The 72,089-nt window shown below is 35.0% G+C and overlaps 7 protein-coding genes across 7 annotated transcripts in view; 2 read left to right on the top strand and 5 right to left on the bottom strand.

The window, feature by feature from the left end:
• Positions 1–872: 872 nt before the first annotated feature.
• On the top strand, positions 873–4,774 carry LOC120253852 (serine carboxypeptidase 24). The gene is made up of 9 exons (XM_039262060.1): positions 873–1,359; positions 2,862–2,969; positions 3,052–3,147; positions 3,234–3,326; positions 3,400–3,485; positions 3,578–3,981; positions 4,070–4,165; positions 4,255–4,360; positions 4,456–4,774. The coding sequence occupies exons 1-9, from the start codon at positions 1,107–1,109 to the stop codon at positions 4,597–4,599; spliced, it is 1,386 nt and encodes a 461-aa protein (XP_039117994.1). The 5' UTR covers positions 873–1,106; the 3' UTR covers positions 4,600–4,774.
• A 1,719-nt stretch (positions 4,775–6,493) lies between these two features.
• Positions 6,494–10,179, bottom strand: LOC120253851 (pentatricopeptide repeat-containing protein At4g31850, chloroplastic). Its single transcript, XM_039262059.1, has 2 exons — positions 10,074–10,179; positions 6,494–9,803 (listed from the first exon to the last, which is right to left on the bottom strand). Exon 2 carries the CDS (start codon positions 9,686–9,688, stop codon positions 6,644–6,646), a length of 3,045 nt encoding a protein of 1,014 aa, XP_039117993.1. The 5' UTR covers positions 9,689–9,803; positions 10,074–10,179; the 3' UTR covers positions 6,494–6,643.
• Positions 10,180–12,106: 1,927 nt separating this feature from the next.
• LOC120253854 lies at positions 12,107–14,545 on the top strand. Its single transcript, XM_039262062.1, has 4 exons — positions 12,107–12,860; positions 13,672–13,742; positions 13,869–14,052; positions 14,134–14,545. Exons 1-4 carry the CDS (start codon positions 12,726–12,728, stop codon positions 14,290–14,292), a joined length of 549 nt encoding a protein of 182 aa, XP_039117996.1. The 5' UTR covers positions 12,107–12,725; the 3' UTR covers positions 14,293–14,545.
• A 298-nt stretch (positions 14,546–14,843) lies between these two features.
• LOC120253853 (chaperone protein dnaJ 8, chloroplastic-like) lies at positions 14,844–15,757 on the bottom strand. Its single transcript, XM_039262061.1, has 3 exons — positions 15,448–15,757; positions 15,245–15,313; positions 14,844–15,134 (listed from the first exon to the last, which is right to left on the bottom strand). Exons 1-3 carry the CDS (start codon positions 15,754–15,756, stop codon positions 14,949–14,951), a joined length of 564 nt encoding a protein of 187 aa, XP_039117995.1. The 5' UTR covers position 15,757; the 3' UTR covers positions 14,844–14,948.
• A 6,885-nt stretch (positions 15,758–22,642) lies between these two features.
• On the bottom strand, positions 22,643–26,421 carry LOC120253850 (hydroxycinnamoyltransferase-like). The gene is made up of 4 exons (XM_039262058.1): positions 26,315–26,421; positions 26,167–26,215; positions 25,284–25,716; positions 22,643–23,740 (listed from the first exon to the last, which is right to left on the bottom strand). The coding sequence occupies exons 3-4, from the start codon at positions 25,692–25,694 to the stop codon at positions 22,817–22,819; spliced, it is 1,335 nt and encodes a 444-aa protein (XP_039117992.1). The 5' UTR covers positions 25,695–25,716; positions 26,167–26,215; positions 26,315–26,421; the 3' UTR covers positions 22,643–22,816.
• A 29,241-nt stretch (positions 26,422–55,662) lies between these two features.
• On the bottom strand, positions 55,663–59,237 carry LOC120253849 (putrescine hydroxycinnamoyltransferase 1-like). The gene is given in 3 exon segments (XM_039262056.1): positions 55,663–56,414; positions 56,416–56,688; positions 58,578–59,237. Coding segments are annotated over 3 exon segments (1,305 nt in total). The 5' UTR covers positions 58,995–59,237; the 3' UTR covers positions 55,663–55,799.
• An 11,119-nt stretch (positions 59,238–70,356) lies between these two features.
• LOC120253848 (putrescine hydroxycinnamoyltransferase 1-like) overlaps positions 70,357–72,089 on the bottom strand; it is a 2,162-nt gene continuing 429 nt past the window's right edge. Inside the window, exons 1-3 of the mRNA XM_039262055.1 lie at positions 72,025–72,089; positions 71,386–71,851; positions 70,357–70,913 (exon numbers count right to left, since the gene is read on the bottom strand). The exon at positions 72,025–72,089 is cut by the window's right edge and continues 429 nt beyond it. Coding sequence (XP_039117989.1) covers positions 70,480–70,913; positions 71,386–71,851; positions 72,025–72,089 — 965 coding nt within the window. The 3' untranslated portion in view covers positions 70,357–70,479. The remainder of the gene's footprint in view (positions 70,914–71,385; positions 71,852–72,024) is intronic.

The following is a 72,089-nucleotide window of genomic DNA, read 5'->3' on the forward strand; positions in this document are numbered from 1 at the left end:
TTCTCCTCATCAAAGCTATATAATTTATATATATATATATATATATATATACACATCAATCACCTCTTTGACTATATACATATCTAATTATATTAATTAATGCCACCAATGAAAAGGCTAGCCATGAGATAGGAAATAAACAAATTAAAGTGAATAGTAAGTGGATTAAGCTTTTGTATTAATTTAATCAATGTGTTTTTTTAATCAAGAATAAGAACAAGAGTGAATAGTGGAGCAAGTGCAATCTAGAAAAGATAGCACCATAGAAAGAAAGAGAATAACATTAAGGAATAAAAAAACTTAATCAGAGTCCAAGACTATAATCAACATGAGTTTGCATGAAACAATTTATGGATAAGTAGGGGTGATGAATGAGTTAACCCGAAGAAGACATAAACTTAACAAATAGGCACAAATATTTTATAGGAAAGATTCTATCATTTAGATGAAGACATTAATTTTCCTCATATGCTTTAGTTTCTATTTAAGGCAGTTGACAACTAGCCAAGGAAACCACTGTATATTTTAAAAGAAAAGGTGGTGTCCTCTATGACGATGCCTTCCAATCTTATCTCCTCCTTGGAAGAAGACAAGGGTTACTCTCTCTAAAATTGTTCACAAGTAAGGGCCCCATATTTAAAGTCACTGTTAAACTATATATGTATACAGTATACATAGATTAAGAGGGGACAAAACTCTCCATTTGTGTTTCTAGGAAGGGCTTTGACTTGAGAGAGTGTGAGACAGTGAGAGTGAAAGAAAGAGAGAGAGAGAGAGAGAGATAAAAAGTAAATGCTTTTAAGAGAAATGAAAAGCACCTCTCCTTTGTTGAAGACATTGATATAAGAGAGGTGGAGGTGGTGAGAGTGCTAGCTCTCCTTCATTAGGATTTAGGACCACTCTTTATAGACAGAGAGAGAAAGGCATGCATTTATGGAGCTTGTTTCAAGTTCAGTTCTGAAACTAGAGTTAATGCCATTGTAGCTAGACAAGCCAACCATTCTCATTAACTACTAGTTCATCCCAAAAAGTAATGCATATAAATCTCTTCACTTCAAAGTGCCATTGTGTTTGATAGTACTACTGTGAGTGAAAAGTTCAGTGCAATGGAAGGCCAAAAGAGAGTTTTTCTGTTATCTTTTCTCAACCTTGTTGTTTATATCACCGGTGAAAACACGGCGGTGGACCGACAAGTCTTCGACCGTATAACGGCACTTCCCGGCCAGCCGGAGGTGTCATTTTCACAGTTTTCAGGCTATGTCACTGTGAACAAGAAGCATGGAAGAGATCTCTTCTATTGGCTCACTGAGGCTGTTTCTCATTCTTCTGAGAAGCCATTAGTTCTCTGGCTCAATGGAGGTTAGTCTCTCTCTATCTCTCTCTCTTTCTCATTCTTATGATTAATTAATTGTTCTTTAATTAATATTTATAGTCATGTTAAGTATTTAATTAATATTTATATAAGTTCATCATATGGACTTTCACTGCTTTTTTTTCTTTGTTTTTTTCTTTCATATCATGGAGAGACAATATTGTGACCACTGTAGTATATAGGTAATGTGTGTGCATGATGAGAAAGAGAAGTGGATGTCACTGTTCATGAAGTTTTTTTTTAAAAAAATATTATTTATTTTTATTGAAAAATGGGGGGAAAATAATGGTTGATGGTTTCCATTATTTTTTTTTTAAAATAAATCTGGTTTTTAAGGACTAATTGATGCCAAAATGATGAGCAGGTTCACAATAACTAGCATAATAAATACATTAGAATGAGTTGCCACGTGTCATGCCAGCGTGGCAGAGTGGGAGGCAGACAAAGTGGATGATGCTTCGCATTCCACAAAGGATTCAAAAGCTAAAAAAAGTTTTTTTCCCACTTTTTATTTTATATCTTTTATTAAACTGTTTTTCTTTCCTATGCAACCCCCAGAAAGCTTCGTAATTACATAAATGAGGTTGTGTTATTCAAGGGGGCATATGCAAAAAGAATTAAGCCTTTTTGGTTACACTTTAGACACTGCTGCACAACATGGCAGTGGATCATGTGACCAGATTATTATTCCCTGCAAAATTAGGTACAAAAGATCCAACTTATATTTTTCTGCTTATTTTATTTAGCTTCAACTTTTGAATCTCAAAATCAGTGATGTGATCAACTTCTACATATCAAGATTAATTCAGACTTGCCAACAATTTCATCAACATTTTCATATATATATTAAGCATGGTCCCCCACTGATTTGTAAGAAAAGAGGATGACAAAGTTCATGTGAGAGTAGAGAATTTTATTCTTCTGCAACTGCTATGCCAAAGAGTGTGGCAGGCATTGAACAATTGTTTTGTAGACAATGGAGTGTTTTTGACATGATAATCAGAGTTGCCAGCAAAACTTGAGCAAACAAACAACACAAGTGCAGTGTTACTTTTGGTTCACAAGCCTTTTCATGCCTACTTTTTTTTCTCCTTTGTCCTATGAAGCTCTGTGCACAATGCTGAGCACTGGAATGAGTGCTCCTTCTTCCTATCTTTGTTCCTTTTGTTCCTTTTGTTCCTTTTGTTCTGTGTTTTGACTTGTTCCTATGTGACTTGTGAGTTTTCTGCATTTGTTTTATCATCTATGATCTATCTTTTCTTTTCTTTTCTTTTATTTTAATTGCATGCGCCATTGCCATCTTCCATGAATCTTCAAAAGCTTTGCATTTCTTTCTTTTTGTTTTTATAAAAGTTAACAGATAAAAAGTACAGTAGTTAACTGGTATTATTTATAGAAGATAAAAAAAAAAGAAGAAGATGCTAACTTATTTTTTAACATATAATGATAAATATATCATTAAATTATTTGTTCAAATTCTCTGAATCAGGTCCTGGTTGCTCATCAGTGGCTTATGGAGCATCAGAAGAAATTGGACCTTTTAGAATCAACAAGACTGGTTCTGTTCTTTATCTGAACAAATACTCATGGAACAAAGGTTATTATTAATTATCATCTTAATCTTTCTCTTAATAATTACTAGGAACTCATTTATTTAATCTGTTTTTATATGCACACAGAAGCAAATCTATTGTTTCTTGAATCACCAGCAGGAGTTGGATTCTCATACACAAACACAAGCTCTGATCTCAAGAATTCCGGAGACGAACAAACCGGTAAAATTAGTAACAAGACTCTTACAGTATTAATTCACTAAAATAAAAACTAACACATTTTTTTCTGCTGTAATTTCATGGCTCAGCTCAGGATTCTCTAACTTTCATGATTCAATGGATGATGAGGTTCCCTCAATACAAGTATAGAGATTTCTACATTGCAGGAGAAAGCTATGCTGGTATTCTCTTATCCTATCTACTTTCATTTAGTGTGATTTATTGTGTAATTAATTTATGATTTCATCTCTAAAGGTCACTATGTCCCTCAATTAGCAAAGAAAATACATGAATACAACAAAGGTCTTTCTCATCCATTCATCAATCTCAAGGGCTTCCTAGTGAGTACATTATTTGATTTGAAGATTTCTTGTATCAGTTAATTATAACATGAGTATATACACACACACTAAATATATGTTTGTTTCATCAGGTTGGCAATGCTGTAATAGATAATTACTATGACAACATCGGCACTGTTTCTTACTGGTGGACACACTCGATGATTTCAGACAAGACTTATAAATCCATCCTTTCTTCATGCAACTTCAAGAACACGAAAAACTCGAAAGAATGTGATCATGCCATAAATTATGCAATGAATCATGAGTTCGGTGACATTGATCAGTATAGCATTTACACACCATCTTGCATTGCTGCTGCAAACTCTAGTAATAACCGGTCAATGAGGCTGAAGAACACACTCATTCGCCGGAGGTCCTATGGTTATGATCCTTGCACAGAGAACTATGCGGAGAAGTACTATAATCGGCCAGAGGTTCAGAAGGCAATGCATGCAAATATCACCGGAATTCCATACAAATGGACTGCTTGCAGGTCTCTAGCTTTAATCTAAACTCAACATGCTTACAGTGTGCGTGTGTGTGTGTGTGTGTGTCACTGAACTTTGATTGGAATCCTGCAGTGATTTGCTAATCAAGGCATGGACAGACTCAGAATTCTCTATGCTTCCAACATACAAGGAATTAATTACTGCTGGACTTCGAATTTGGGTATTCAGGTGAGCTAAACAAAAACTGATACACATTGCTGTATTTCTGAACTTGAAGATGAAAAAATAATTGATTGAATTTGATTGATGGATCATAGCGGCGACACGGATTCGGTTGTTCCTGTTACTGCCACAAGGTTCTCAATTGGACATCTCAATCTGACAGTAAAAATTCCTTGGTATCCATGGTACGCAGGCAGACAGGTACTTGTAAAAACCGGTAAAATCTATATAAGAAACAGATTAAAATTTCTGAATGATTTGTGCTGATTTTGGTGCATGTTGATGTTTATGAACAGGTTGGAGGATGGACTGAAGTGTATGAAGGAGTGACATTTGCATCAGTGAGAGGAGCAGGGCATGAAGTTCCATTGATTCAGCCAAGAAGAGCATTCATGTTGTTCAAATCCTTCTTGGCTGATAAACCACTGCCCAAATCTTGAAGAAATGGATTGAGATTTAGAATTCCAGAGTGTTAAATTTGGGTTGGATTTTATCTTCTGAGACATTCATTGAAACTCAAGAATCCCCATAAAATTCATGGGGCATGCAATTTAAATCAAATCATTCATTGTGTTTCCATTAATCCATTCAACATGCAGTAAAAGCTGGTGGAAAATTAAAAAGTGTTTACAGTTTCTACATTGCGTTTATATGTATATGTTTCTGTTGAATGCTTCATGCATCAATAATAGTGCTTTTGGAAGTGGAAGAAAGCTACAATTGCACTTGGTGACAGTGCTTTACAAGTGGAGTTGAGGAAGCCATGAATAGTGGGCTTTTAGTGGGAGCATGCTCCATGGTTGAAAGTCATCAACATGTTCAATAATTACTAATAATTGTTTATATTATTTTTTTTTCTAAAAATATTGAAATTAAATATGCACAAAATTTGCTAGGTACATCTTAAAGAAATGGGGAAACAAGTGATATCATTCATGTAATATGTAAAAATTCTTCTATTGACAGAGACAGTGTCACAACAACATACAATTGTTTGATATTAATGTACATGAAATACAAACTTCAGTTCATAGATCACTGTCAGTTATTTGGGTTAATGACACTGAAAATGCTGTAAAAGAACAGCACGTAAGTCCATGATAAGCAGCTGAAACTTTGATATCACCGTCAGATTTGCTCACGTTTAGCGTTAAATTTTCCGGGGATAAACCACAAGAATTACTGAATCATGAGATTGCTTTTAAATCCCTGAGCCCCGTGCTTGTTGCAGATCCATCACAAGCAGGTAAACAGACTCAGCAGGAATATTTCGATGAGAATAACAAATAATAAGACAATTAAATTGATATGACAATCGGCATAGCATTGTGAATATCGGAATAAATAAAAGGACATTAATCGTTTCTGATTCATTTTGGTCATTTGCGGATAAAGAAAGTAAAATAACTGCAGGAAAAAATTGTGTGAAATAAAAGAACATTCATACCAGATGATCGAATTCATTGCAGATGTTTAGCCCAACTTCACACCAAAGTCTTCATGGCAGGACCAATGATTCTCTGCTTCTATCAGCATGTTTAATTAACTCTGATTTAAATTGACCAACCTTGTTCAGTAACACAGTAATTGTTTTATGCTGGTCTTTTTCCTAAAGTTTGAATGTCAGAAGAGATTCTTTTCTGCAAAGATTCTTGAACTAGCAGCAAAGTTCATAAATCTTCACCAAGTGGAATATGTAGACTGAAGTAGCTAGCTCATCTTAAGGTCCACCAATCAGTAAAAAGCAGCTTCTTTTTCCCTGGAAAATTACATGATGGAACTGGAACAACATACATTATGTTTATAGGGACAAGGTTATGCATTTAGATACTACTGTAAAGCAAAATGCAGGCCATACGTGGTATCGAAAAAATATCAAAATGATACTTAGAGATAGGAACACAGATTGTTTCTGGGAGAGAGGAAATGTTCCAATAAAATTTTATGAACATATAGGTGAAAACAGTTCATCTTTCAGTCTAGCAGGAAACAAATATTATTATATTACCAAGAAACCATTTTCATAATTAATGTATGTGTGTGTAATGTCCCGGCCAAGTCTCTTGCTTTTGCAGGATAAAAAGCGTCTCATATGTTTAAGTCCAAGTCACACATGAATATAGGATCTTTCTCTCATTTGATGGAGCAGTATTTAGTTCATCCCCCAATACAAAATCCTAAATCTGAATTGGGTTGGATTATCACAATATATGAGGTATTCAAACTATTCAGATTATCACAAGGTAGGAGCAATTCAAATCTGTTTCACAAAATCAAAAGAAACATTGAAAAATTTAACAAGATGTATAAACACAGTAGGCATAGAAGTAAATATGATCTTGAAACTGCAATAGCAGCATTTAAAAGCTTAATAATTTTATCAGTGAAGTCACTGCAACCACAGGGAATAGTCAGAAGTTGCCTTTACATGAACAAAATTGTAATGTACAAAAAGGTTAATATTTATGCACAAATTCTACATGATCATGATTGATTAGGAAGCTGTGCGAATGTTCCTGTATTGGGGTTGCATCCCCCAGACATCATCTTCTTAAAAATAGCAAAAGCTTCATCAGTCTCACCCACAATGCTGTGACCGCGAATCAATGCATTATAAGTAAAAACATTTGGCTCAATACCTCTAAGTTGGAGTTCTTTATACATCTTCCCAGCCTCGTCAACCATCCCCGCTTGCCCAAGGTGGAGAATCAGTGAATTATAAGTATACAAGTCAGGTAAAACTCCTTTTCTTTGCATTTCATTAAAGAGCAACATAGCTTTATCTACTCTCTGAGATTTCCCAAGGCCATTTATCATAAAATTATATGTGATCAAGTCAGGTTCTAGTCCAGTCACAACCAATTCCTCAAAATAGCGAAAAGCATCTTCTGCTCGGCCGACAACGCAAAGAGTATTTATAAGAATAGTATAAGACCTCACATCCGGTTTGATCCCCTCCCTAAGCATCCTTTCAAACAATTGACAAACCTGTTCCACGTCACCAGCTTTCCCATAACCATTTAGAAGAATATTGTAGATGGCACAGTTTGGTTTACATCCGCAATCCACCATCTCTTCAAAAAGTTTTTCTGCTTCATCCATTCTTCTTGATTTCAAGAGGCCATCAATAAGAGGTCCGTAAGTACAAGGAGTAGGGGAGAAATCTCTGCTTATTAGATCATAATAGAACTCAATAGCCTGATCTAACATTTGGGACTTCACAAGGCCAGATATGATAATGTTGCACGTTATCTGGTTTGCTTTGCAATTCCTAGAGAGCATCTCTTCATACAGCCCTAGCATTTCTTTCAGTCTCTTAGACTTGCCATGAGCATCTAAGAGTGAATTGTAGGTAAAGACATTAGGAGTGCAGCCTATATTTTTCATCTCCTCAAAAAGTCCTTGAGCCATATCAGTGAAGTGCCCTTCAAGAAGACAGTCAATAAGAGAGTTGTATACTTCCACTGTTGGTGAAATTCCATGTTTCTTGAACTTCTTGAATAGTTCATAAGCACTAAGAGCTTCCTTCTGCTTGCAAAGAAACTTAATGAGAGGGAACAATAAGAAGTCCTTCCAGCAAACACCACTGGTGGCAATTCTCTCAGCAAATTCAAATGACTGTTCAAGTCCGGCTTCCTTCAAGATCCCCTCCATGAGAGCTTCCCAAGAAGACCTATCTGCTTGGGCATCAGGCAAGAGAGTATACTGTTGAGTGATCTGCAAAGCATCCTCCAGAAGATTGCTTTTCACAATAGCGGGGAGCAGAGTGCACAAAGTTATGAAATCAGGCGCAAAAAGTTTGCTCATATGATGAAAGAGCAACAATGCTTCATCTATTCTATCATCTGTAACTAAACCATGCATGATAGTGTTGTATGATAGAAGATCAGGGGTGCAACTCTTTTGTTCCATCTCATTGAGCAAGTTTAATGCCACACAAACATCACCATTTTTGCATAGACAATCCAAGAGTGTGTTGTATGTAATGGTATTTGGAGGGCAACCATGACTACCCATTTCACGAAACAACTCCATCGCCTCTTGAACTTTACCTTCGTTTCCTAAACCAGCCAAGAGTGTGTTGTATGTCACAACAGTGGGCTCAAGATTCATTGCCTTCATACTTTGAAACATACGCCAAGCTTCATCCTCCCTACCTGCTTTGTAGAGTGTGTCAATCAAAGAGTTGACAGTAATTGCATCCGGATCACATCCACGTGCTATCATTTCAGAGAACATCTTGATAGCTTCATCAGCCTTCCCAGCCTTGTTATAGCATTTGATCATCATATTATAGGTGATAGCATCTGGAGTAAGGCCAGTAGCTCTCAGTTCATAGAAGACATCTTTTGCCTCTGCAAGCCTGCCTGACTCGGCAAGACCATACAAACATGCATTACAAGCAATAATATCAGGAACAACCCCCTTTCTCTTCATATTCTCAAATGTCTGAAGGGCTTTCTCAATTTCTCCGGTCTTACTGTAGTAGTCAATGAAAAGGATGTAAGTATAAGCAGTGGGTTTTGGACCATGGTCATCCATTTTGTTGAAAAGCTCTTGAGCTTCTTGGAGTCTATTTACTCTGAGAAGACCACCAATGAATGTGTTGTAAGTGTGCTGATTTGGACATATATTCTTTCTGCCCATCGCATCCAAGAATTCGGCTGCTTCATCAATTTTCCCTTCTTTGCACAAAGCATTTATGATGGTTGTATAAACAACAACATCTGCATCGTAACCATCTGCTTGCATCTCCTTCCAAAACTCCCACAAAGATGCCAAATCTCCAGCATCACCAAACTTGTCCAACAATGTAATATAAGTCACCCTGTCTGGCCTCTGATCACTAGACTTCATCCTCACAAACAATTCCCTGGCCTTCTCAAGCCTCCCAGCTTCGCAAAGAACTTCTATAAGTACCGTATAGGTAACCACATCCGGCCGGCACCCTTCTTCCTCCATTCTATGCAAAAGTCCATAAGCTTCATCGATCTTCCCAGTCTGCCCAAGCGCCCTAATGCAAATGGTGAAGGTATAAACATTTGGCTTCAACCCCAACGCCTCCATCTCACTCAAGAGACTCATCACAGTTTCAACATCCCTCTTCCTCCCCAGTGCCACCATGAGAGCTGAGTAGGTCTTCAAACTAGGCGTAATCCCTTCTGACACCATTCTCTTGTAAACCTCCAAGGCCTCTCGGGCAAAACCAGACTGCAATAGGAAATGTATCAAACCATTGTACGAGAACGCATTCAACACAAAGCCCTCTTTGCTCATTCTTGAAAGAGCAAAAGGAGCACTTCGCAGGCCTCCCTGAACACCGAGGCCTTTAAAAATCGTCAAGAAGGTGGCAGCACTCCTCTTCACAATCTGCTTCTGCATTAAATCAAACACATGAACCATGTCTCCAACTCTACCATGTTTCCTCAAGAATTCAAGCATGTAGTTGAAGGATTCAGTTGTGTGTATGATCTTTGATTGCTTTGCAATGGTTTCGAAGAAATCAAGAGCCTGCTCTGGGTCAGGCATACTCTCAAGCACCTCAACTACATTCTCAGAACTCAACCCACTCCTCCATAGCTCATTGGAACCTCTACCATTCACATACCTTCGAGCAACCCGGCATGAACCAAGATGAATTTTTCTACATGTTCGACGATAAGACGCAAAATCAACATCAAAAACCACTAAATTTCCAACATTTCTGCTTCTAAGCGCGGCCAAATCACACAAAGACACAATTTTGACATTGTTTTCAAAACAAGTGTGATTAAAACAGCAAATATTTGGAGAACAGAGCTCTATGGCATTGAAACCCATGAAGATAAATTCAACGCGGAATCTACTTCTTTGGCTCCAACTTTTTCTACAATTCAGAGAAGGAACGGATAAGAATTGCTTGCAATTTGCTCACCTGATGATGTTGATGAGGAGGGGGTGAGAAGCAGAGGGATTCCAGGGGCCATGGATAGCGAATTCAGTGAAGTATTGAGCTTGCGAGGGGCCATTGGACGGCTCTCGAGTGGATTAGGTAGCTCTGCGCTCATACATTGATCACTCAAGTTGGATTTTATTTATTTATTTTATTTTTTAAATTGTTTTTTTTTAATAGAAAAAAGTTAATTTCCTTAATTAATAACCATAACATCATTGAGTAAAACTTCTGCCAACTGAGAAGGTGGGAAGGCGCAAATAGAAGAACTACTAAATATAGGAAACAATCGCACTAACTCGGTTGGACTTTCTCCTAACATGTTTTAGAGAAAAGAAAGGCACTACATTAACAAAAACTTGCATTCTGTAATATGCATTCCCAAACGAGCCGAATCGAGTATCACCAGGCTCAAGCTCGGCTCGAGTATAGTATTTGAAGGCTCGAGCTTGGCTTAAGCTCGTTCAAGCCATTTTTTTTGTGCTCGAGCTCAGCTCGTTTAAGCTCGATTAGCTTGTATACAAAAGTATTTTTGTAATTTAATATAGTTTATATAATTATGTATTTTTTGTAATTTATATATAAATAATTTAATATTTTATATATAAAAGCTCGTTTAGTCTCATAGTCCTGCAGTGAGATATTTTAGACTCGAACTCGACCGTCGATGTAAGCGAGCAATTTCGACTGGCTTCGTGAAAAAAATCGAATCGAGTCGACGATAGATAGGCCCGATCTCGAGTAGATTTCATGAGTAGCGTGGCTCATTTATACCCCTACTCCCAAAGCAGATATGTTTGGTTAATCCTGCAAAATATTACGTACCACAATTTGCCCATCCATCTCTAACACAATATTTAAATGATTGCTTGCTTTCAATCAACTTAAAACTTCCTTCAATGCGATAGCTTTCACTTCGGTTGGGGAGAACAAACAATTGAAAGTAGCTATATAACCACCAATAAAGATGATCACCGAGACGGCTCCAATACTCACTTTGTAACTAGGATGTAAATGAAACCCATCTAAATTATACTTAAGCTACCCCTTCAAAAGTGGTGACCACCTTTGATTTTCAATTACATATTTTACTGCTACTATAGCATAAGGTGGATTTTTCCTTTTGCAACTCTGGCCACGATCTCAATAACTCATTTTCTTGTTAAAATTGTTAGTTAAAGTGGGTTTTTGTTGACTAAAAATAAATGTATGTTATAAATTCATTAAATTAGTAATATAAGACAATTAATCATTGATAATGTGTTATTAACTCTATAATTTATAAGTAAAAAGGACAGCACATAGCATGACAAGGTGGGGACATCCCAAGGTATATCAAAGTAAATAAAATATTTTGATATTAATTTAAACAAACAATTTTTTTTTAATATATTTTATAGAATCTTAAAATGTATAAATGAATATTACTTTATTTTATATGAGGTTCTAATGGTTCTAGGCTTCTGGCAGTGATTAGAGTTTGCAAATCATATCAATTTTACCATACCTAAGACACATGATGAGATGTTCTAGAGAAAAAAATAAAAATAAAATTACCAGACTTGAAAAACCTTATTATTTCTGATCATCAACAATAAATTATCCTTGTAAAAAGGAACATTTTGAAAGAACAGAACAATCAAATAGTAAAAACAATAAATCATTACTGGAAAAAGAAAAAAAAACCTGGGGAAAAAACAGAACCAGCTTTTCCTTCAATCCAATCCAATGATAAAGCTCTAAAAAAGCAGTCTGAAAGGGAATCTGATTCTAAACTTCCAGGCAATATCCTATTCCCAAAATACCCCTATCTGCAGAACCCTGTTTGTCTCTCTCTCTCTAACATCTGTGCATGTCACAGCTAGACAATGTAACTCAACAGCAACAGATGGTGACAAGTTTACACAATGGAAGAATGGGAAAAGGCACATCTAGGGGGTATTTCAGTCTTTTCACAATCATGTAGATGGTATATTAATACTTGCCAATAGCAGCAAGCAAGAGAAGAAACAACAGCCAAGAAACAAGAGAGAGAGAGAGAGAGAGAGCAAATAATTAAAGCTCTATCTTTTTTTCTATCTCTACACACAAAGTTTGGTTGGAGTTGAGAGAATGGCACAAGTGGACCAAAACAAAGGAGGGAAGAGGTGGAGGCTATCTTGCAAGCACTGTGACCAATTCCAGAAATGCCCCTCTGCAACCATCAAGGGAGGTTGGGATGGACAACAAACACAAAGCAAGAAAAGGCCTTTTTTTTTTTTTTTCTTTCTCTTTCTCTTTCTATCTCTCTCTATCTCTCTCTATCTTGAGCCCAAGGGCCTGCATCCATCCTCCTGTTCATACACCATGAATTTACATGGGTGGTTCTTTGTATGTGTTTGTTATGTTGGTTGTTTTTGTTGGTCTCTTGGTCTGACTCCTCATCAACACATCCACATTTCACAGAGACAGAGAGAGAAAAAACCCTCTCTCTCTACCCACCCCACTTTTATTTCTCTCTCTCTCTCTCCATCTACATCTTTATGGACCCTTAGCTCTCCTTTTTCTGCTCCCTTGCTCTTCTTCTTGTTCTTCTTGTTCTTGTTCTTGTTCTTCTTCTTCTTCTTCTTAGTTGTTTGAGATTGCTTTGGAGCTATGAAGAAGGTGAGGAAGGTTGGGATGGAGGTTTCTCCTCCATTTGCTGCTGCTGCTGCTTCCCATGGTGGTATGGAGGCAAGAGCAAGGAACAAGTACCATGGACTCTTGCTGGATTATGAGGATTTGCTAAAGGTGACAGCTTTTTCTCTCTTTGTTTTTCAAGATCTGGCCTTTTTTAGATCTGTTGCTCTGTTGATTGTTTTCTTTGTTTAGATCTGGTTTTTCTATGTTCCTTTTGCCTAAAGTTGAGAAATTTATGCTTTTTAAGCTTCTTGTTGTTGTTGTTGTTGTGTTTTAGGATCTATGGTTTTGTGGATCTGGGGTTTCTTGATTTCTACTCCTTTTTCTTTGTTTGTGATCTTCAATTTGTTTTGTTTATGATGTGAAGGAAAATATTGTCAGGTTTTTTATTTTTTTGATAAGTTATAGCATCTCAAACTTTTTACTATGAATGTTCCTTAACTACTATTTTAATAGTTATGAATTGCTGATTTTGCTTATTATTTGTTCAATATTGTGAATTTTCATTCTTGATACCTGATATTGTTTTTTTGGTTTGTGATCTTCAATGAGTCTGGTTTAGATAAAAGGGTACTATATGCAACTTTTTCTAAGGTTAGCATGTATATCTTTTTACATAAAGGTTTCTTTCTAATTATTTAATTTATGAATTACTTTTGCCTATCATTTGCTCTAGATTGTGAATTCTTCTTCTCAGGGCTTCTTGATTTCCACTATTGCTTAAAATGTTTATGATCTTCAATGAGTTTGGTTTATGGTTGAGGTTTTCTGAACTCTATGAGCATTTCTCCTTATTTTAATGAGAAACATAGGCAATCTTCTCAATGTCTTTACAATAAAGGTTTCTTTTTAATAATTTTAGTTATTAATTACTGATTTTGCTTATTATTTCTCAAAAATTTGTGAACTATATACACTGTAGGAGATTGAAGCAAAGAAGAACAGATTACAGAAAGCACAGGAAAAGAAACTCAGGCTCTCTGCTGAAGTCAAGTACTATTTCTTCTAAGATTCAACATAGTTATTTCCTGGTCTTGCATTTCATGCTCTCTGTGTTTCTTGGATGGACTTGATTGAATTTCACAGCAGAATGATTAATGATCAATTTCATTATTTCAGATTTTTGCGGAGAAAGTACAAGAGATTATCAACAAACTCATCATATAGACTGAAGAAACAGTCTCAAAAATCCTTGCCTAATGCGGCACTTCAAGCTGAAGTTCAGTCAAAAGATCGGAAATACCGAGTTATGGAAGCTCCAAACATTTCTGCAGTTCTAGATTTAAACCAGGCTTTCCTCCCGGTAATGGCATGAGTCCTCTTGTTAATGATTTACAAATAAATTATATTGTTTTCTCACAAACATGTTGATTTTGAATGACAGAATGGGGAAGAAATGGAGGAGCTTCAGATGGAACAAGAGCACCCAAAGGCGATTGCCAATGAGCTGAAACTTTCCATCTGCAGAGATGTAGGAACTAGCGGAAATCGTGTTGGTAAAAGGAAAATTTCTTGGCAAGATCAAGTAGCTTTGAGGGTTTGAAGTTTGTGATCGGTCCGTCGATCATGTATCAGTGTATCACCCTCTTGGATTTCTCCCTAATGTTGTGTGTTTGTGCTGTGTATAGTCAAAGGAAAATTTAATATATTTCATGTTAATACATTGAAACTCCATAGAAACTGCAGAATTTGGTTGTTCTCATGTTAAATTTAGAATGAAAGAAGGTTTTCATTGTTCACCCTTAAGAGATTGTCAGGTGAAAATGTTCTGAATTGAAGCATGGATTTTTTATCAACCGGCAAATAGTGTTCATTTACTGAACATAGAGAGATTTCTGGATTGTATGTACATAGACAAAGAAAACTTATTTTATTCCTGCAATACAATAAAAATATTCATACAAATTTTCTGAATTGAAGGTATGATTCTGTTGTCCATGTTCACAACTGAGAATGAAAGAATGGATTTACTGATACTAGACTGAAGTTGCAGGGCAGAAATTTTCTGAAACTGATGTATGGTTTCCTTGTGCATGAAAGAAGACATATATTTACTTTCAGATTGAAGATTTGATTTCAATATGAGGCATTCCGTGACTCAACAGAAATGTACTGGTTGTATTTACAATCATACATACAAACATAAGATGTTTTCTCATCATATTCTCATTGTATTTAATTACACAATAAATTAAATTATTAAACGTAAGGGTTGATATGAGAAGTGTAGTCCAGAATGCCAGCACCTTCCCATCCCATCCACTCTTCCCACAAATCCCAACTGGAGTCATACATCCCTCTCATTTGATCATCATCTTCATGACACCATGAGTTCTGTTCTGCTTCCTCTTCTTCTTCTGTCTCCCTCAAACTCTTCATCACAATCTGCAAACATATTCACAGACAAACACACACACATATACATTCAATCTCTCATTCAGAATTCCCAATAAGATAACCAAACAAAAGATTGTGAACTTGTGATTAATACTAACATCATAAGCTTCATTTATTCTGTGAAACTGAACTCCACAGTTGCTCCCTTTGCACACATCTGGATGATACTGCAACCAAATCAAGAAATCAACACATTAATTAAACATCTTCCAAACAATTGAGAGTACTATTAATAAACAACATAATATTACTTCAATTCATAGAAAAAAATAATAATAAAATAAAAAAAGATCATACATACCTGCAAGGCAAGCTGGCGAAAGGCTTTCTTGACCTCCATCTCTGAAGCACCTGGTTGAATTCTCAGAGTCTTATACTCACTGCTATGGCTCCCAGAAGCAACACAACGTACCAAAACACTTGTCCTCTTTGAATTTCCCCTTCTCCTCACAGACCAATTTGAAGAAGAAGAAGAAGATGATGATGAAGAAGTAGAAGAAGATGAAGAAGAGACCACGGAACCAAGCATTAATCCCACTGCAGCTGCCATTAAGAGAAGAAGAAGTAGATGAGGAGTGCCTTTCTTTAGGATTTGGTCAAGTATATACATATATATATATATATATATATATATAGGGAGAAAGAAATGAATGAATGATATGGAGTCGGTGATCCTACAAAATAGTAAGATGCGGTGGTCTTATCTATTTACATGCATGGCTGACGTGGCCAGCTTGTGGACGAAAACATGCGTGTTCTTTCTTATCCACTCTTTTGCCTTTCTTTTGTTTGATGCTTCCACCCATGTTTCCTTCTAATCCACTCGTTTTTATTTCATTTATTATTTTATTATTATTTTTATTTTTATTAATTCCCACATGCTTCAATGTATATATATATATATATATATATATATATATATATATATATATGTGGGCGCGTGAGTGTTGGTATTTAATTTTATTTTTTAAAAGCAAAATTCATGAGTTGTAATTAGTGTTTTTTTTTAATAAAATTTATAGATAACAAAATAAATGACAAACGGATATGAAAATGCACCCCATCATGCAACTTCAGAAGAGATACAAAAGATATTCTCACATAATTTTTACATGAAATTAAATTAAAATTATAATTTAAAAAGTTCAAATTCGAGACTTCTCAATCATTATCACCACTAGTTATTAGTGAATTAACTTACAATTTCTATTAGTGTCGCTTCAAAAAAATTGATAGGTTATATACATATTTATTAAAAATAACTCATGATACGTAATACTAGTAATAATAATGATAAAGGAAATATTCAAATATATACAAATGACTGAAATGAATAAGAAGGTGTGAGAATATCAATCATAATTACATGAAAGGGACATTGGGACACGTCAACGATGGCACCAAAAAAACATTTTGAAATTTTCCTCTTTTTGCGGACCCCACTATGTACCTCGTTCGACATTTTAATAAATGATATGTATAATATATTATTGGAGTTTAAAATAATAGTGAGGATTGGATTGAGATGAGTTGAGATAAAATTTTGTTTTAGTTTTTGGTTTAATTAATATTTAATTAAAGTATAATATAAATTTAATATGATTTTTAGAATTTTAAAAGGAATAGGTTCCAGAAAAAGAGGATGAAGGAGAGCATTTCCACGTTTTGAGAAACAAGACCTGGCCTGGTCTGTCAGGTCCCTATGGCCTCTCATTTTCTGATGTTAGTGCACAGCTGACAAAATACAATTGCTTTTTTGATTTGTGTGTCATCATCCATCTACAATCTTACACGTGCAAACAATTTTTTAATATTTTTTTAAAAAAAAATTTTTTTAAGAAAGATGACAAGTACCAGAACCCAGGGACGTGCACATATAGGGAGCAAGGCTCAACGCCGACCCATGTGTCCTCACCTTACGTAAGATATGAGGTTCGATCTCGGGTCTTCCCCGAAATGAACATCTTACTCAAGTGACCAAATACCAATTGATCTAAAACTATTTTTTTAAAAAAATTTAAAAAAATTAAATAATATTAAAAAAAAAAATATGAGAAACACACATTGATGTAGAGACCTCAGAGCACGCGGGAATGAGGGATTCTTAATTTGGAGATCTTTAATAAGGTGAAAGACTATGCGTGGAAATTTCTTGGGTAGATCCCAAATAATCTAATTTAACTATTTCAACGAAATACCAACTTAAAATCTACATCACTATTAATAAAAATAGAAAATTGTCCGTTAGTAAGGTATCTATTGCTCTATAGATGTTTAGATGCTTTCAAGACATGTATCTAATCATTGATTGGAGATGACACCTCTACTCTGTTCTAGTAAAATAATTGGTAACTAGGCCTAGTGCCAAAGAATCTTTGGCCACCACCATTCTACTTTTCTTAGCAAAAAAACATAACACAACGATTGCATTTTATCTAAAATATGCAATCAAATCACGTCCCAAACCTCACCGAGACCAGGACAATTGAATTTGGAACCTAACACCTAATGAAAAATTCACCTTACTGCTCATTCTACGATTTCCTTATTGATTTCAATTGGATTGCTTGAGACAACAAGCTCTCTAGGAAATGCAACAAGCTAAGCTCTCTACTATGAGCCGTCTTTTCATTAACCGTCCCTTTGCAATGTACATTTGGCAACACTTTGCCTTGATCCTTAGGCAATTCCAAACTCTACAATCTTTGGAAGGCCTTTGGGGTAACTGAATTTATTGACTAAACTCTTCAAACAAAACCTTTTTAAGATCTTTTAGCTAAAGCAATTTGGTGGCTTATTTGGCTTACAAAAATCAATTACATTTTCAATTCTAAAAGAATATCTTGTGTATCAGTTATTGGGAAAATTAGTCACATGTTTCTCTTTTGGGTGTTTGCAGCTTCTGTAAGTAAAAGACATAAGTTGGAGCACTTGGCTGAGCTGTAAAGAAAAACATCCTATTTTAATGTCTTCCACATGCGACAAGTAAGATCTTGACACACAAGTTCTAGGCATGTCTTTCAGCATGTAAATTGTCTTGTACACCATGGTAAGAACTTCTCTGACTAGAGAGCATTGTTTCAAGTATTTTTTGTCATGTTTTTGTTTGTTCTATGTTTTCTTTTATGTTTTTGATTGTTTGTTTCCACATTCATACGTTTGATTTGTCTTGTATCTGTACTAGTTTCAATTCAATAAAATAGTGGTTTATTCTTTTAATATATTCTTATTTTAAATTATAACTAAATTATAACTGAAGCGTAGGACAAATTAAGATATTTTACATGAGATTATAAAATAAAAATAAAAATAAAGAAATAAAACGTGAAAACCCAACTTAATGGTTTTTAGTTAGCAGGCTCTCCCACTGAGCTGAAAGGCCTTTCAGTTACCGTGGGCCTAGCTTGGCTGGGCCCACAGCCCACTTCAGTCATGGATCACCAGCCCATCCCAGGTTTGGTTCAAGTTTGATACATGTTTTTTACTTATTTTTCTCTTGGATTACTTTTTTAATTCCTATTTTAGTTACAATGTGTTTATATTTAAAATATTTTGATAAATTAGTATGGATTCAAGTGATTAGACAGCATGTGCCTAGCAAACATGACAAGGCCAGAGCATGCTAAGGACTGTTCCCGTTTGGGCCAGCATGGCACACCTACTGGAGATGCTTAGCCCAGCTTAGGATATGGGCCCTAAATTTCTTTCTACTCACCTTATTTAAAACCTATTTAATAAAATTAGTTTTAAACATATTCTATCTTTTATAAATAATTTTAAGTTTACTCGAGTTTATAGACATTAATATAATTTTAAGTTTTAATTACCTTTTTCTTATTTTATCAAAATACAAAATAATATTTAAGATAAATAGACTCATATAATTGAAGGAAAAAAAAAAATAAGTGGATCGTAAGCCGGCACCAACCATAAAATCGTGCTAGGTAAGGGCAATTTTGTGTTTGTACTATAAATTCAATAATAATAAAGTTATTTTAATATTTTTGTGCAATCCTGGTATGATCATGATTTGTTATTTTTATCATTTCATTTATGATGAATGTTTTGCCTCTCCGTCTCTTTTGTTGTGTTTTGCTCTAACTTAATTTGTTAGCTTTTTATCTCCCTGGAATCTTGATCTTGATCTTGTTTTTTGTATTTTTTTTCTTCAATAAAATATGATTTATTTATTTATTTATTTTCAAAAACAAATATGAGAGTGTTGATGGAATGAAATTTATTTATGATCTTTCAATCAATTTTTCCAAGTGCTTTTCAAATGTTTCATAACATGTGTGCTTGTTTTGACTAATGGTGAATCACTACATTTACAAGCCTTAATAGGTTAGTAGTTATATATACACACACAAATAATAGTGTGGTCCCCTGAAATAATCCAATGCTCTGAAGCCTTGGACCAATTGAGGGAATCATACAGCTCAAGCATCATAAGTGATTTGCCCTTTCATTCTCTGATTATAAGATAAGTAATTAATTAGTGAGCAAAAGAAGAGGATTAAGATGTCATATATTTTGCAGTACTTAACTATTATCATATATATTTTAAAAACTATTTAAATTGAGTGGGTTGGGATGAAGAACACACCATAAAAATTAAGGATGATTATCCATAACAAAAACAAAGGACAAGCAGAATCTAACATACCTTATGGAAAGATTTGTTTCATTTTCAATCAAAGTTTAATGTCGATGATTATTAATAAAAGTAAAATTCACATATATACCTTTAAAAACTTCATATAATTATGTATATCCCCGTCAAAATAATATTTACACTAATGCTCCTACAAAATATTGATATTTATGCATATACTATTATTATGAGACTTTGCCATCCATTAGGATGTACAAATTTGATCATAATTAATTATTCATCATACTAAAAAATATGTCAATTGTTAATTTTGTAAAATAGTTGGACTAAAATTTAATATGTGTACATGCATACTCTATTTTTTTTTCTTGATTTGTCTATTTAATATTATTTTATAATAATAAATAAACCACATTTATTAATAAAAAAATTTATTTAATCTAGAAAGACAAATAAATCGAAGAAAAAAAAACACAAAAAAAAAGCCACCAGGAGTGGACAACTGACCACTAAAATATATCAACAACAACAAACTACTTGACAATTAGACAAAACATAGAAACAACAAATACATATATTGAGAAGCCGGCCTAAAGGAAAAAAAACATAAAATAACACACAAAGCACACTAGCTCCCTAACTAGTTATCATCTCCTCAGAATCACTTGAATTGGTAGGATGATTCAGGAACTCCAATCAATATTTATTAGTCACACATAAATCTTTCAGTCTAATCTATTCTATTTAGCATCAAGAACTAAACTAATCAAAGAAACAACAGACATTGTTAAAAAAATTTTAACTGCAACAAATATGACTTGGAATGTATTCATAAATATTTTTTTATAAAGGATATATATACATAAATATGAGTTTCATGTGGGGGTATATATGTAATTACACCAATGAAAGAAGTCTATATATATACACACATATCCCCATTGATCTATAAGTTCCGTAAAGAAACATGGCAAGCACTAAATATAATCAACATATATAAAAGGACAACAATTCATGGAAAATAATCTTAGCCGACATGCACAAAACGTCAATAAAGAAGTCCACATGCCCATTGAAAAATTGAGGTGTTGAACTAGCACTTGTAGTAGAAATAGTCAAAAGGCAAAAGCTAACAAAGCATGCCATCCATTGTGGAAAATATTATGATTACATTCATTCAATATTATTTTACCATTGCCTTTGATTATTCAATCTTTGAAATGGTCAATGTATGGTGACATTATCCAAGGCCTTTTCCATAAATGGACCTTTTCTTTGGATAAAGAGTTTGATCATCAATTAATGAAGGATCACTGGCTAGTTGAGGTAATATAGGAAAGCTTGGAGGACTAAAACACTTGTAGGTGCTCATGATTAGTGTTTTAATTACATCATGCTTGCATAATAATGTTTATATTTTAAAATACGGCATTTATAGACGTGTTTGATTGGAGATCAGTGAGTATTCAGTTTTATTTTTTATTTTTTAATGTTGGGTTGGAGTGATAAAATTGACTGATTGGACTCAGAAATCATGTTTTTAATATTATAATCAATATAAAAGTTAGAAGAAAAACATTAAAGGATTATAAATTTGTCAAATGCACGATGAGATTCATGAAAAATAAAAATAAAAATAAAATAAAAAAAATCAATAATTACTTAAATTAGGATTGAATATTTAATATTACACTTTTAATAATAATAAAATATATATTCTAAAAAAAAAATTGTTTGCAATCTGTAGATACTAGAGCGCTTTTATCTTTTCACTTCATATGGCGGTGAAAAGTGAGTTTAATTCTCTCACAATATAAAAAGTGTGACGATTGAGTGTGCTCCTCATTAATTAGGAGTTTTCCCACAAATTTCTCTAATAGTGGTTTGTCCGTCTTGTAAATGAAGAATATATTATGTAGATAATTTAAGTAAAGAACGTTATTTTATTATATTTGGATGATAGGTAAAAATATGTTTGAACTTTAAAAAAAGTAATTTATAACAAATATTTATTAATTTTAACATTTTAGAAATAATTTAATTATTAATATATTTCTTGAAATAATGAAACATAATTTGGAGTTCAATCCTTAGAAAATACATAATCATAGTTAGCATGTAGCATCAACATTAATTGGTTATTTGATCAAATTAAACATGAAAAACAATGTCATCCACAAAACAATAATTAATTATCTATCAATTCACAATATTCCTCACTGGTTATAAATACACATACACACGCAAACTAGAAAGAATCACTGAAAGGAGCACGTTAGATACAAAGGAAAGACTTAATTAGTCCTAAATTAACTCTCATTTAGGCCATTCATAGACCCAAGTTCTCATGGTCAATCACCAACTCCTCTCTACCTATTAATTGTCACATCAACAAAGTTGGTACAACAACTCAAACATATATATATATATATATAACTCTAGACACATACAGACCACATACAGACACATCATGAAATACACGAATATTGTGATTTGTGTTTATGGATATATTTGACCATTTGATTAATTTTATCCATGTTTGTTGATCTAGCATATAAGTAAAACCTTGGACATAATCATTTCATTTTCATGTTCTTGTAAGTGAAGCGTGAAAAGGTAGCAAAGTGACAGCCTGCCAAACTTACACCAACTCTGGCACTGACAACATATGATGCGTGGTGGAGAGTAATTCTTAGTTTTGAAAAAGTGTACAATAATATAATAAAGTATACTACGGTAGTTCTACATTACTGCTACAATAATGATCCCCTGCTTTTCCACTGCACTAAGCAATTCCAATATGACCAAAAGTTCATCCACATTTAAAACACACCAAAAATAAAAAAATAATAATAAAAAAAGGAAGGGGGCAAAACATACATAACGATATAGACGTGTAAACTTTCACAGTTCATTAATTATGACAAACAACCTTACATCCCAAAGTATATTAAAAGGAAAGAGTGTGAGAAAAACAAGCATATATTCCTCACTAATCACTTGTTTTGACGTACCCAAAAATTAGTTCGACGTTGCATAGAAAGCCATGCAAACCCTAAAACTCATAAATAAGCTTCTGAAACCTCAGCATGTGTGCAGGCTGGAGAGAGATGGCCAAAGACATGCTCCCATCGTCAGTTGGGCTCGGCATCACAAACGCCAACCCTTCATAGGCGATCCCACCAGGACCCATAAAGATTGGCCGGCCCCACCCGAAGTCAGCGTCGTGTATCGGTAACCTCACCCAACTAGTCAACCCAATGTTCGGACACCGAAAGGTATGCGCACCCCTCACCAGCGCCGCCAAGTCCGGCTGTATTTCCAGGTAATCCAATGCTGATCTTAGATACTGGTCGTCCATTCGAGCTAAGGAATCATTGATCTTCTTGGCTGCGGTGATTATACCACCATCCATGAGATCACCGGCGTTGGTTATAGGTGTCGCCGTGAAGATGACGTTGCCGAAGTAGCCTTGTGGGAGTGGTGGACAGAGACGGGAACGGCCGTCGGTGGCGATGTACATCTTGGTGGGTTGGTCACCGGGGAGGTCACGTGCGATGCACACGCAACGCCACACGTGTCCGGCGAGGAGGGAGTAGGAGCTGAAGCGTGTGCCCGGGGGTGACTTTGACTTTAGGAGGTCGAGTTGTTCGCGGGTGATTTTAAAGATGTTCACCGCGGTGTCTGTGGTGGATGGGAGTTGGGTTTTGGGCGGTGGGTTTGGCGGAGGTGAGGATACCGGGTGTGGAGGCGGTGACATCATGGAGGGTGCCGGCTGGTACTCGATGTGGGGGAAAGAGGGTGTAGGTGGGTCTCGTGATCGGAGGAGGGTGCGGTCGATGAAGGGCGGAATGCTGATCCCGAGGCCGCGTGCCACGTCGGACCATGAGTTGATGAAGTGGAGCCCAGACGCGCCATCAGCTGCGTGGTGCTGCATGCCCACCCCCAAAGAGGCTCCACCACACTTGAAGTGCGTCACCTGTGAATAAGAAACCAACACCTGGCTTAATCCCGGCCGTCCATTTAAACATTTTTTTTTTCAGTCAATACCTTGGGAAAACTTTATTATTTTGTTCGCAAATACACCAAAAAAGTTTAAAGTTTAAACTGATAAATCATGCGAGACAGTGGGAGTGATATGTATGCATACCAACCGATATTTTATAATTATTTAGATATTATAAAAAAAATTTATACATATAATTAAAATAGATGTATAATCTACCAAAGAGCGTTATGAGAAAATTTTTAATTTTTTTTAATAACAATTAAGTTTATTTATATTATTTATAATATTAATAATTAAAAAACATTAATTACATCTAATTATTTATGTAATAAATATTCATAAATCTTTGAAATCTAAGATATAAAATATTTTTTATTTAATTATATTATTTTATATATGATATTGTCTCAAAACTTCTCACAAAATTTTAAAATTTCTCATGTGAAATAGAAAAAAATGTCTAATTATTATTATTATTATTATTATTATTATTATTATTATAAAGCGGCCGGTGGAAAGGTACAAGTTGGCAAGCACGATTTTACTACCAAGTAAATATTCCTAATAAAATCATGGCTCATAAAAAGAGGTTAAATGTCATGTTCACAAGTAATAAGCCTTGAACTACGAGTACAGGAAACCAAAGTCCAAACAACAAACTTATATGAAAAGCATTTGAAATTACATCAAATATTGGTACAAGTTGTAACTAAGTTTAACAAACGGATATGGAGGCGCATCAAATTATTTATAACATGAGAGATTCAAACTCAAAATTTCTTAACTACAAACACAAATAATTATCAGTGAACTAATCCATAATTCTTTATTTTCTTAATTCGATAATTTTTATTAATGTATATGCTTCATTTATTTTTTTCAAAAATAAATAAATAAAAATAAGTTTGGGTGAGTGAAGAAATCATGAAGAGAGCACGTTTAGTATTCGCCATTATAAACAGTCTTTTTTATGTCCAAGTTTCATTAACTAATTATTGTCTAGAACACCTTCATATTTTGTAACCAAAGGTTCGTGCAAACTAAATTACACAATTTATACTATTTTTAACACAAATTACAATATATATATATATATATATATATTTGTTTTAACACTCTTCCACTCACAAATCAAATAAAATATTTACATGAATACAAATCGGGCCAGAATAAAATAAATAAATTTCTATAACTAATATATTAAAAATTAGAGCCTGCTCAATCATTGGAGTCACTCACTGCCCTCCAAAACACAAATAATAAAAAAATATATACATATATATATATTTGCAGAAAGCGACCTTAATTTCTCATAATTTCACTAAATTTTTATTTATAAAATTCATATTATTATTTTTTTTAAATTAAAGTTAATTCTCAAAAACAAAAACATCAAATCAAAGATGATTCCAGAGAAAATATAAGCAGAAAACCCCATAAAATTCTCAAAAAGGACCAAAACGGAACAAAAAAGAAAAAAGGGGATGAAATGAAAATAGAAATAAAAAATCACCTGCAAGACGAGAAGGGGGAAGGAGGAGATATCGCCGGAGTAATCCACGGCGGGGATCAGCTTCTTCAGCTCCATGGTCGGGGCGAAATCCCCAAAATCATCGATCCTCGATTCCGTCTCGGCATCAACGAAAAGCACTCCCTGGCCCTGGCAATCGATCTCGATCCGTCCATCCTCATCACGCCCTAATCTCCCGGCCATCGGATAGAAGGGAACCAGCGCATCCGCCAACGCCGCTTTCATTTTCCCCGCATCGAAGTAGTCCCCAGATCCATCCGGCCGGTAGAAATAGACGCTGGGTGTGTGGAATCGCGGCACCACCAGATCCACGTTGGCGTTCCATAGCCTCCGCCTCGGCGTCTCTCTCGCCGGCTGCACCATCGTTGACTCTCTAATCGTGATAATCACCATCTCTCCTCCGATGAAATGGAAACTGAAAACAGGAAAACAGGAAAACGTTTTCACTTAAAAACCAAATCACTACTACCGGCTTTCTTTGTTTCTTGAGCAGGTCCAACATACTTCTCTTACATGACTTAATAATAAAATTTATTTGATTAATTGAAAATTAAATTTAAAATTTATAAAATAATGAAAAAAAAAATCCCAGTATTAACACGCTAACTTCCGAGGAAACACTATACTTTACTTTATGCGTACCACTTGACATTGTCCTCACTAAACAAATAACAAACCAATGCCATTATTTTTTCTATTATAATAATGCAAGGTGTCTTTGTCGTTGCTTTATTTGGCTTTTTTTATTTTTTATTTTTTAAATGTAATTTTGACGTTCAATCCATTTGTAGAAACGCATTTTAGAACAAGTCTTCCTAAAATTGAAAGACAAAATTGAAATTCAGAAAATCAGACTGAAATTTACCTTCAATGTTTTAAAGCACCGACTTTCCTCCTCGTTCCCAATGTTTTCTCTGCGAAATTATAAAAAAAAAAAAACAATATTTTGATAAGAAAAATGAGAAATTAGAATTTAAAAAAAAAAACACAAAAAAAAGGGGAAACGAGACAACCTTAAGGTACAAATAGCTCTAGTTGAGAGCTGGTTGGAAATCGTCCTCTAACTCCGAATATATACTAATTTCCCTTTCGGCGAAAACAAACGAAGTTGTTGCCCTGTCAGCGCTCATTTGTGCTACGTGGCGGCATCATATTGCATCAGACGCATGCGGTGGAACATTGGACGGCGGAGATGAACTCCACGGGAGTTGGTAAGGAGGTGACCAGAACCAACATACTGCCTTTTTATTGAATTATCAGCTGTACTTAATGGCGTAGCGTTGTGATTTGTTTAAAGACGACGTGTTCGGTTCTTATTAGATGTTACAGTGGGGCCCACTAATTAGGCTCACCAACTCATGCGGATGCGGGTATTAGTGGTGGTGGGACCCGGATCCTGGGCTGCTGCCCAGTCATTGTAGTTGTTGTGAGGTAGGCATCGCCGTGAATTTACCTCGAGATTTGATTTCTGGTTTAATCTCGAGGCAATTGTGCGGCGTGAAGATGCGGACGTTGTGTGGATAAGTATGTGTGTGTGTGTGTGTGTGACCTGGCTCCGTTGCGGATGCCGTCATTCTGACCGAGATTGAGGTCAGCTTTGATGGGCTCGATCAGAAGAGTCGGGTTTGAATTGATTTTTTTATTATTTATATATTTATTTTAATAATAATCAACATTTAATAATAATAATAATAAGTGGAAATTGTCAAAAAAACCCTTTAAGTTTGTAAAATTGCCAAAAACACGTTAGTTTTGCGATCACGAAAATCACTCGCTTTTAAAAGCTACATGTTTTTGAAACCCACGACCGCATAGCGGATATGAGCGGAGTGAGTTTCAAATTTTTTTGGACGAAAATGCCCTTGCATGGGGAGTCGTGGGTGCTGACCATCTCGGCGATTTGAGAGGAAGTGGGCGGTTTTCAGTAGGGGTAATCCAGAGGCAATTTATTGGGTAGTTTACTTGCTTTTTCTCGACTCACGTCTTGACTTTTCCAGTTTCAGAAAGTGTCTCGAAGTTGTCTCTGCGTGAAGTCTACGTAATTGGCATTTCATCGACTTTTCCCTTTCCATCGGTATCTCGAAGGAGAAGTCCCCATGTGACTAGTTGGCATTTCATCGGGTTCTGATTTAAGGTATTGAGTATGGTTTTATGTTAAGCGATTACATTACTAAAGAAAGATTTTTCGGTTTTTGTTTTGTGCTCTGTTTTTTGTTGGAAGATATTGAAGTGCTGAGGGGGACTTCTCAGTGGGGTTTTGTTAGTCTTGCGAGGGAGATTTCTCGGCTAGGGTTTTTGTTTTGTTTTGCATTTTCAGTATGTATACTGCTATCGAAAATAATTTTTTTCGATTGTTATGATTTGTGTAATATTTATAATATACATTTCACTTTCGTTTGATATGGTTTGCGGTTTCTGAAAGGAGGTTGGCGTTTAAGAAATGAGATGTTCTGAGTTTAAAAACTTGTTGTCTCGTTTAAGTATTCTCGTCTCTGTTTAAAAAAAATGGGTCTCTGTTTAACATGTTATATCTACTGTTTAATAAGCGAGAGTTCTGGATTTAAAACCTTATATTTCAGCTTAAAACTTTTTATCGATCTTGCGTGTTGAATGTGTTGTTATTGTCGCGAGGCTTGTGATTATGGCGGTCGACCCTAGTTAATGGGCGATGCTATTTGTCGCGGTTGTGGAGACCTTAGGTGAATTGAAAGATAACATGACCCCTCGACAACTTTGAGGAGATTATTCGAAGGACACCGTTTGCGGCGTTCTTGAGTGGAAGCTATATACCGAGAGAGGGCCCTTCTTGATTCTCTTTTGCAAAGATGCGATGGTCGCACCGATAAATTCGAGGATCGGGGAAAAGCTGCTTTGAGTTCGAGACCTCGAGATGTGGCCCTCGTTCTTGAGTACTGCGTTGCGATGGCGGCCTGATGGTCTTCGGAAGAAGAAAACCGGGTCGGCGTTCGAAGGGCGGTATCTATCAGAGACCTACGAGAGGCAGGAGACTCCGTCGAGAGCACTCCGGTGCGACTTGTTCGACAGGAGGGGAGAAGAAGATAATTTTTGTCGAAACTCAGATGGTGTACCTCGTGGGGGACGAGTCCTCTTCCCAAATACATCATGCTCGGTTCGAGCTGGATCGTTGATTACGTCGATGATCTACCGGCCGTGGGAGGCGTCTGGCGTAGGGCGCGGGCGCCTGAAGTGGCTTATGGAGGATATTCCTAGCGGCCGCCCGAGTCAGCGAGATAGATCTTGCGGGAAGAAGACCCGACACGAGGGAGTGCATTAAGGGTTGCTCGGTCGCGCTTAACGTCCGGTTTCTGGTGGCCGGAGCGGGGAAGAAAGTCCGTTTCGGCGAGATCCCAAGGATCTTTGTGCTACGATGAAAGTACTACAGGAAGCAGCGGCGGTGAAAGCGAGCTTGTCGTCGCTCGATGGAAAAAGAGGTAATAAATCATGGACGATGTTTAACATAAGTCTTTAATGTTTAAACATTTTTATTTAGCGTTTAACTTTAGTATTTACCGTTTAAAACTTATTACATCTTGGTTTAAATATTTTTGTTCTCCGTTTAATTATATTCTATAACGTTTAAATATATAAACACTATGTTTAAATATAGTTTTTTTATAGTTTAAAAATGAATGATTTATTTGAAATTGTTTGGTTTACATATGTTAGTTTCTGAAAGTGGTTCCGTGAATCTTTGAAGAAAAAAATATTTGTTAGGGCTAGCAAGCGGATGGATGCCATTGCTCAGGGAACCACTTGCTCGAGGCGAGGATGAGAGGCGACCTCTATCGTGCTTGTGGCTGGGCGCAGTTCTCCTACTTCCGACCCCACGCGCGCACGCGTTCCTCGGCCCGGAGAAGCCCTCCCCTACCCCGGCGATTGCGACAACCCCCTACCACGACAGCAGCGGTCCCCGATTGTGGCGGCCCACGACCATGGCGCCCCTCAGGCCGTGGCGGCCCAGCGGTGACATTAGGCGAAGATGTCGCGCAGACTCTTATCTTGAGCGTGCGAGATATTGATGACCAGGGTTTCCTCGACATGCGCTCGTGTTGGTATTTGGAAGGGCGTTCGCAGCCAGTTGCGCCATCCCTCGAAAAAAGCTGAAGCACGGGACGAGCGAGGCGTCGGGATTTGGCGAGCGGCGACATCATCGGGAAGGTCGTTCAAGCCGGTGACGAGTGAAACAATAGCATGACACCATCGGCGGTGATCTTTGTTGTTGAGAAGGACATCGTAGATGATGTGGCCGTTCTTGCATTTGTTGAGAAGATCGTTGACTCTCTTCTCGATGAAATCCTCGACCCGGTGGAGCCAGCTGCCGAGATGCGGCATCGAAAGATGGACACAATCCACGAAGATCAAGAACAAGTTAAGGGTGTGTCTCGAATGATCTTTGTTGTCGTAGCTACGGTTGAGAAGATCGTCGAATCCGTTCTAGTGGCCGTGGCGGTGGCCCGAGCGATGCAGCGACGAGCGAGGACACAATCCCACCATGACAAGAACCATGTAAGGATGTATGCTGCGGTTGATCTTTGTCGCCGTCGTCCCAGCGTCGAAGCCGGACACGATCCCACGACAAGAACAACGATGTAAGGATGTGTCTGCGGTTGATCTTTGTCGCCAGTCGTCCCGCATCGAAGGAAGATCTGCTTGAAGACCCCGACCCAGAAAGCAGCGAGAGAGATGATCGAGGCCCGATCAAAAATTGGACCCGGGACGGCTCGAAAAGCTTTTTATTCGAAGAAGAAGAAATGGGTTGGCACGAGTCGTCTTAACAAATCTGACGAGGAGTTGATGAGGATCTTCCTCAGCTGCTCTATGGACGGAGTAAGTGTAAAGTTTTTTATGATATTGTTTAAAGGTTTTATTATAGTGTTTAACTATTACCTAATAGTGTTTAATACCTTTTATGTTATCATTTAATTTGTCTACTTAACGTTTAATTATATATAATATCATGTAACGATTGATAATATCATTTAAATATTCTGATATGGTCTTATTATATACATTATCGTTTAACCTCGAGCATTTTATCGTGTGGAAGAATGACATGTATCACCTCAGCGACAAATTATACCTGCTTGAGGGGAAGGAGATGGTCAGCTGATGATGTGATGGAGCTTTTCGTATGCATAATACTAAAAAGTCGGCTGACGAGAGCCGTATCCTTACTGAAGCGCGCCTCCGTCACCGAGACCGCTTCTTGCTTGTTTATGTCAAAGTAGGACGGCGCACATAACACGATTATGGCTATGATCGGGGATCTTTGTGCATAGCTGCATAAAGTTCAGATTGTCGTCCTCCGATAATCATGAATGGCCACTTCCATGTACGTACGTCACGGACGATGATAAACAAGAATACGGGCGTTATTCTTCGTATCAGGAATGCGATAAGGGACAGCGTTGGACATGGTAAGTTCTTTAATTATGTCCGATTAATATCATTTTGGTATTTAAATCGGTATTCTAATCTCGACTTGCATATCTCGGCAGTAGGAATCTATTCGACATTTGTGTCGATATGGAGTTCAGCGAGTCGGCGATAGCAAAAGTACCCACTCGTGCGCGACATAGAAACCCCGCGCCAAAAAAACAAGGGAGCGTCGATTCTGCGAGTCTCGTCATGCGGTTTATCGAGCAATTACTTTGGGGTGAGAGATTCTGACTACCATGAGACGGGGCGTTCCTTACCTCAGATTAAGGTATGTTACCCGCATACTTAAGGAGGGAGGCGGTAGGCGTCCGTGACAAAGGGGGTCGTCGCTGGCGGGTTAAATTTTTGTTTTTGAAGAACATGTCCTGTATGTCGAATGTCGATTTTGTTTTCGAATGTAAATCCGGACAAATTCAATTCATTGTTTTCGTGTTCGAAGAGCATGACTTGTATATCTTAATGTAAATTTTTGTTTGTTTTGAATTGTAAAAGCGAGGTTAAATTCCATTCGAGTTTCATTTCATTGTTTAATTTACGTTCTAATTGTGTACATTTCACTTTCATTGTTTAAATATACTATATATCGTTTTAAACTTCGGTTGAAATGTTTCAAATTCTGATGTATCCGTTTAAAAATAACAATGTCTACGTTTAAATACATTCGATTCGTTGTAAAGAGTAAGAGTTTAAATATAGAAAGTTGCCCATCGATACACGATGTTTCCACAGTCAGTCGATCGAGCTTATTTACGATGCCTGAGTCGTGACGGTTTCATTACAAGATCTCGATTGTGGCCGGATCCATGGCGGTAGGCTGCAATGTAACTTCGCGGACATCAAGCGCTTGCGACTCGATCCTCTTTCGTCTAGGCCGCCCGAGTACGCCTTCTCGTCGCGGTGATCGCATGAGCGAAACTCACGATTTCCGTCCGAAGGCACTGTCGTACGTCGGGTATGGGGAATATAGCTTCCTTATCGCCCTGGGTTTGTAATTGTCGGCGGTGAAGTACCCGCTAATAAATCGATGTGCGTTGGTGTGCATGCGTTATTCTTTGCGCAAAGCGTGTTTGCGAGGATACCATAAACTTGCCACCGTCGACATGAACAAGTTACGATGGCGAGATCCGCGAGATTCTTCTGCTTTGGTCGATCGCCCGTAGCGATCGTCGACACTGACGACCAACACGAAGATTTCGGTACATCCTCGACAATGATCTCTACCTTCGAGATGTATGTACGGGCGTAAATGGGTCTCCCGTTTGTTCGCTTATTCAGCATGGGTTACATAACATGCGCATCAACTTGAACACGGCAAATAAGGTTAAACAAAGGCGGTGATGGTTAAATAATTAAGTAAACATGGTTAAACATTATTGTAAATATTTAAGCGAAAGGATTAATATTTAAAAGTCGAGGAAAAAGTTTAATTAAACAAAGATTGAGAATGTTTAAAGGGTAACACTAAATGTTAAGTGTAAACCAACATTCGCGAGACCTTATAAGTCGACCATTTTTAAAGTCGCAGGTAAATGGCGAGCTTCCTTGATCAAGCATTGAGCGACTCCATGACGTTTGAATACATCTCACCCTCAGCGATCACCTCCGAGCGAGATAATTCGACCAATGTGCCATATCCGGGTTATTAATCAACGGTGATGAGCTTGGGTGATGTGGCTGCGATTCATTCGCGGTATCGTCGAAAATCTTTAGCGGTGGATGCCCGCGATGCGGGAAGCATATAGACCCGACACTCCTCCCTCGATGCCTTCCCAAGTCGACATTGGCTTTTCATAAAAATTGGCCTCGAATGTCGAAGGCGGTATGCATGTGGCGAAGAAGGAAGACTCTCGTAATTGCGCTCACTAGGCCCCTTGGACATGTCCCAGAAGCGAAGGTAATTATCTCATGATAATCTCCGTCCTCGTATAAAGGCATCGCCCTAACTTAGATATGAACCCGAGTCGATTGGCGTCGGTCTCGTTGTCGACTATCACGAAGCGGCGTGGAAAAAAACCATTGTTTCCATCTTTCCTGTGGCGCGATGAGTGTACCCCGATATTTTTTCAAGGAGGTGGGTACCATCGAGAAGCAATGACACTGCAAGCCCTCTTGAATCCTGATACCCTGTTGAAAGAAAGAATGCGCGTTTAAAAGCGATCGCAGATCTCTTTCCACGATCGCCATGACTGCTAGGGATTTGTCTCGACCACCTTATCCACATACCAAAGCAAGCGATCAGTGGTCTGGAGATGTCACTGCTAGTCGAGGACCACCCGGGCATGCTCTTTTCCCAACCAAGCACTGCTTGTATGGTATGTGGACACCATGTTCCCATAACATGTCCTTACGAATGTCGATGGCCTTGTCTGAGGGGACGGTCCTTGAGCTTACGAATCACTCGTGCGCTAACCCGTTTTTGGGCGCTTTCGGATGCGGCCTTGAACCTATGCCACCACCCGCAAGTGTGTGAGCGGGTTGATTGTCTTGATTACGAAAAGTATTTTTTTGTTATACTCTTTTTGATGCGTGAAGGCGCTGATGACGACCATCGGCAGCATTCACGATCGCTCGATGTTTTTCGTTCTTTATGAATTTGAAGTCAAAATTCCTTTTTGATTTGCATGATTTCAAAGTACATCCACTGAAATGTTAGACACCGTCAAAAGCGTTGTCGATATCCAGCGAAAGCACTTGGAATGATCGGCGAGGAAGGATGACATCCAGCGCGTCGAGAGTCGCCCCATGGGAATGAGCTGGAGCACTCGCGGAATGCGAATTCACGCTGACACTTGATCGAATGAAAAGATCAATATGTTAAGCGGAGAATATAATGTTTAAGTGATAATGACAATATTTAAGCGTTAAATTAAATACTTAGCGGTTAACTAATAACGTAAGCGACTAGTCTGAAGATTTTTAACTAGTGACGGACATATTTAAACACTAATGACCCCGAACAAGCTGGAGCAATTAAAAGAGAAGGAACTTCTGACGAGTAAAACTCGTTTTCATTAGAGATTCGGCAATGGCACATTTTACGTCTCGACGACAAGATCAACTTCTGACACATTTGAAGATGGAGTGTGCGTGACACATCCATTTGGAAAGTCGACATCGTTTTCTATTAGGGCGAACCGTTTTATATCCATCGGTGTGATGAACTTAACCACGACAATAGAAACTTGAGGACCCCAGTCGGCTCACAAATCTCGATTAACACCAACTCCCAGAAGTGCGAGTAGTGAACATTAGCACTCTTCCCTCCCCAGTTGAATCTAGCAATACCACAAAAACTCTCCATAATATATCGGACGAAAACCAAATCGTACTGAACCAAATGAAATGAAGAACAAAAAAATAAGCCGAAGAAGAAGAAGAAGAAGAAGAAGAAGAAGATGTAAACAACAAGCAGCGGTCGGATAAGCGAAACAAAAAAAGTGCATATATATATATTCTTGTCGCGATGAAGACAAAAAAAAGTGCATAGAGGTTAGACTAGGCGTGATGTGATTGGGCGGTATTTTTTCCCTCCATCCCAAAGGGCGAAAAAAAGTAAAAAAATATATGTCACTTTGTCGCGATGAAGACATATGTATCGTCGCTCGACATGAGTGTCTGTTTAAGCGTCTGAGTATTTTTATGTTTAAATGGGATAGATATAGTGTTTAACATAACGATTACGGTTTAAATAAAAGTCTATATCATGTAAATAATCAGTAAACCGTTTAAATAAAGTTATTTAAGCTGTTTAAAAATATATGTTATTATTTAAATTGAATGCTTTTCAGCTGACATCGCGTTGAAGATGGGTACCTCACGAGGTCATTTGTTTAAACATCTTTTACGTATTTTTCTTAAACACCGTTGTCGTTGTTTAAAGAGTAACTAGAGTATTGTTTAACTTTTTCTATTGTTTACACGTTGTCATTGTTTAAAGAGTAACTTTTTTTCTTAAACACCGTTGTCATTTGTTTAAACATATTTACATATTTTCTATTGTTTACAATAACGTTCTTTTGTTTCCCACATTGTTTTTACTAGGTCTCTGTTTAAATTTCAAAGTTCACATTCAAATAAAGCTTGTTTTCGTTTTATTTATAAAAGATTTACAACATTTACAACATTTACAGCGTCCTCTCGGACTTTGATCACTCGCGACTCGACCCTCGTATATCGAAACAAGTGTACGTACATTCGAATGCTCACGCGGTTGCATAACATGCGCATCAACTTGAACACACTGGCGTCTGACATTAAAAAAAGGTTAAACAAACACATTCGTGAAAAGCGACTATTAATCGATGTGTCGTGAGTGGGACTTAGCGAAGATCACGATAGTTAAACACAGAGCGTAATAGTTGTCTGCTGGCGTAATGTTCTTAAGCGGTATGAGAAAGTCTCAGTGATAAATATCAACCCCAGTCTTAAAGGATGTTTCACGATCTCCCTCCTCTAGAGAATCCTCGCATGATCACGAAAATCACGTGAAAACTTTCTTTTTCTTACCCAAGTCGAAATGCTCAGCTAATTGCTTGCCCGTCGTCCACTGTGAAGAATCCTCTGCGTTCGAGGCGATTATGAGAGCATTTCGACTGGCGAGAAAAGATAGTTTTAACATTGCGTGATTGCGGCTACATATTCTCAAGATAAGGAAGAAGGTTCGCGAAACATCCTTTCGAGATAAAGTGGTTGTCCGTGGGAAGAGGAGGAGGAGGAGGAGGAGGAGGAGGATGATGAGGGCGGCGAGGGTGGTTGTCCGTAGGGGAGGGTTCTTCACAGTTGTTATGGTGTGAATTCCATGGCGGTGACTCTTCGTATTCGAGAAAAAAAGTTAAAGCGCACGATGGCCGAGCATTGGTGATGAGAGCGAGCGGGTGTTCGGGATATTTATGTTACCGTGCGTAAAATTAATGCCGTCGTTAATTCTTATCTGCGGGATCTCATACCTTGCCACTGCCGTGCACGCTGCCAGCAATTCGGATCAAGCGAAAAAAAGATCTCCGTTTCTGCGAGAGACTTTGATAATTTAGCGTTAATATTAATAGTTATACATGTAAAGATAATGTTAAGCGGAGATGGCAAGTATTAAGCGGATATGACAATTATTAAACATATTAGTAATATATTTAAGCGGATAATAGCAAATAGTTAAACATTATTTAAACAATAGTTCTTCTACGTCGTAATACAACTTTACAACCATAAGCGAGAAGGCGACAATGGCACATCTTTGTGCCTCGACAATAAAATCGACTACTGACTCAGTTTTGAAGATGAAGTGCACTTGACAATCCGATGGAAATCAATTTCATTTTCTGTTTGAGAAACCGATTTATATATTTCGGGTATGATAATGAGTAGAACAACAAGATGTAATGCAACTCCTTGGCATTGTCTATCAGAAACCAAGCAGAAAGCCCTTCAAAAGGTTGAACATGATGTTATTTGGCGCTTTCCTTTCCCACCATTTTCAAAGCTAAAAATGGGATTTCACAACATGGACCCATTTGAAGTGAACGGTAGGGGGTAAAAGGGAAGTTAAACACTAACGGAAGGGATGTCTTGGGTGTGTAAAAGTAGGAGGGGGTTTTTGGGAAGTTTTGAAAATTACGAGGGGTGAACAGTAATTTTCCCTAATAATAATAATAATAATTATTATTATTATTATGTCCTAAATAAAGAAATTAATTTTTTTAGATTCATCGGCTGATCACTAGAACATGGAGAACATAAATTTTTATAAATATATAATTTTTTTTAAATAAATATAAATAAATGACAAATTTATTAAAAAATGAAACAACAATACAAAGTAAAAAAATTTAAGTAGGCAAAAGACATTGTCTGTCATCTCAGACTTGTCTAAATAGTCAGAGAGAGTGCCTACTCTTGAATAGCAAATATAATTGTCACTTTATCGCATTGAATTTATTTCAACCAAAAATCACCTAAATGCCAAACCAATAAATTTGTGTAGAAATTAATGTGCGCACATGATTATTGAGAGAAAAATGATATTGTGCCCGGATGGAAGATGAATTAAGAAGTGCAGGGAAAAGATTTATATATATATATATATATATAGAGGATAAATGATTGACTTTATTAAAAAAAGATTATGTTGGAATTTTTTTAATGTTTACATTTGACGTTTGAAACTGACCAAACTTGAAGTGATATGATAGTTTAATGACATCTGATTTATAATTAAAAATATTGCGCATATATTCTAGAATCTCAACTTTGTTGAACAAACTCACACTTTGCATTGGAACAAGCATTTTTTTAGAATATTATAATATAATACGTATATATCATATGAATAAATAATTTTGATATACACATGCTGCAACAAATCATATGAAACAGTACTACACTTACTGTCTCTCTGTTTATGAAGATGATATGAGAATTATATTATATTTTTTTACTTTAAATATAAACTTAAAAAATCTATTACCTAGACTGAACTTTCTTCTTAAACAATTCAGACTTTTGAGTGAGATGGTTGGTGATGATGCAAATCAATTTCAAAGCGTATTCTGGTTAAGGATTTTTTGGCTTTACATTTTGCGGATGTTTGTTGTTTGCAAGAATCCAAATTAGATGAGATTTCGATGTCAATTTGGATGGAGATTGGAGGCTATAGAATTAACAATTTTCATTTTCTGCCTGCGAGGGGTTCCGCAGGTGAAATAATTCTGGGTTGTAATTCTCAGTTAAATTCGGGTTGTCTTGCCAATGTTGGTGCTTTCAGCATTTCTTTTGATTTTTGTTCGATTTTAAGCGGACTCTGTTGGAGATGCACCGCTGTGTATGGACCTAATGCGAGAGCACGTAAAAAGGAGTTCTGGGATGAACTGAGGGGTTGTGCCCCGACTCTTGGTACTCCATGGGTTTTATGTGGTGATTTTAATGCGATTTTCGCATTGGAGGACAAAGCTTCTGGGATACCTAATTTTGAGGATCTGAGGCAAGCTAACGCTTTTCTTCAAAGATTTAGGGATAGGGAGCCGCCGTCGGTGGGAAGACGGTTTACGTGGACTAATGGTCAGGAAGAACCAATCTGGGTCCGGCTTGATCGTTTTATTGTTAATAGTGATTGGGCTGATTAGTTTCCTAGAATGCTCCAAAATTGCCTCCCTAGGTTAGGATCGGATCATGTTCCAATCCGTCTTGAAGTGGGATTACATGTGACTACTCCTAGGCAATTCAGGTTCGAATTGGCTTGGTCAACGGCTGACGGTTTTAAGGATTTGGTAAATCAATGGTGGTCGGCCCCTACACTGATGGGATGTGGGGCGTTCATTCTGTCAAAAAAATTGGCCTTGTTACGGGAGAAATTGCGACATTGGGCTAAGTTTAATTTTGGCTCTATTAAACTCAAAAAGCTTACACTTTTGTATGAGTTAGAAGAGCTGGACATTGTTAAGGAATCTCGACGTCTCTCTCCGGCTGAGGCTAGCAAGGATGTAAAAATTCAAGAGAAACTGGGGGAGATTCGTGTTCAGGAGGATATCTATTGGAAGCAAAGATCTAGATTGCAATGGCTTAAAGAAGGTGACGAGAACACAAAGTTTTTTCACGCTATTGCAAACGGGCGTAAAAACCGGAATTTCATTCCAAGGATAACAACAGGTGATGGGGTCTTTACTGATCCTAAGGACATTGGTAGCATCTTTGTTGCTAAGTTTGGTCAATTGTTTGGGAGAAAAAGAGAGTTCCGTTGTAAGATTGATTTTGCGGTGCTGTTGGAGAACAAACCGTCGGTTGATTTATCTGCGTTGGACCGGCAGTTCACCTTAGATGAGATCAAGGATGCGGTCTTTGGGCTTGGTGGCAACAAAGCACCAGGACCGGACGGTTTTCCTATACAATTCTTCAAGAACCATTGGGATACGATAAAAGGAGATCTTCTGAAGCTTTGCGAGGACTTTTATTCTGAGTGCGCTAACCTTAAGAGGATCAATTGGGCATATATTGCCCTCATACCCAAAGTTCCCTATCCTGACGAGATGGGTGATTACCGACCCATTAGTCTTATAAACTCCTCTCTGAAAATCATCTCAAAATTACTTGCAACTAGACTGGGAAGGGTGATGGGCCAGTTAGTTGACAAGTCACAAGCGGCTTTTATAAAGAGGAGGCATATTTTGGATAACATTGCTACAGCGGAAGAATTGATATTTAGTATGCAAAAACGGAAGCTGTCGGGGCATATATTGAAGGTGGATTTTGTAAAGGCATTTGATACTGTGGACTGGGACTTTCTCTTGGATCTGCTTGCTGCCAGAGGTTTTCGGGAAAGATGGGTGAGTTGGGTCAAAACTATTTTGACATCTTCTAAGGCTTCCATTCTTGTCAATGGATCACAGAAAGGGTATATCCGTTATCAGAGGGGTCTTCGCCAGGGAGATCTGCTATCACCTCTACTGTTTGTCATGGTAACGGATGTACTGTGTGATATGTTTTCACGTGCCCTGCACTCTAGGGTTCTCGTGGGTGTCCCTCTTGGTGAGTTGGGTAATATGTGTAATTTACACTACGCGGACGACTTGCTTATTTTAACGACAGGAGGCCTGGAGGACCTTCGTATTGTTAAGCTTATTCTTTTTGTCTTCCAAGGGATGTCTGGACTTGAAGTTAATTTTTCCAAGACTTGCCTGTATCCAAGTTCTGGGGGTAGGCTCCCTTGTTTTGCTGCTGGGGCCACGTTAAATTGTGAGGTTGGGAAATTACCGGTGACCTACCTTGGGGTCCCTATTTCTGGGAGACGTCCCTGTAGATAGGCGTGGGAAGGCCTTATTGAAAAAGTGAGTAGGAGATTGTCCTCTTGGAAAGCGACGCAATTGTCGCTGGGAGGTCGTCTCACACTTTTAAATTCTGTTCTCTCGGCGCTGCCAACCTACTGGATGTCTCTGTTTAGGTTGCCTTGCTGGGTTATCAAAAAGATTGATCGTTTGAGGAGAGATTTTCTGTGGTGTGGCCCTGATCTCAAGCATGGGTGTAGGTTAGTGAGCTGGAGAAATCTTTGTCGTGCTAAGGATCAGGGGGGTTGGGGTATTCTGAACATTAGCAATTTCAACCAAGCTCTGTTTGGGAAATGGTGGTGGAAATTCGCAACGGATCAAAATTGGAGTGGGGCAGCGGTATTCCATTTTAACTACGGGTCTGTTATTGATAATTGGAAGTTATACCCCAGGCGGCCCAGGAGGATCTCATTTTTTTGGAAAGGGGTGATTGGTAATTTACCTGCATTGCGGAGTTGTATTAGTCACATTGCTCACAACGGTGAGGATATCCTCTTTTGGCAGGATATGTGGATTAACGATAGGGCCCCGAGATACCTGTGGCCAGAGTTGTTTCGCGATTGTTAAAACCATATGAGCACGCTCAAGGAATCGGTACACTTACTTGACGTAGCACCTTTCTCGAATTGTTCTGAGTTGAGACTGGTAAAGGATCGATTGGTTGCTATGGAGGTTATTAACACGGACAAGAAATGGTGGTCGCTAACTTCGAATGGGGTATTCTCGGTGAAATCGTTCTATAATTTTCTTAATGATGGAGGTCTTCGTTGTCCAATTGCTAGATGGTTCTGGCGTGGGTGGTGCTCTAAGAAAGTCAACCTCTTCAATTGGCTAGCTTGGAAAAACAAGATTCTCACTCTTGAAAATCTTGAGATTAGAAGGTGTAATAAGCTGCCTACGGCAACTTGTGTCATGTGTCTTGAAGGAGTTGAATCTGTTGATCACCTTTTCCTTCACTGCCCTTTCGCTAGTGCTGTGTGGGATTTTTTTGTTCGCTTGCTTCATCTACCTGATATCCCGTTGACACTGGATCTTATTTGGGGGTGTTGGCGCTCCCATGTAAGGCCGTCATGTAGGTCAATTGGGGATTGGGTGGTTAAAGCTATTGTGTGGAATATTTGGCTTGCCAGAAATAATCGTATTTTCAATGACAAATTTGTGCCTGCTAGTACCATTATTTTGAAATGTAATCGCCTGATTATCTCATAGTATTCAGCAGTGTCGGAAAATGGCAAGGAAAAACTTGAAGATTCTGTTTCCACTATTCGACACAGTTTGGAGATGCAGGTACAGCAATCAGGACAGGCTAGCGTTGACTTGCCGGCCGAGGAGGAGAGAGATCAGTATACTGGCTAGATCGACTTAAACTGGTGGGGTCTGGGCTGGGTTTCAGCTGTGCGGGTGTTCTCGTCTCTGTTGTAGCTTTGTAGTAGGCTTGGGCCTCCTTTTGTGTTATCTGTTTTGTTAACTTGTACCACATCTAGTGGTCGGTTGTATCCTCTTTTTAGTAATTGAAGTGGTTTATCCACCTTTTAAAATATATATATATATATATATATATATATATATTAATATTTATGCACCCTTAAATATCTGAAAAAAAAAACATATATATATATTTTATAGGCATTCGTTATGTGATAAATGTCACAAAATGATGTTTATTTGGTCATAAATTTATATATATATATATATATATATATATATATATATATATATATATATATATATATTTTATAAACATTCGTTATGTGATAAATGTCACAAAATGATGTTTATTTGGTCATAAATTTTTTGTTTGTGGCATATCCAGTTTACTAACAAACAATTATTAATTTAATTATAAAAATTATTGATATAAAGATATATTCAACTAAATAAATAGATTTGTATAGCAACATGAATAACTATCAAATTTCTAATAAAGCAAATATTTCATGTAGTTTTACCTGAAAGTTGATCTACGTGAATGAAGATTGAAAAATGATTGATTATAACATCTTCATTGGTCTTAATGCATAATTCAAATTAGGTGCTAGTAATAAATGATTTAGGCTAACAATAATCATTATAAACTACTTGAAAGTTACTAAAGATGGTTAATTTGTAAAAAAAAAAAGTATATATGGGTCTAAATTATTGAGAGGAATTATCTATCAAATAGTCTATGCACATGCCCACATTATCAATAAACACACTTAATTAAAATAAATATATTTTAAAAAATAATGATAGCTTGATTCCAAAGTTAGGTCATGAAAATAAATCATGCCAACCTTGCAACTAATAGTTAAACATACATAAATTTCATGGAGGAAGAATTTTGCTAGGAACACAATACATTTGAAAATTCCCAAGAATAGATAACCTCAATATTTGCTTTGGCACATAAAATATATTTTATAACTAATTTTGCAATTAGTTAATTAATAGAATTTTTTATAAATTTTAGATTACTAACAAACTTTAACGGAACCTCTTAATTATGTGAATTAATTAAAATAGAAAAATAAAAAAAGACCGGAGTAAGTAAATAAAATAAAATAAATAATGAGTTTGTAAGTTATTTTTAAAGTTTTTTATGGTATCCATTGTTTTCTTCATTTCTAAAAACTATTTAAATCATTAATTATTCAAGCAATAATTGATAGTGAACTTGATGAAAAATTCTATTTCATTAGATTAAGACATTAACGGTTATAAAGTGAACGAGAAGATCAATTAAATGTAGCACTAAAAGTAAGTTTGTTTTCGTGATGATTTGTTGGGTAAAAAAATGGTAGGATCAGGGCAACAAAGCATCATGTCTAAGATACTAATATTGGATTATTAACCTTAATATTATTCAAATTATTATTTTAATTAAATAACCTCAATATTTTTTTTTGGCATATAAATATATTTTATAACTAATTTAGTTGGAATTTCATTATTTTCTTCTGTTTAAAATCAAGAGTTCCCATTCAAAGACTTGTCTAAAATTCTATTTGAAAAATAGTATACTATAAAAGATATAAAAAAATGATAACGTGTATGAATATAGATGATGTTTCTTAAAAAAAAAAAGAAAAACCCTAAATGGTCCCTGTACTTATGTCACTTTGCCATTTTAGTCCTTTTACTCAGAAATGCTCCCAAGTAGTCCCTCTACTCTTGAAAATGTGTCTACTTAGTCTTTTAAGGCTTGAAAATAACCTAACTAGTTTCTGTATTAGAGGGGCTAGTTGGGAAGAGAGTAAGAGTAAAAGGACTAAATTGATCAATTTTTCAAAAACAGAGAGACTAGTTGAGAGCATTTCTGAGTAGAGGGATTAAAAGGGCAGAGTGATCTAAGTAGAAGGACCATTTAGGTTATTTTACTAAAAAAAGAAAAAAAATTCTCAAAATTTTTAATTGATCTTATTTATGCTCTAAGAGTGATGGCATTAAAAGCTCACACCATTCCTTTCATGAAAAGATCATTGCTTTCATCAGACTTCACATTGGCTATGGTTTCAATGGTTTTATTCATTGTCACATCCTCACCTACATTAACTATTTCATGCCTTACCAATTAATATCCACCTTGCTTTAAACATACATTCACTTCATCCTTAATAAAACACAGACCATTAAAATAACTAACCCATTTTGCATTATCTATGTATTATTATATAATTCTTGTTACAATATGCTACTCAAATCAATTTTTGTTCTTTATTATTTTAATATATATATAATCATCAATTTATTTGACTCTTGATACAATTCACCCCTAAAAGTCCTTAAGTGGTTGAATATTGTGCTCCACCTCAAGTGGTAACTCATTGAGTCAATGGCATTATGACACAGTTCATTCACGCCTCCATTAATGCTGTACTTAGCTTTGATCCAATTAATGTTCCCACTATGTTCACATGGTTCACACCCATGCGGTTGGTAGAAGTAATTAATCAAACACAAGTTGGCCTTTAGCCTTTTGGAAAAAAACACATAAAACATAGCAATGGTTTCCTTATCTAATTATATTATAATTTATATAATTTTTTTCTTTTTAAAAATATCAATTCCCTTGTCTTGCCACTGGTTCATTTTCATGTTCCTGTCGAAGTGGTTGATTTGAACCCAATACAAATAAAATAAAAATATAGATAAATTAAAATATTAAGTCTCCGGGTATTTGTGTCCGTATTCCATTTATGCAAGTCTTTGTTAAACAATATGCATTATGTGATGCATGAAAAATATCGCCCATTAAATAAGAATCATCAACCTATTAATTTTTCTCACAATAGGTACAACAGTACTGAAAAAATATACATACAAAAATAAGCATGAAAATCACTGCCATTTAAATAGAAAAAGTCATGCAAAATGGTTGGGATAGGGAGCCTTTCTTTAATCGCCATGAAGTTGTAGTTTTTGATCCTGCTATTTATTTCAAGAATATTAGTGAGATTGAAATCATATTATATTGTATTTTATTATTTATTTATTTATTTAATAAAATAAATAAGACACTATTTACATTATTCACTATAAATAAAAAACAAATTGACTTTCTAACCTCCCAAACTCCCATGTAAACTCACATATGGGGTTTTCACACCTAACCATTGAGTTATAACAAATTTAACTAAACTCATATTTTATATCTTAGTCAGCCATCACCTCCTCAGTGATTATAAATCAAATTGTCACCTCCATAAAATTGACAATTAATTAATTAAAAATGCATAAATTGTCTCCTCTATATAGTTGTCAACTCTATGTAATTTTTATCATATATTTCTCGTAATCCATTTATTTTTTTAATTTTTATAAATATAAATGAGTAATTTAAAAAAAAAATTCCCCAAATCCTAAGCTTTGACAAGTGAAAGAGAATCACTCCCATTTTGATTATTTGGTGGCCAGAAGTTTATCTTAAAATCATGAAACCAATTATCCAAATGTGTTTTTATTTATTTACTATTATTTTTAGCTTTAAGTTTATTATCAAAATTTAAATATAAAATAATTTATGTTAACAATATAAATAAAAACATTATTAATATTCAATTATAAATTTATTAAAAGAACACCAATAAAGTATATCCAATTTGCAGAAAGAGCTATATAACTATATATATTCTTTTTGAATAAATATGAACAACTATCCAACCCTTAATTAATATATGAGAAAGTAACAGCTTTATGGAGAAGTATGATGAATCCTCCGCATGTGATCTAGTTGAAGAAAGATGGGCAGAGACATTGGATGAGGCCGAATTGCAAGGAGATTTTAAATGAAGAAGGAAACATGATTAATGATGGGGAGGAGAGCTCCTATTGTGACCCCTCAAAACCACAGGATGCTTTTAATCCTCCACCAAATTTTAAGTGGGCTTTTCTTCACGGTTTTTGGACCATTGTCCCAATTATGTTCTCAACTGATATCACTGCTGGATCAGTTAATGACTCTGGGTCCGACCCACTTGATCATATTGAGCCATGGGTGGGTGATCATCAGGATAATGACTTTCAAGGCATTGAAACCCATGGGGACAAAGAATCTGAACATGAGACCTATAGCTCTGACAACAGACATACTGATGACTCTGAGACAGACTTTGAGGAGAAAGTTCGCAGATTGCTGCTCAGTGGTCAAGCTGATGACCCTAATCAGGGCACAAGAAGGAGTGAACACAAGGAAAAAGCCCTCTTCCAGATGGAATGAGGAAGCGGGTTTTGTTTCACAGCCACCTCGTTCAGTAAAGAAGAAAGGGAACTCTACCTCACCCTCAGAAGGTGCTGCTTCCAACCCCTTCTTATTTCTGAATGGAATGATACTCAATTGCTTAAATATTGCAATGCATGTGGTATTTCTTTCACATATTCGTATGCTTGAATCAACTCGTTCGGTCACCTTAGGTGATGGGGAGAGGACCATATTGTTGAGGTCCTCCCCAGAGAAAAATTAGTGTCTTTATGAACATTATTAATTGGAATGTGCGTGGACTAGGACTACCATCTAAATGTTTCCTAGTTAAAGACTTTCTCACACTTCATCATGTGGACATTTGTTGCTTATAAGAGTCAAAGTTGAGTAGTGTGGACATATCCATGTGGAGATCCATCGGGGGGGTCTCGTCTTGACCATTTTGCTTTCCTACCCGCCCTGGGCTCTGCGGGAGGAATTATTGTGGGTTGGAATAATTTGCTATTTGAGGGTAAAGTGCTTCATGTTGGCTCGTTTTGCCTTTCTGTCGAATTTAAAAATAGGACAAACAATATTACCTAGGTGTGCACTTCTGTCTATGGGCCTAACGCTAGGAACATGAAACAAAGTTTTTGTAATGAAATTCGATCCCATCAACCTGGTGTGGGTTTACCTTGGGTCATATGTGGGGATTTTAACTCGATTTTTGCTTCTTCTGATAAGTTGAGTGGGGTCGCTAATCGCGAGGACATTAGATTGGTACAAGCTTTTTTATGTGACCTCCAATTTATGGAACCCCCGTTCAATGGAAATCGGTTTACTTGGACCAATGGTCAATCAAATCCGATTTGGGTTAAGCTTGATCGATTTTTAATTAACACTCTCTGGATCACGTTATTCCGCAAGGTCTTACAAAACTGCCTGCCCAGGCTGGGATCTGATCATGTCCCGATTAGACTAGAAGTGGGGTTTCATTTGCCTTTTCGTAGATCTTTTCGTTTTGAGCAAGCATGGTGTTTGATTGATAATTTTGATATGCTCATCCAGGAGTGGTGGAATTCTCTTCACCTCTGTGGGTGTGGGGCCTTCATCTTAGCTAAGAAGATCACTCGATTAAGGGAGAATCTTAAAACCTGGGCAAAATTTGAGTTCGGATCCATCAAGCTAAAAAAGCTTGGGCTTTTACATGAGATGGATTTATTAGACCGCACCAGAGAGACTCGTCCTCTTACCCCCCTTGAGGTCAATGTTGAGGTCCATCTGAGGACGACATCGATGGTATAGGAAGCAAAGGGCCAGAATGAATTGGATTAAAGAGGGGGATGAAAATACTAGATTCTTTCACGTAGTCGCGAATGTGAGAAGAAACCGAAACTTTATTCCTTGTGTTTTGCGGGATGATATTCGGGTGGACGACATCGATGGTATAGGAAGAACTTTCACTTCCTTCTATCAAAAACTTTATGGCACGGAGCTGACTTATAGATATCGGATCAACTGGACTGCACTATTAGGGAACAAGGGTATGCATAATCTTTCTAATCTTGATACCCCTTTCACCCTTGAGGAAATTAGAGTGGCGGTGTTTGGTATGAATGCAGATAAGGCACCGGGTCCGGATGGTTTTCCTATGTTGTTTTTTCAGAAATTTTGGGATATTGTTAAGGCTGACATCTTTTTACTCTGTGAGGATTTTTATTGGGGGCGAGCCAACCTTGAAAGGATTAATTGGTCGAATATTGCACTGATCGCAAAGAGGCATTGCCCTCAAGACCCCTCGCATTATCAACCAATTAGCTTGATTAACTGCTCGCTAAAAAATCATCACCAAAATTCTTGCTAACAGGCTTAGCACTAAGATTGATGAATTAATTGACCCATATCAGTCAGCGTTCATAAAAGGAAGATGTATCACTGACAATATTGCTACTGCTCAGGAACTTATCTTCTACATGCAGAAGAATCATCTCATGGGTCTTATACTTAAGGTCGACTTCTCTAAGGCCTTTGATTCTGTTGATCGGGGTTTCCTCTTGAAGCTGTTAAGAGGCAGAGGGTTTGGGGAGAGATGGATTGGGTGGGTTCAAACCATTCTGACCTCTTCTAAGGCTAAATTCCTAGTTAATAATGTTCAAAGTGGTTATGTCCGCTTTCGTAGAGGTTTACGGCAGGGGGACCCTCTCTCCCCTTTGCTATTTGCGCTTGTGGTGGATATATTAAGCTCAATGTTTAATCATGCTCTTAGCACGGGGATCCTGCATGGGATCCCATTTGGGGGCTCTGGGGTCAAAATGTGTCACCTTCAGTATGCTGATGATCTCTTGGTTATGTCTACTGGAGGGGGTGAAGATCTTAGGATTATCAAATTGATTCTATATATGTTTGAGGGGCTTTCCGGTCTAGCGGTCAATTTTGAAAAGACATTTCTTTATACCTCTCAAAAGAATCTTGAACCTCAGGCTTTCTTAGCTAAAACACTCCACTGCTCGGTTGGCGTTCTCCCTTTGACCTATCTTGGGATACCTATCTCTGGAGGACGGCCGCGAAAAGCAGGACTGGGATATCCTGATTAATAAGGTTAGATCCAGACTAAAAATTTGGAAGTCCAAATTTCTATCTCTCGGGGGAAGATTAACGTTGTTGAACTCTGTTCTTACTGCCATCCCCACTTATTGGATGTCATTATTCAAGCTCCCCTGCTGGGTGATTAGGAGCATTGATAAAATTAGGAGAGACTTCCTCTGGTCTGGCCCGGACCTACAGCATCCTAAGATCCGTTTAGTTAGTTGGGAGAGATTGTGTCGATCTAGATAGCAAGGGGGTTGGAATATTCTCAACTTGGAAGTGTTTAATAATGCTCTCCTTGGCAAGTGGTGGTGGAAGATCATTTTGGGGGTTCGATGGTGTGGGGCCGAGATTTTTAGAGAAAATTATTTTGGTAGTAGGCCAACCTGGAATTTTTTCCATAAGCAGTATGGTAGAAGATCGGTCTTCTGGAATGGTATCCTCAAGATCTTACCTGCCTTCCGGTAAAACATTTGCTCTCTTGTTAAGGGGAGATCTACCACTCTCTTCTGGCTAGATAACTGGGTGGAGGGTCGTGCCCCTGCAGATATCTGGCCTCATCTATTTCTGTCCTCCACGGATAAGGAGGGCACGGTCAGGGACTTACTCAATGGTGGGTTGGTCACCCCTTTTGGGGACTTCTCTCGGGAAGGTAGTTTGATTGCTTCGGTTTGCCTTCAGAATAGCGCAATTATTGATGGTCGACGTTGGAAGCTTTTCTCTAACGGGGTGTTCTCCGTCAAATCCTTCTATCAATTCTTGAATGATGGAGGACTTCGCTGTAGATGGACCCCCTTCATTCTTAAAGGTTGTTGCCCTAGGAAAATTAACCTTTTTAATTGGTTGGTTTGGGACAATAAAATTCTTACCTTGCAGAACCTTACTATTAGGAGGTGTAACACCCTTCAGGATATCACTTGTGTGATGTGTCACTCCGCGATTGAGTCTGCAGATCACCTCTTCACCCAGTGTTCGGTCGCCTCTCAAATTTGGGGTTTGTTCTGCCATTTATTTGGAGGTCATCGTATCCCAAATTCTCTGATAGACCTGTGGGGGAACTGGCGCTCCCAATTTTCTAATTCCTTGACTCCCTGTTGGGATTTGCTCCTTCGAGCTGTGACTTGGAATATTTGGTTGGAGAGGAATGCACGCATTTTTTATTGTGCTTGTTCATCTACTACTTCTGTCTTTTTTAAGATTATTCATATGGTGCTTATGTGGATGAATGCAGTTCCTGACTCGAAGAAAGCTAAATTTGAGGAGCCAAGCAGCAAACTTAGGAGAAGCCTTGATTTCCTCTCCTCTCGTGACTTGGAGCAAGGGGCTCAGTCCGATCTGGTTACTTCTCAGAGCGAGGGATAGTACCTTGATGTTTTTTTGCCCTTGGAGGGGTCTGTCCTCCTAGTGGTCTTTTGTTCTTTTTCCCTTGTTTTGGTTTGTGTTGTGTCCTGTTTTTTTTTTGTTTTTCTTCTCCCACTCCTGGTGGGTAGACTGTTGGTACTCCTCTCTGGAGCTTTGTTTGTTGGTTCTTTTTAATGCATGTGGTTTATCCATTTTTTAAAAAAACATTGGATGATGCGAAATGTTGATCTAATAAGGCCGAGTTCTAATTCAAACCATGTGGTGAAGTGAAGATCTTCAACGAAATCGTGGCTTAATACCCTCCATGAACATTTTCATTCTAATTAACATCTTAAAAAAAAACTGATTATTTTGTTTGCATTTTTTTATTATTATTATTTTTTATTTTAACCCAATAGTTTTTTAGGAGCCAATATTTTAAATTATTTTTGAATAATGTAGACCTCTACCAACGCTAGCATGGCGTAATGATAAGGTATTTTGGTAATGAATGGGCAGGCATGTGTTTGAAACTCCGTGCAAATTGTACCAAGTACTATTTATTCATTATTTATTAAATCCTATATAGGATAAGCTATTTCTCCATCCTCAAGAGTTACATAGTAAGAGAGATTTATTATAGTGATGTTATAGTCTCTTATATATCATCTTAAACACACACGGAAGATCTTTACTATTTTGCATATTACCTATCTTATTTAGTAAATCTCAAGGGAGTCATTAAGCAATTGTATACTGGTGCACCTTAGGGATGGCAACAGATCGGGTCTGGTCGGGTACGGGTTTTACTATATCTGTACCCATACATGCTATCCCACTAGTATACCCGAACCCGACAGGTTTTAAAAACCTCAACCCATACCCGCACCCGATGGGTATACCTACCCCGCCCCCATATTAAAAAAACTAATAAAAAATATATTATTTTTTTATTAAAAAATAACTTAAAATAATTATAATTTTTTTATAAAATAATTTTTTTTTATAAAATTACAAGAGTAAACAAATAGGAAAAATAAAAAACCTTAGATTGTTAAGTTGTAGAGCATATACTAATATAAGCTTCAATCATCTGCAAACCTTAAAAACCTTAGATTGGTAAGGTCAGGTCAAATTTGGGTATTATCGCTATTCCTAGTGCACCTCTTTATTTGCTTAACTTTTTAACACCTCATAAGTGGAGGGCCCCTGTCACCATTTGTGATCTCTCTCAAATATATACAAAACTTGAAATTCAAAGTCACTGATTTAATTTAAAAGTTTTAATTATTCTTCTACCACCTTGACCAAATCCTTGTTCATCAACCCCCGTGAATTAATGTTTGACAACCGAATTAGTAATTAAATGATTTGTGATATAATTATAAAATTAAATAATGTTGAAAAAGAGCAAGTGTAGTGGTCCGAGAAGACCATAAAAGGTTGTGGTTAATGCAAAAGCTAAGGGCGGTGTTAACAATCGGATTTCCAGAATCTCCATAGTACCAAATGGTCCAAAGCCAACTACAAATGTTAACGGAGGAGCATTCAAAGTCCAAATGTCTAATACTATTGCAGAAATCAGTAGAGTAGGTTTCAACTGTATTTTGGTCTTGTTGTTAAAGGTTGTTTGGATTGACTTTTAAAGAAAGTGTTTTTTTTTTTAATTTTGTAGAAGTATTTTTGGAAAAAGTACTTTCAGAATAAATTAAGTACTTATGCATATTTTTTTGTTTGGATGTATTAGTTTTAATAAATTAAGTGCTTATGCATATTTTTTTGTTTGGATGTATTAGTTTCAGAAGCACTTATGTAATTGTGAAAATGTTTGGATGTTTATTTGAAAAGTACTTTTACAGCAACAAATTACTAAAATACCTTTTTACTGGATTGACTGAGGGTATTTTAGTAAATTTACTTAACCAAATAGCTTATAAAAAACAACTTATTTTCATAAGCTGGTCTTTGGCAGCTTATAAATAAGTTGTATTTGGGCTTATTTCACAGATTGAGATTATTCAGAAACACAATATTAAACTCATAAGCACTTAACTTATAAAATAAGTGCTTTTCGGTCAGCTATAAGGCCTTGTTTGGGTTAGTTTAAAAATAAAGTGTTTTTTTTTTCAGGTTATAGAAGCACTTATTTTAAAAGTACTTTTGAGAATAAGTTAAGTGTTTTTTAATGTTTTATGTTTGGATAAGCTAATGTAAAAGTACTTTTATATGTGTGAAGTTGTTTGGATGTGGATTTTTAAAAGGGCTTTTAGGGGTAGCAAATTACTAAAGTGGGCATTCATTGAGTTATTATTATACATTGCTATTAATAATGATAATAAAAATATTAATGATATAATAATAATAACTTAATGTATTATAATTATAATTAATAATTATTATTATATTGTAATTATAATTAACAATAATAATAATTATTATTATAACGTAATGTAATAATAATAATAATAATTATTATTATTATTATTATTATTATAGTCATGCTTTTTGTTGTTTAATAAGCTAGGACTAAGGGCATTAATTTGTTTAATTGTTGAGGGTAAAGTGGTAATTTATAACACCCAAAAACAGCTTTTTAGAAGTGCTTTTTCCAAAAACACCTCTTTACCAGCTTTTGAAAAAAAACTGAATTTAGGCTTTTTTAACAGCTTCTGCTTTTGCAGAAAAACCAATACAAACATATTTTCTTCCATCCAAAAGTGCTTAACTTATAAAAAAGTGCTTTTGGACTTCTTAGAAGCCAATCCAAACAACCCCTAAGCTGATCCAAATAACACCTTAATTACAATCAATGAAGACGTACAGGAATTGAATGTCAACTATATATATATATATATGAAACTTTATATATTTGAAATTTAGAATCTTACATATAAATATTAGATTTAGAAAAATATTTTCTAATTTTCTTTTGATGTTAATGAAAATGAGACCAACCCCTATTGAGTTTGAAACCCTAAACATACTACCGATGATAAGGCAGAGGATCAAGTGAGATTGAAGTTAAGTCATCAAACTTTTTATGCCTTGGGTGACATATGCTATAATAGATGGAATAAAAGGTGAAGATCTTGTGAGGAGAACTATCACCAAAAATCAATTTAAAATTCACATTACAAACTGCAACTCATGTAGATGAATAATTGGCCCTTCATGCATTAGAAATTTAGTTTACAAAATTTATGAACCATGTATAGTATTAGAAGATTATAAAAAGAAAATTTTTAAGCATGAAGATGGTTAGTAAGATTTACTAACCCTTCTCATTAATTTGAAGAAAAAAAAAACCTTGAACAAATATGAGCAATTCATTTTTGACAAAAATATATCTTGAACCAATACTTGTTAAATGGAGATTCTTACTTCAAAAAAACTCATTCTGGCAAAATTTGAATGAATGGATATTAAACGATGAACCAAAAGTATAGAATAAAAAAGTAAATTAATAATGGTAAACAATAAATTAAAGAATGGATTTTTTTCAAAAAGAAAAGAAAGAAAGAAAAAAACCTGGCCATTTGCTCACTTGGAATTAAAGCGGATTAAATTTATATATTATTTTTAAGAATAAAATGCTATCCTCTCGCATAATGTTTGTAAGTCTCAATAATTCACATTATCATGATTTTGATTTAAATTTTCTAAAATAGATTAAAATTTTATAAAAAATAAAATAAATATTGCCTCCGTGATGGTTAACAGAGCAATAGGTGTTGCGCAATAAAAGAATATATTTAAATATTTTGTCTAAATAAATTATTATTTAAGTAATATTATTGATGTATTTAATTATTAACGTGTTCATTAATATTTGAAATTCTTCATTTATTTATTTTTTATTTTTATTTTAAATAAAATGAATAAATCACTACTTTATTGAAAAAAACAGAAAAAACAAGACAAATTCAAAAGAAGAGAAATAACCACACAAAAAAAGTAAGCAGATTGAAATTCTATTTATTTATTAAACATGTGATATACAGATTAAATAGGATTAAATTTCATACATAAACATGATGTTAAATTTGGTAGGGACTTTCTAGTTTTCCACTATAATGCAAGTCTTATTTTCTCATTTAACAATAATAGAGAAAATTTATCAATAAATATTACAAGAACAATAACAAGACACAGTTGTAGTCAGAACATAGCATTAATTCTGGTGTTTGGCTTGAAAATTTTGGACCTGCTAAAGCCAAATGGGTATAACTAGTGTTTCGTGTATTTGGAAAGCTAAGTGCAACGCTCTTGTTACCTCCTCTGTGGATCAAGTGAGGGAATATACCAATCATCCAAATTATCATAGGGAGATTTTCTATGTTAATATTTTTAACTCATTCTCAATGCCACCTCTTCATTGATGCATCTTGGATGTTCTAAAATTATTGTTGAATGACTCATTAATTACTCTAATAATTATTACACAAAATTTTATAATTTATAAAAACACTTTATATATCCAATTTCATGTAGACTAAAAAATAGCCTAATTACCAAACATTAAATTTTTAGAAAAATTTAGGTAAAGATTTATATATGTAGTTATGCGTTGTTCTCAATTATTGTCTCCATAAATAGTGGTAGTTATGTTTAATAGGCCCCAGTTATTTCTTCGCCATAAATTGTGGTATTTAATATTTATTTGAATAATTAGTATTTACTAGTTCTTATTGCTTGGCATATATGGTACGTAGTTGTCCATAGTTCCCAATAAATATTATTCCGTCCTTTACATGTTTCCATAAATAATGAGGCTGACATTATACAATGACAGATGAAATCCAAGGGAAAACAAGGATGGATGCCTGTGTTACTTTTAATTATTTATGAAATAAATACTGACAAAATATTATGAACAATACAAACTGCAAACCAACAACAACAAAGATCTTGAGTCAAGTAATCTATTCTTTAGTAAACTTGGTCAAGAGCCAGTCACTAGCATTAATTAGGGCTTGTATCACTTTAAAATGGTTTGACAATTAGGTTAATAGATGTGAGCCAGCAAACATCTGGTTAGAATCCTTTAGGAAGTCCCAACAACCTCTGGACACCATTAAAAAACTAGCTTGTGCACACTCCATTAATGGCAGATCCTTCTGTTGTTGTGATCTTTCTAAAGACTGGTGGACAGTTGGTGGGTAGTGATAATTTGAAATGGTGAAGCCTCATGACTAACAACGAGCAGAGGTTTATAACTTTATACTGCCACATGATGCAGGCCATGCCCACCTGAAATTAACTATTTCCACTAAGCTGAAAGGCCTTGCAGTTCATGCAGACCCAGTTTTGTTGGGCCTGAGCCCACTTTAGTCATGGATCACTGGCCCATCACAGGTTTGGTGCAAGTTTTAGACTGGAAGAGATTAAATTTTTATAAAGAAAAAAAAAATTAAGTCTCAGTTATGGTTAACAGAGCAATAGGTGTTGCGCAATAAAAGAATATATTTAAATAGTTTGTCAAAATTAATTAGTTATTAAGCCATATTATTGATGTATTTAATTATTAACATGTTCATTAATATTTGAAATTCTCCATTTATTTATTAAACACATGGTATACAGATTAAATAGGCTTAAATTTCATATATAAACATGATGTCAAATTTGGTAGGGACATGCTAGTTTTTCACAATAATGCAAGTCTTATTTCTCATTTAACAATAACTAAGAAAATTCACCAAATAAATATCACAACAACAACAACAAGATACAGTTGTCCCCAGAACATAACATTAATTCTGGTGTTTGGCTTGAAAATATTGGAGCTGCTAAAGCCAAATGGGTGGCCTCTATTATTATAACTTTATTTTCAAAGGACAACACTTAGATCCTCCTCATTTGATTGCTACCTCCTCATTTTCATAAGAACAAAGGGAGATTTTCTTTCATAATATTTTTAACAGTTATCACTCTCAGAGCTACCTCTTCACTGATGAATCTTGGATTCCTCACAATCAATCAGGGGTGCTGTGCAGGCGGCTTCTTTATTCTTAATTAATGTTTATAAATATATATATATATAAATATATATTTGATTACAGGATGTTCTAAAATTACTGTTGAATCTACACTTGAAGTTGAGCTAACTGCTATGGATTTAGGCCTCAAGACTTCTGCCAAATGGAAGATAAACATTGCTATAATCTTTATAGACTACATTTGAGCTAAGCACATGCTAGAGCAAAACTCTACTGAAAAATATCTGGAGGATAAAACATAGAGTTGCTTACCTGAAACGGGTATATAATCTAAACATTATTAATATAGAAGTTATCCCCAATGACTCCATGAGTGGAACGCCTTAGCTAACAAACTTGCTGCACATGCAAAATCTTGTCAAAGTACTGCATCTCTGTTTCACCAAGGAAGAGACTTTCCCAGGTGATTGATGAAACGTCATGTTATTGAATTTTATAACCTCTTTGTCATAAGCTTTTGTTCTCCTTGTCTCTCTTGTCTCTCGTCAGGTTGTATAGTGTCCAAGTTTTCTTTTAATAAAATGGCTGCTTATTAGCTCTCTTGCTTCAAGAACAAGACGCAGTCTGCATTACAATAACTGAGAACATTCACTAAAACATAACAAGAAGAAGCAGTCTATGTGCCACACCATGGAATTGCTCATCAGGCACAGCCTAAGTCCTCATAAAAAATCTTCTTAAACTGCAGCATGTTCTCCGGCTCCATCCCCACCGCCAGCAGCAGCCCACCCTTGTCTCCCGGGTTGTTCATGATGTAGACCAATCCTGCAAACTGCAGGCAGGCTCTTCCCATGAACACTGGCTTCCCCCACCCAAAATCAGCGTCATATATCGGCAGTCCCTGCCAACTGATAATCCAAAGATCAGTCTCTGGCATCACCCATGCACCTTTTGCCAACCCCCTAACATCTTCTTGCAACTCCAAGAAGTCAATCAGTGATCGAATGTGCTCATCATTTAATCTATCAGTTGACTTGCTGATAATCTCTGCACTGAAATCAAGCTCATTGCCTATAATTTCACCAGCATTGGCTACAGCAGATGCCCGGAATATGGCATTGCCAAGATAGCCTTGTGGGAGTTGTGGCTTGATCCGCGTCCGAGCATCAGCTGTGATGTACAAATGGGTTGCTTCATTGTTGATGAGCTTGCGAGCCTTGCACGCAGATCGCCAGAGATGAGATACCACAGCTTTGAATGAGGAGAGTGGCTTTTTCCCAGAAGCTACTGAGTGCTTGATAGATTCAACTTGTGTTTTTGGTGAGCTTGAGAATGGCAGAGTCAAATGCGCACTTTGCAGCAGAGTGTTCGGAGAGGGGCTTGGGAGCATATTCGATGTGTTCAGAGGTGATGCTGGGAGGTTCGCGGGCACGGAGCAGTGTGCGCTCGATGTAGGGCGATACAGAGAGTTTGTTGGTGCCCCGGGCAATTTCAGACCAAGAATTCATGAAATGGAGAGCACCAAGGCCATCGGCAGCTGTGTGATGCACTGCTGCACCAAGGCATACTCCACCGCACTTGAAGAAGGTCAACTGTCACGTTGCATTCATTTACAAAGCTTAATTAGCAAAAATGATTCAATGGTTAGAATTTGAAGAATGATTGAAATCTGTTTTTTTTATCTGAACTTCGAACATTACTTGAAGCAACAAAGTAGATATCAGGAAAAGTTTCAGTACTGTCTCTGTTCTGGCTCAGGAGCGGAGAGTGGCGCCAATGGAGGGAAGAAAGGTTTTAAAAGGGAGTCACGTGCCAGGGAGGATGTTATCTGAGTCAGCTAAGTCATTAGTTGACAGCAATGTAACCAACTCAGCAGAGAATCAGGCAGAGAATGAAGGGATTGGGCGAAGGAGCCAAAGGAAGAGAAGACCCAATACGCGCCTGACCGGGTTCGTTACTAGCTCCAGCGTGGCCAATGTATGACGAGGTGATGGCACAACTTTAGATAAAACGGTTACGCCTACGTGGAGGAGAGGATATAAAAAGACAGGAAATAGAGAAGAAGGTCCTGAGGCCTGGTTCTGGCTTTTCCGGCGACCCAGTCAGGAGGGAAGCACTTCCCACTTATCTTACTTTTTCCAGCTTAATTCTAGTGGATCTACAGCTCTGTGAGCTTATTTCCTTCATGTGATGCTTTTATGAAGTTTTCTTTAATTTTGAGTAGATTGTTGATGATTTCTTTATATCTGTTAATTGAGTGAACTGCTATCTAGATACTCAGTTAATCAGAGCAATTGTGGCAGCAGTTTGTTGATTTGTGATTGAATTTACTGTCTCATTGATAAACTGTGTTAGATTCAGTGAAATTCACTACAGTCTCCTGTGACCTCTGTATTAAATAAAGCTCATGAGTCGTTAAAGAAACAGTTACAACAAGTCATTGGTTGAAAAAGACAGTAGCATAGACCAGCTAAAGCATAAACAAGTTCCACAGAATCACAAATTGCTTGTGAATTCAGTGGTGCAAAGAGCACTAATTTTACTTGAAAAATAAGGTATATATCATCACATGATTTGTTTTATTATCAGATGCAGTATGGAATTTGGCAATGAGAAACACCTGGAACAAACCAGCTATATAGCACAAACAAGTTCAAATGATGGAAAGATGACTACTGTAATTACTTCAAGAAATGACTTGTTTTGCCATCAGGTGCAGCAGGTAATTAAGTGGCGCGGTAAAAATTCAATGAACCAGCCAACATAAAAAATTAACAGTATATGAATTTTTTTATCCATTTACCCTTTGAAAATCGGATCTCCTATATATCTAAACCAACAGTGTAGTGGAAATCATAAAAGTGATGATGGGCCACCCTTCATGCCACTCCACCTACCAATGCCACTACCACAACTAGAGATGGCAATCAGTACTCTAACTAACAAGTTTACCCATATCTATACCCTCTTTGACCTGTTACAGGTTCGGTAAATGTATAGATACGGGTATTAACCGTTGAAAAGGGTATGGGTTTTCATACCCTTACCTGTTGAAGAGGGTACATGTTTTATCCTTACCCTCACATATATATTATTAAATTAAACAATTATCCACAATTTACCCAAAATCCATTTTAAATAGTACTTTTGGTTTTCTCTTAAGAGGATCCATAGGGACGTTTCTAAATTTGAGAACTAGGGATGTCCACAATAGCCTACGACTATCAGTGTTATGCAATAATCGTAAACAGTAAGAACAATTAGACAGTATTTATATAAACAAATAATCGTGCCAAATCAACTTTGTCCACACGCAATTGTGATTTATCTATTTTAATATAAAAAATAAAAAAATTTCAAGCGGGTAACAAAACCTATCATTATAAAAAAAATTCAAATATTATTAAATATGATTTTATTATATGTTTTTATAAGCTAGATATAAATAAAATAAATTCTGGAAAGAGAAACAGAGGGAGACCTGAAGCATGACCAAGATGCAAGGTGGAGTCCCTGACGGCGCCGAGGGCACCAGCAGCCGCCGCATCTCGTCGGAAGGCTCGAACTCACCGAACTCATCAACCGCCGACTCCGATCGCGCAACCACGAACAGCACACCCTCACCGGTGCACTGAATCTGAACTCTACCGCTGGCATCCAACTCAAGCCTTCCAGCCAGAGGATAGAAATGGACCAAAGCCTTGCTCAGCGCCACCTTCATCGCCTCCGGTGAGAAGAAATCGCCGTTCTGACTCTCATCCTGCCTGTAGAAGTAAATCGTCGGTACGTGCGCGCGCGCCACCAGAAGATCTAGATTGGAAAGCCAGAGAGAGTGCTTGGGCGTTTCCTCGCTCGGACCCACCAAGCCGGACTCCACTACTTGGATCTCCACCGCCATTGTCGAGTTTTTGGAGCTGGTGATTGGGTTGCGCGGAAGGTGTTTGATAAAATGATCATGTAGGGGCTGTTTCGTTGTAAATGAGTAGATCTAAGTTGCTATAAAGTGACTTTACATGTAAAAAATATGTTTAGTTTGGTGCCCTAGATATCTCAGGACAAGAATAGGATATTTAGGACTATAGCCCTATTCGAGTGTTTGGTTTCCTGGATAACGCTGGATGGGGATGACCCCCATCTCTGAAAGTGGGATGAGTGGCATCCCTCTAAATTGGTGGGACGCCACGCATCCCACCATCTCATCCCTTTCTTTTTATTTTCCCTTATCTATCTCCATCTCTCTTAATATTTTAAGCTAATTAAATTCAACTGATAAATAATAAACATATGTGTTATTCGTTAATAATCCATTAAAATAATTTAAATTAACTAAATAAAATATATATCCATTAATTATTTGTTTTTTAAAAAAATCAAATACTTCCTAAAATATTTAAATTTAAATTAATTAAAAAATCATCCATTAATTAAATTAAATTAACAATTTCAAAATATTTTTTAATGATAATTTGAAAATACATTCTTAGTTTTAACCTTCTGTTTATTCATAATAGTTTGCGATTATGTTATTCATTAATAATCCATTAAAAACATTCCGTTGTTTAAATCAAATACTTAAAAATATTTCATACTTATATGTTCATTATTTTGGTAAATTAAATCTGTTTTGAATTATTCTTAATTTCTGGGTTTATTTTGATATTTATTTAATTATGTTACATTTTGTATGTTTTTAAAAATTATTGAAACTTTTGTGATCACGATATTTTTAGTGATTGATTACTGGGCTCCCAAACTCATTAAGTTGTTCTTTTTCCCTTTATTAGGACTAGGATTGGGTGGTGAACAGAAACTCTCTTTGTTGTGGGTGAAGATCTTCTAGTCTTTTATTTAATTGTCATGTGAGACACTTGTTATTTGTTTTCATGGTATTTCAAATGTTGTGACGCTCCTTTGCTTTTGAAAGCTAGTGTCTCTGTTAAATGTTATTTTTCTAGTGTGAGACAAGTTTTGAGGTCTTGCGTGTTTACTTTGTTACAGCCTTCTAGGTATGCGGCCGTTTGTCAATACTTCGGGTTCAGGGCATGACAACTTCTCTGTTGACCAAACTCTGGTGAGGCTCCGTCAACCACAACTCCAGTGAGCAACTACACCAATATCAACACCATCATCTTCTTCGTCTGAGATGACGACAATCAACGATGAATTGTCGGTGGAGAGGGCGATCAATAGGCAAAGACTGTGTGAGCGATGGCGGTGAGCTTCTTCCACTCCATGATGTTCAACGTGATCATGATGAAGCTCAATCTAACCACAAGAATCATCTCCTCCATCAACGTCTTCACCAACCTCCTCGGCTTCTTTTTCCTCAAGTTCTAGACCAAAATCCTTCACAAATCGTGTTAAGCAGCTCTCAACCCATCAAAAGAACACCATCATCCAAATCTTCACAAATCACCTTCAATCTTTCCTAGCCTCTATCCTTCCGATGGCCATGGATTTCCCCTTTTATTTATTTATGTATTTTTTTTAGTGATGTTAATTTTTCAATTAGTCAAATAAATATATATATATAGTATATCTATATATATTAGGCTGATGTACTACAGTTTAGTGTGTATTATTTTTCTCTTATTAAATTTTAATTTAAAAATGTTGGATTAATTAATTTTAAAATTAGTATTAATCATAATTCATAAATAATGAGATTTAAAATAATTAATGGTTTTTGGGGATAAAATTGAAGCATATTATATAATTAAAATTTTTTATAAATAATATTAAATAACTAATGTTAAGAATATGTGATAGGATAACCTTACCATTACACTTACATGGTAATTATACACCACAACTTACATCAAACCAAATAAAAAAAAAGTAAATACAATATTTTAATTTACAGTAAACCAAACAGCTATGATGTAAGTTAAAATACAGTATTTTCACTTACACTATAATTTCACTTATATGTAAATTCAATTACATACAGCCAAACAGTCTCGTAGCATGTGTTTGTCTAGCGTACGGGGATGCACGCACAAACAACATCGCAAATTTAATTTGTGTTGTTGTCTTTCAGAAAAATATTTAATAAATTTATCTCCATTTTATTTTAAGAAAAAAATGATGAACCTTGTAATATTTGAATGAGGCCTAAAGAAACTAAAAAAAAAACTATGTATTATACACACCTTTTTATTTTAGTTTAATAAATTTGTTATGTCAATTTTATTTAAAAAAAAATGTCACAATTTTTTTTTATATTTTGATTAAAAACACATTAGGCACATTTTTTTCTGTTTTTCATATTTGCACTTTTTGTGAATGGATGCAAACAAGGTAGAGTTTCCTACATGCAACTGTTGATTTTGGTGTGATTAGCTAGTTGGGCTTAGCTATTTACCACTTGTTTGGTTTAGAGGGGTAGGGGGGAGAGGGAGTGAGGAGGGGAGTTGAATGGACGGTTTGAAAAAAAATTATATTTGATTCAATAGAGGAGTGTGGAGGGGTAATCTATTTTTTTTGTTTGGTTGGAAAGAAGAGTGATGAGAGATGTAATGTGTATTTTACCAATTTGCTCTTTTATATAAAATTGATCATAATAATTTTTTATACATGTCTAAGATTATTTTGTACAAACTTTGTTAATATTAATATTAATATTACTAATAATATTATTTTAAAACTAATACTATAATTATTCAATTTTTTATATTTGTTTATCTTTTATGTTATTATTATTATCAAAAAATATTATTATTAATTTTTAATTGACACATTAAAAAATTAAGAAAAAAATAATATAAAAGATGAAATTAGATTTTAAATAAAGTCCCGATGAATTGTTTTGAGAAAATGTATCATCCCCGATATATTGATGAACTTTTCATTAAGACTATGTGTGGGAGTGAGGGTTTGAGAGTTATCAAACTTATCGTCTGCTTGTTAAAATGTGTGCAGAGATTGACAATCAATTTCCAAAAGAATTGCATGTTCTCCTCCCGAATAGGTCAACTCCCAAAAGCATATTTTGCTTACACACTACACTGAGTGCGTTAGGAGTTCTTCAAATATTTTTTATAGTTGTCCCCATCTCAGGTAGATGACTTGGCTTCTTGAAAACTTGCTTTCCAACATCTAATCATGTTTGACTTCTTGGAAATATAAGGGCATTTCTCTTAGAGGTAGATTCACTTGGGTGTCTTCTCTGTCTCAACTTCTTCAAATATTTTGTATAGTTGTCCCCATCTCAGGTAGATGACTTGGCTTCTTAAAAACTTGCTTTCCAACATCTAATCATGTTTGACTTCTTGGAAATAAGGGCATTTCTCTTAGAGGTAGATTAACTTGGGTGTCTTCTCTATCTCAACTAACTAGATATCTATATTCAAGTTGCCCCAATTGGTCATCAAAGAGATCAATCATATTTGAAGAAATTTCTCACTATAACAAATTTGTCAATTATTGACATATGTGATAATGTCATAAAATAATATATTTTTGTCACTAAAAATTTTTTTTGACGCTTTATTGCCGTCATCACATTTTGTCGCCTTTGCTCCGTCGCTAAAAGGTTAATGTGACGATTACATGTTCATCACATAATGATACCTTTTATGTTACAAAATTATCATATTTTACCTATTTTATAATCATTAATGACATGCATTTTTATCACTAAATGTTGTGCCAAACTGTCATAAAATGTTATGAATTGTCACTAAATATAAGGTAAAGTTTTATCATTTGTGACATTCTATTGATTTTCAAATAATAAATAATAAAAATATTTGTCACCATTTCAAATAGAATAGTGTCATAAAAAGTGGTTAACGTCACTATATATTGTTAAGAAAATATAATATTTAGTGACAAAAGTCTATTTTTGTGATGATGAAAATGCGTCACTAATAAAAAATATGCCATAAATTATTTTTTTTTGTAATGTCACAATTAATTAAATATTGTATAGTTTGTAATATTTTTATAATGTCACAATCAATCATGTTTTTATGATGTATTTGTAATTTGTGATATATTTTAGTGAATACTTTTTAACAAATTATATAAATAATCAAATAATTAATTTTTGATAATATATCATAAATAAAATAAAATTAATATTATTATTGCAAAAAGAAAAATAACACAATTATCATAATTTATAGTTAACCTTATTTATTAACAAATTTTATTTTCGTAAAATTTCAATAACATTAAAAAATTAATCTTAAGTAAATCATATCAAAATAGATAACTATTCTTCATGCAACTCTTGTGGCGTTCGTGTTTATGGTGTTTTGTTGATGTAGAGCTTGCCTCATTAAAACCTGAAATAAATATTTTTAAAATAATAAATATTAATTTATAAGAAGAGTAAATTAACAAAAGTAAAGTTCAAAATATAATTATATATACATATACATATATACTAATACGCATCCAAAATATTAATAATAAGCACAATAGATAGTCATAACAAAAATTAATTGATTAATGACAAACTTTAACAATTCAAAGTGCTAATCAAACAACTATAGAAATTATAACAATAATTCCATTATAAAATGATGATAATTAAAAAATACATAAATTAATCAAAAAACACAAGAATCAATATTGTTAGCAACCCTTTGGAAAGAAAACTTTAATCTAATGATTGTAGCCGATGTTAATCTCTTTCCTATTCAAATATTCCCTTCTCCAACGAAACCATCATCACTACAAAACCCATAAAATTAGAAGCGAATCAAGCAATTATAAAAAATTTATGAACTAAGTGCATTGGAACACTAATGCAAATACTTAAAAGATTCATGAGATCTTTGATGAAGTAGGAACTTACACAAGCATCATAAAAAAAAATTAAGAACTAAAAAAAAAGTGGAAGTGTGCCTTAAGATGGAGGCAACAATAAAATAAAAAATAGACAGTAGTATAGATTTTGAGAAAGAGAAATATAATGTACCTTAGTAATAATGAGAGAGAAAAAAAGATTGAGAAAGAATAGAAATTGAGATAGAGTTTATAGAAATTTTGTTTTTTATAGAATTTTTGTTTTTTTAATTTTTTTATAAACTTTTAAACTAAATTTAGAAAAAAATTAAAATTATTCGAAAATTTTTATAGGATATATCTTTTTATTGAATGAAAATCTGTTGAAAGTCTATATTAAAACTAACATATTTTTATATTTTTTTAGTTAAATTCGCAATAATTTTTTAAAAAATTATTAACAAATTTAAACTAAATTTAGATAAATTAAAATTATTTAAAAAATTTTATAGGATATATCCTTTTATTGAATGAAAATCTTTTCAAATTCTATATAAAAACTAACATATTTTTATATGTTTTTAATTAAATTCGTAATAATTTATTTAAAAAATTATTAACAAATTTAAACCAATGAAACTTGAATTTTAAATTATCGTTTAAATATATTTTGCAATAATTTTTTTTAAAAAAGCTTATAACAAATTTAAACCAATGAAATTTGAATTTTAAATTAATACTAGAGTTATAAAATCTTCTTTAATATCTATATAAAATTACTTCAATAATATAAAGGTTTTTTATAATTTAGTCCTTATTAATAAAATAAATTATAATATATATGAAGGTGTTAATATAAAATATCTCTAATAAAATCTTTAAAAATAAAAAAAATTCAAAAAGAGGTAAAGAGAGTTATTTGAATAATAAATAGATAATTTAAAATAAATCAATATGAAATTAAACTAATATGGGGATGCTAAAACCCTATCTTCACAATTTTTTTTTTTTGAAAATAAACAATGTATAAATTGATAAATATAGTTTAAAAAAATTATATTTTTAGGAAAAATATTTGCAAAAAAAATTTATTTTTATCCCCTTGCCCCTAGGTATAAATTGGTTTATATAACATGAAAAAATTTATATTCTTTTGCAAAAAATATATTGTTTTGCTTTCTCAAGTTTTTTTACTTGCAAAAGCTATTTATATTGTATAAAAATATATGATTTTGGAAAAATATTTGGAAAAGTTTATTATTTGCTTTCATATTCGACAAATTGGTAAGAATGATATTCGAAAATTATATTTTATAAAAATATTTATAAAAAAAATTGTTGTTTGGTTTATTAACGTTTTGCGTGACCCACCTAAAAAAATTATTGTTATGTCCTTACTCATATCTATGTCAATTTATATAAATAATTTTGTTATATTTTTCTCCTAAATTAATTGTAAAGCATAAAAAAATGTTTATGTCATTTAGTATTTTATCTTTCAATGGTATTTAGCATTTGACTACGAAAAAAATTATTAGTGAGGCATGATTAGTGTCATTAAATTTAGTAACAAATAGTGACATTATCCAATATCATCAAGTAATCCGATATTTATTTGTAACAATATTATAATATCATTATTATTTATATTTTGGTGACAAACCTATGTGTCACAAAAATAAATTAAGGTACATAAAAAAAATTCAAATTGTCATTGATAATATATGTTAATATTAGTAGCATTATTTAAATTTAGTTTAAAAACAACAAATTTTAAAATTTGTGGCGAAAAAATATTATATTAATGACGTACTATATTTGTCACTTAATATTTAAACCGTCACTAAAAGTACGAGTGCATTTGGAGCTAATCCTTTTGTAACAATATCATAAGACAATTTAAAGTATTGTCACATAAAATTATCAAACAAGCAAAATGAGTGACTAGATAATGATTTCGTCACATTATGTATTTTTTAGTGACAAAAAACCAATATGTCAAAATTAAAATTGTCACTAATCATCAATTTTGTTGTAGTGTCTCCTAGTTCTGTCCATACATTAATCACCCACGATGCAGTCTAGTTGATTGGAAACGCTTATGTAGATCACGAAATTAAGGCAGGTGAGGTATTTTAGACTCAAGGACTTCAATAATGCTCTCCTGTGGAACTGTGGAGGAAGATTTCCTTTACAATCACTTAGATAGCGTTTGGTTAGATATAGTTGAAAATACAGTAGATTTCCAATTACAGTGTAGTTGTAAATTCTGGAGTTGAACATGCAGGAGAGTTAAATTTGGTGTTTGGTTGACTGTAATTGAAAATGCTGGATTTCAAAATTTTATGTTTGTTTGGGAGGATTTGTAAATCTGGATTTTGAAAATATGTGTTTGGTTTGATGTATTTGTAGGATATAAACACCCTTGCTAAGGATACTCCACCTTTGTCATTATTAAATTTAATTAATTATAAATACACAATTAATTATTATTAATAGTAACCAAAATAATTATGCATATAATTACTTAATTTAATATAAATTTATGTTTTCATTACAAATTATTGTTATTTTTTATAATTATAAAAAATATATTACACTATTTATAATTTTTATATATATAATTTTTTATATTGATAAAATTATAATAGTAACCATTTATTATTAAGATAAAATAATATCATGATTTTATTTTTATTTTATTTATATATATTTTTATTAGAAAGTCTCACGTGACACCACGTGCGAGACTTTCTATGGAAATCCCAAATGCGGACGGCCGATTTGGATGAAGTTTCAAAACCAACCAAATCCATTTGCACTGCATTTCTAACTATTTTCAAATTCTCAAATCTAATCAAACAAACACCATATTTTGAAGTTTTTTGCAATTACAATTACATGCAGTTTTATATCCGGCCAAACAAACACACCCTTAATGTAGAGGCATTTATTTGAACCTCTACCTAAATAATCTACCTTGGAATCTTTTCCTTAGATAACCTAAGCGAAGATCCTTTTTTTCTAAAATGGAATTCTTAGTTGTCTGCTAGCATTAAGGACTTGTATCACTTTGAATTGGTTTCACAATTAGGTTAATAGATGTGAGCTAGCAAGCATCTAGTCAAAATACTTTTAAGAACTCCTAACAACCTCTAGGAATCATTGAGAGGTTATGTGAGAGACTTCTCTCCCTAAGAGCAACAACTAGATCAATTGGTGAGAGGCACTAACCTTAAAAGCAATACAAAGGGTAGGTTGCGGGTTCGATCCCAAGAAGGAACGAACTTAGTCATAACAGTACAATAACTGGATTGTGTTCAGTAGGCGATGCTCAATTGTCGCTTTTAGGGAGGGCAATTTCTCACAAGCTAGTTTGTGCACTTCTTGAAAGTCTCTCCACTAATAGCGAATCCTTCTGTTGTTGTGATCTTCCTAAGGATTGTTGGGCAGTTGGTGGGTAGCGATGATTTAAAATGATTAAGCCTTATGACTAATAGTGATAAGAGGTTTATACTGCCAAGTGACGCAGGTCATTTTGAGAGGTGCATGTCAACATAAAATTAACCATTTTAACTTTCTTGTATATATAAGACAACGATATTCCTATGTTTGAAAATCTTGTGAAGAGGAAGTGTAATAATCTCCGAGCATTACCTGGGGTAAGCAATCCTATATATTGTCGATGTTGTTGTCTTTTACAGCCAATGGCATTACTTATTAGTTTGTTTTGTTTTAGTATCTCCATGTTCCCCCTCTCTAATGTCAATGTATCATATTTTTCATTTAAAAAAAAAACGTGAATAAACCACTAAATTTATTTTGAAAAGAAAAAAAATTGTAAATAAAAAAACTAAATAAAAAAACTAAAACAACGACAACAAAAAGGAAAGAAAATAGAAAAGAAACACGAACATCACAAAAAGAAACCAACAAGGTAATCACTAAATTTATCGTTGTTCATTTTTGGTTTTGTATTTTTTGTTTTTTAAATGCAAATTATCTATTTTTTTTAAAAGTAAAAATATAAAATATAAAATAAAAGTTGTTAGGGTGGAGTTTGGTTGATGTGATTATACTACTTACAGGCATTTTTATATGTCTCATTTTAAAGTTTTTCAATTTGTCATTTTTATTTGTCCATTTAGAAAATTTATAAAACATTAAATATTGGTTTTTCAAATTTATCTCTTATACATCTACAACTTCCAATAAATCACATTCAATTAAATATTCTATTAAATTATATTTTAAAGATAGAATACCCGGATCAGTCTTTCTATTATAGTAAAAGTGCTCTTTCAGTCTCTCTATTATTTTTTGTTTTGTTGGGCACTTTTAAGAATATTTTCTGGCATTATTAGTGGCATTATTTTTGTTTTTGAATTTCTGGCATTATTTTAGAAATATTTTAATTCAATTTTAAGCCACGCCAGTTCACCAAATGGAGAAACTCACAAGCGTTAGGGTAAAGGACTATTTTTTTCCAAAAATAATAATAGAGGGATCCCAGTCAGAAAAAATAATAAAGGGATTGAAATGACACTTTTACTATCTTGGTATTCATGCTATTTTAAATAAGAGTAATCTTTTAAATTTTATATATTTTGTTATAAATTTTATATTAGCAACTATCTAACCGATTTTTTTAATATATATAAATTTTTTAAAATATTCTATCTGTTCTTTTTATTTGTCAATTTTTTTAATTAATATTAATCCAGAAAAGTTGATTCAAGTTATTGATAACATAAAATTTATAAAAATTATATTAACTTTTAATATTACCCTCATTTAAAATATACTTTGAAAAAATATATAATTAAATATAATTTATTATAAGTAGTAGAAATATATTAGATATATAAGATAAATTTTTAAAAAAATAATATTTAATATTATACAAAAATGTTTAAATAGATAAATAAAAAAATAATAAAAAGCTATAAAATATAATAAGTAAAAACTAAAAACGAATAGAGAGAGTTAACAAGTAAAAATGATCACGTGAGAGTAGTGTTTTTTCTTTCTTTCGTGGGGTAATTAAGATTAGATGGAGACCGGCATTGACGGAGGTAGGCACCAGTGTGGCAGTGTGTTTGTTGCGCGAGTAGTTGATGGCATGGCGAAGGACGGTTGGTTGTAAGCCAGCGCGGAGCAATGTGCCAGCCGAGGAATGCGGGACCGCAATAAAGTGGCATCTTTCTCTAGACGGGTCACGGTTCCATAAACGCATTTTAAATTAGGTAGACACAGACGTGATGTCTTTTGTCACGTAGTGCTGCATGGGCCATTCCTTCCCATGCTCACGTTTTTTACAATTCGATGAGCCATCACCCAATGCATTTTTTTAAAGAATATATTCATTTTTTTTTTTTACATGTCATGTTTTGGAATTATTTTATATTTCTTTTTATTTGCTATATTAAAAATTTTATACAGTATTAAATAATTTTTTTTCCTAAATTTATATTTTTGTTTAACGTACTTGTATAATTTTTAATAAATCACAATCAATTAAATATTAAATTATATATTCCAACTAATAAAATTTTAAATAAAGATAATTTTGAAAAATAATAATTTTTTTTTATAAAATTAGGTGACTAACTAATTTTAATCAATTTTTTTTAATTGGTGTGAATTGGATAAATATGACAAGTAAAAAGGAACAAATGGAGTATGTATTTGAAATATTTATTATTATTATTATTATTATTATTTTAATCATTACAAAAAATGATGATTATTATTTATTTTTTCAGAGAATATGTTTATATTAACATGCAATTTATTTCTCTACTTGTGCCGAGGTTTGAATTTCTCTCATTTTAAAATTGAGATTTTTTTATTTAAAATAATTTTTATTTAAAATAATAATAATCAATATTTAGTGAGTGTTTGGTAGATGTGAATGTAGTTACTTTCTTTAAAAAAATAATATGAAAGAATCACTTAAAGGATTAATTTGTCTTTGTTTAAAAATTAAAAAAATATATTTATTATTATTTTGTAGTATATATAATTTTTTTTAATAAAGGTGATAAACACTAAATCAAACACACAGGTATGAAAGTGCAATAGTAACGGTGCTTTTAATTATCTCTTAACGATAAACCATTTGTCGTACAACCCTTGGAGGGCAAAAAAAAGTCATTCTCACACGTAACTTCCATAGAAGAGCTAGTGCAATGTTAGTGAAGAGCTTCGAATTTGAGACCTATCAATTATACTATAAAGTAGTTACCTCCAAGCTAGCTCACGGCTCTTGGTGTACACAATGTACATATTATTTTGGAAGTTTTTAATAATCTTAACATAAATGCCATTGCCAACTAATCATCTTTGTTGGAATCCTTTCCAAGTCACAACTCATGAACACATAAGAACAACATGACTGATATGCGGCTGGCTGGCTCCCCACATATGCAAAGGACAAATTAACTTTTTGTTTTTATCTTTTATATTTACTTTTTCTCAGCCCCAATCAAAAAAAGCCTTCAATTCACATTGATTTCCTGAGATTTCCTACCAACCTTTTTAGTTTTTACTCATAAATAGCACCATTTATTGATATCAATAATAACAACCAAATACAAAAGCAACTCACAAACACGAGCATTCTGTCACATCACACACAACAGGACTCAAGAATCCAAAGACTCCTCCACAACCAAGTCTTTGTAAAAGATCTCTTTGAACCGTGCCATATTTTCAGGTTCAAAACAAAATGCAATGTGAACTCCACCAGTGTTTCCAGGGCTACGCATCACATAAGACTGGCTTGCAAAACGCATGGAAGCCCTGCACATGAAACAAGGCTTACCCCATCCGAAATCAGCATCATAAATGGGCAATGCCAACCAACTAATACAAAGGAAGTCCCCAGGCCCCATGGCTCTTGATCCAAGTACCATGTCTTTGTTGTCTTTGTTCACCTCCAAGAAGTCGACCAGTGAACGTATGTACTCATCGTTAAGTCTCAACATCGATTCTTCAATCTTCGCCACTCCCGCTCTGAATGAGTTCGATAGCAAGTCTTCCACGGGCAAGCTTGTGGAAAAACTTAATATCGCATTACCTGTCAAAATTAAGTGTTTTTGTTTATATATATATATATAATTGTTAAAATGTAAACTAAACATATTATTTAAACTTAATTTAACTTAAAAACTAAAGTATATAGGATCATAAACCTAAATTTAATTATATATTCATATACATTTTTTTCAACTTAATCAATATCAAATTTTCGTAATTTATGGAACAATTATCAAATTCATGTATGTCCATAAATAATGAGACTCACATCATCCAACAACGACAGAAGAAATGAAAAGAAATCGATAAAATAAAAGAAAAATACAAGGACGGATGACATGTGATAGGATTAGTTGTCTATGAGATAAATGTCGACAAATTATTATGAACAACACAAACGGCAAGTATGGAACTTCACATAAACTCTCCTCTTAATTTTTGAAAAACCAGCAACTTAGTCATCTACCGACAAACAAGAAATAATGCATATAAAAATAACCAAAGAAAATTACCAGAATACCCTTTTGGGAGGGGTGGCTCAAGTCTATCACGTGCATCAGCAGCCATGTAAAGCCTCACATCCTCACCCTTGCTCAACCCTCTTACCTTGCACACCGTGCGCCACAAATGCACACTCACTGCCTTAAACGTGCTCAACCCTTTCGTCCCTACTTTCAGTGCGCTCAACTGCTCTTTAGTTATCTTCAATATCGCCGTCTCACACTTTTCCAAACCACCAAGCGAAGGTCGCTTACAGTAAAGATCACTTGTGTAATCCTCATGCTCACAAACAACACTCGGCGGTGTCCGAGCTTTGAGCGCACTCCGATCAAGAAACGGTTTAACAACATTTTCCTCCGCAACACAACGCGCAATCTCCGACCACGAATTGATGAAATGCAGTGCCCCTACTCCGTCCATCACATTATGTTGCATCGTGCACCCCAAACAAACTCCACCGCATTTGAAAAATGTCACCTGATCAATCCAAAACAATTTTCTCCGTCAATTTTTTTTTATTAAAATATATATAAAAAAAATTTGACGGACATCTTTGGAGCCATTGGATCACAGAGTCTCTCTTAATTATCTTTCTATATATATATATATACACATGTTGCATGACATGAAAAGGAATTAGTGTATTAGACCTGGAATAGCATCAAGATGGGTGATCTATCAGGCTCATTGACAGACGGGACGAGGAGCTCTCGCA

This window comes from Dioscorea cayenensis, unplaced genomic scaffold, assembly GCF_009730915.1.
Source record: "Dioscorea cayenensis subsp. rotundata cultivar TDr96_F1 unplaced genomic scaffold, TDr96_F1_v2_PseudoChromosome.rev07_lg8_w22 25.fasta BLBR01000223.1, whole genome shotgun sequence".
NCBI lineage: Eukaryota > Viridiplantae > Streptophyta > Magnoliopsida > Dioscoreales > Dioscoreaceae > Dioscorea > Dioscorea cayenensis.

Coding starts and splice junctions, on each gene's coding strand:
- LOC120253852 (XM_039262060.1), top strand. CDS start 1,107: ATGGAAGGCCAAAAGAGAGTTTTTCTGTTATCTTTTCTCAACCTTGTT. Junction 2,970..3,051: donor CAAATACTCATGGAACAAAG/GTTATTATTAAT, acceptor ATATGCACACAG/AAGCAAATCTATTGTTTCTT. Junction 3,327..3,399: donor TGCAGGAGAAAGCTATGCTG/GTATTCTCTTAT, acceptor TCATCTCTAAAG/GTCACTATGTCCCTCAATTA.
- LOC120253851 (XM_039262059.1), bottom strand. CDS start 9,688: ATGCCTGACCCAGAGCAGGCTCTTGATTTCTTCGAAACCATTGCAAAG.
- LOC120253854 (XM_039262062.1), top strand. CDS start 12,726: ATGAAGAAGGTGAGGAAGGTTGGGATGGAGGTTTCTCCTCCATTTGCT. Junction 12,861..13,671: donor ATTATGAGGATTTGCTAAAG/GTGACAGCTTTT, acceptor TATACACTGTAG/GAGATTGAAGCAAAGAAGAA. Junction 14,053..14,133: donor TAAACCAGGCTTTCCTCCCG/GTAATGGCATGA, acceptor TTTGAATGACAG/AATGGGGAAGAAATGGAGGA.
- LOC120253853 (XM_039262061.1), bottom strand. CDS start 15,756: ATGTATATACTTGACCAAATCCTAAAGAAAGGCACTCCTCATCTACTT. Junction 15,314..15,447: donor TTCGCCAGCTTGCCTTGCAG/GTATGTATGATC, acceptor ATTTGGTTGCAG/TATCATCCAGATGTGTGCAA. Junction 15,135..15,244: donor GAATAAATGAAGCTTATGAT/GTTAGTATTAAT, acceptor ATATGTTTGCAG/ATTGTGATGAAGAGTTTGAG.
- LOC120253850 (XM_039262058.1), bottom strand. CDS start 25,694: ATGGTGATTATCACGATTAGAGAGTCAACGATGGTGCAGCCGGCGAGA. Junction 23,741..25,283: donor TCCCCCTTCTCGTCTTGCAG/GTGATTTTTTAT, acceptor TCTTATTCACAG/GTGACGCACTTCAAGTGTGG.